The sequence below is a fragment of the Candoia aspera genome, chromosome 7, assembly GCF_035149785.1.
Source record: "Candoia aspera isolate rCanAsp1 chromosome 7, rCanAsp1.hap2, whole genome shotgun sequence".
NCBI lineage: Eukaryota > Metazoa > Chordata > Lepidosauria > Squamata > Boidae > Candoia > Candoia aspera.
Window position 1 is genome coordinate 38,403,764 of NC_086159.1, and position 72,089 is coordinate 38,475,852.

The following is a 72,089-nucleotide window of genomic DNA, read 5'->3' on the forward strand; positions in this document are numbered from 1 at the left end:
ACAGTGTTAGAAGGAACAGACTTCAGGCTCATCCTCATGTTCCCCTAAGCACAGTGTAAAGTTGCCTCACTGCCCATTTTTATATGGCGTGTCCTCGTAATTTTGCCTTCAGCTCATCTCCAGCCCATAGGAGATGAAGATAATTGATTTTTCATTCTACTCATAAAAGCATTTTGGCCATGAATGCCGTCTATGATGCTTTGTTGATGATGTGCTTGATGTCAAGGGCTGAAATTTGCATAGCTCCTGCTGGCCACTTTAGGCTGCTGAGAATGTGTCTTCTTTTCTTTGGTCACAGGGCACTGTATTTCATGGTTATTTTGCTTTGGGCTGCAGGAAAGACTGTAAATCTGGCTTCCACAGATATATCTCCTTGTATAATGCCTGACCAGAGAACAGGTTTGGTGTAGTGGTTAAGGCAGCATGCTAGGATCTGGGACACTGTGAGTTCTAGTCTCACCCTAGGCATAAATCCAGCTGGGTGACCTTGGGCCAGTCACTCTCTCTCAGACTTAGGAAGCAGGCAATGGCAAACCACTTCCTAAAAACTTGCCAAGAAAACTCTAAGACTTGTCCAGGCAGTCTCTGAGAATCAGACATGATTGAACAGATTAAAAAAAAAAAGCCTGACCAGTGCATTGGAAAGTGTCAGCAAGACATTATACCACTTTCTTACAAGTTACCACATTTTTGAGAGAGCACTAGACATATTAAAAAAAACAAAAAACAACTAGCTAGCACTCTATTGAGAGATCACTATTCCAATGCTGGACATAAAGTCAATTTGAACCAGGAAATGGTTCTACCAGATATGTGTTATTGATTATTTCATCAACAACTGCAATATATGTTTTCTGACATGAAGTTTCTGTTTGCAGTTTTCATTACTTTAGTGGATCGCTATATCATCTTGTCTACTCTTGCATTATTTTTCCTTCTCCATAGGCTACCTCAGGCAACTACCAGTCTGACAGCACTGCCGTTCCATTCAGTTATTGATCATTCCCTCTTGTTTTACTTCATGCCCTTCACATCTGTTATCCAGAGTGACAAGTTGGAGGTGTGAAGAAGGGGCATAGAGTGATGGGAGAGAGCTCTCACAGTGCTTCTTGAAATTCAGAGTCTACTGGAGTTGAGCAGTCAATAAATTTTATATCCCTCCCTCTCTCCCCTCTGATCTTTTAGCAATTGGATGTAGGTTTAGTGCACTTTCAAACAATCATGAGGCCTGTGCTCATAAATAGCCTGATTCATAAGACAAAGTAGTACAATTTATTGTGGCATAATTCTCTGCAAACTCAAGTACTCAAGGATAGCATGCTAATGCAAACATGAGGTAGTGTCCAGAATGGAAAATCAGAGAAGCCAGTTCAAATGCTAGGGATTTCTTCATAACAAGATATTGTTCAGCTTGGGGGACATGGAAGACCATTAAGGAGCTTAATGACTGTAGCTGGCTCTGATCAAGCTGGTTTCTCTCTAGATAATCCTGCCTGATTCAGCTGTTCCTTGGCATTACTAAATATTATTTCATCTTCTGACTTTCTACTCTCAGCTGATGGCATTCATGAAGACTAAGCTGGGGAGGCTTTGCTCTTGGTCAGATTCCAGTAGATACAGGGCAGGGATCGTAGAGATCTGTTGTTTGTTCAGCATAGAAGCCATGACCTCAAGCTGCTTCTTCTGGTTTCTCCTACTCCTCTTTCTCATTTGAGGATGTCCCTGCCTAGTATTCCTTCTCATATAATGAAGACTTGTGAGATGAGATAATGACATTAGTTGGCTTATTGAGGGATTGCTATGAAGCTATCAAGCAAGAATGTTAGCATGGCTGAAGCCCAGGAGATGAACGGAGTTCTTCGCAAAGGAGAAATGGGCTTCTTCTCCAAAGTCTGGAGAGTTCTAGTGTTTTCAGATAACAATTGGCTTTAGACCTGTTCTTGCACAGATGAAGAAAGAAGACAGTGTGAGATGACAGGGTTGTGGAACTGATCTGGACAGTTCTCAAGGATGTGAAGCAAAATGATATCAAACCAAAACAGAGATTTGATACAAGATTGAGGTGGAAACCAAACCAGTTTCATGGTTTATATTTTTATTCAGCCCATGTACAACAAGGTACCCTTGCTCTCTGCATTGTTTTATTTGCAATGAGATGATCCTTGATGGTGTTCTGGAGGGCCTTAAAGTCCTGACTGTTCTGCCAAAAGTGACTGGAGGCCCATGCTGGATGTTGGTGGTAATGTTCTGTGTGGTTTGCCACATTCACCATTTTTTTCTTTCCTTCTAGTCTGGTTCTTCTATTGTCTGGTTTTGTTTTTATTCTGTTTATTATACTGTGAGCTGCCCAGAGTTGGGCAGTGCCAAACCAAAATAAATCAATAAATGCCTTGATGAATCCATGACTAGGTATAGGACTCCCACCAAAACATTTTGCAAGCTTCAACTTTTCAAATGGTTTACAATTTACTGGAGATTCTGGGAATTCAAGAAAAGTGTCACTTCTTTTTTATACCTCCATCATTTTAACAGCAGGAATTCTCCCTGTACACGGTCAATTCAAAGATAGCTTCTTTGCCTGTGAGACAGGTGGTGGGTGAGGGAATGGAGAAAAGGAGAGATGACCTACAGATGGTTAGCAGGCAACTTTAAACTAAACTAATGTGTGGCCTGCAGCATTTCCTTCCTTCCTTGTGGATGAAGGGTGAAAGAGGTTAACACAGTGCACATGGCACTGATGAGATAAATTATTCCATTGTCAGCAATTATCTGTATTTTCATTTGTTAAAGGCAATTAATTTTTGCTTTATGGCCACAGTGGCAGAAATAAAATTCTTGCACATTCATTCAGCATAAATCTTGATAACATTAACCCCTTTACACCCACACCTACACCCACCGCTTTAACATGTATAGACAGCTTTCTGCCTTGCAGATGAGGCCCAGGGAGAGAGCACGGGTTCCAGATTTGAGCTCTACAATCTTTTTCTGGCTTTAAAAAAAGAGGAAAAACAGCAGAAAAATTTATTCCACAAATCAGCTAAGTGTTTATACATGTGCTGTGTCATCTCATTATATTTTGTTTTATTAGCTATTTGGGTTGTGCAAAACATATGGGATATCAGCCACAAATGAGGAAGCAGAAGGCTGAGAAATGTCTTTAATAAATATTTGAGTAAAGCAAAGGTTTGGAGATGACAATTAGGATTGTCACTTATTAGTTATTAGTCTTTTGCTACACTTAGCTATAAAGGTGCATACCCCAGTTTGCATACTGTATATACCTGAGGAAATCTGTTAAGTTTCATCTGTAAAAGGCCTTTCCTGTCTCTTTCAGGAATATACTTTATTAGGTGGGCTTCACCAGGGAAGCTCATGTTCTCCCTTTTTCTTGAGTTGCCTGTTAAATCTCTGTGATTTGTACTCCTGGGCATTTAAATTAGGATCATGATCACCATTTACTAAGGACAAACTGGAAGGTTTTTCAGCCACCCCATCAGTGATTATTAGTTTTGTCCCATGCCTGAAGTGTATGACAGGGGTATTGGCTTATTTTTCAGTTAGTGATTTATGTCCCCAGCTGTTATTCAGGAGCTAATGGCAGCATAGTTAAATCTTCCCTCTTCCTGTTTTCCCCCACAACAACTCTGAGGTAGGTTGGACTGAGAGAAAGTGACTGGCCCATAGTCACCCAGTGGGATTATTCAGTTGCTGAGTGTGGACTAGAACCTGAGTCCAACACCTTAATCATTTCATCAAACATTGGCTCTCTATTTATCATGTCCACATTAAAAACATATATAGGTTAGATTCTCTCCTCTTGCACCAGTGAGTTTGCTTCCCTATCCTGGCTTGCTGGGTGGAAGAGGACTCTTCCTCCTAGAAATGCAATAAGGTCAAGTAGGATCTCTGGAAGGGCAAGAGAAGCCTCATCTTTGCCTTTTCCTGGGATATGAACAAAAGGGATTATTTAATGGGAGAATAGAAGGGAGTATGAGAGAGTGGAATGGAAAGGAGGACCTTTGCGGGAAGTGAGTAGCTGGGGTGGTGGAATAACTATAGGGGTGTCAGGGTTCCATTAGCAGCCCACAATTCTCTGAATAGGAATGTAAACGTGCAATGAGAACGTGTGAGAAAAGGAAGGCCAAGGTTCCATAAAGCAGACGGAAGCACAGGAAAAGAGTGAGCTGGATTTGAAGTAGGAAGGGGACAAATGCCATACTATCCTCAAGCCTCTACAGTGACTACCAACTGTCTGTAATGGTAATCATTCCTAAAGATGTAGTTCTTAGTTGTGTTCTCCAAGTCTCCAGGGAGCTCTATCCTGGTTCATGCCTGCCTTGGGGGGTAGAGATGTAAGGGCTTATTTGTAGATACGTGTGCAGGAGCAGTCCTCCAAGATGCCAAAAAGCAAACTTCATAACTGTTGGTGCCACCCATACTGAAAAGTATCTTGCCCTGACTCTCATTCAACACAGCACAAACATATATTTATTTTGTGCTAAATCTGTCCATTTGTTTATCACCCTCTTTTGGGCTTGCTTTCACAGGTTCCATATCTTTCATAGATTTCATAATGAAACATGTCATGTAAACCTCATTAATTACATGCCAATTTAGAATGTCTCAATGAAATCCTCATCAGTGATAATGCCACCATCTGCTGGTGACATTTTTGTAAAACACATTCATATGTGGGTGGTTCTGTGAATTAATTCCACGGTGCTTAGTGTAATAAACCTTTGGCCTTAACTGAGAGATTCAGTAATGATAAATATCATACCAAACGTATAAAGTACAGTAGCTGCAGATGCTTAAACCTAGGCACCAGTAGAGACTGAAGCATGAGGACTTCTGTCTGAAGATTTGATTAATATAACCTACCAGAAAATTGTAGAATAATGTTTGTTAAAACAGAAAAAAAAATTAGGTAAATTACAGATATAACATATCACTAATGCATTAAATCAGTAAAAGGTTCTGTTTTCTGACTTAAATGGGAAAGAAACATGAATGGTTGGCATCTATTTAGTATACAACATCATTTAATATTGATGGAAAGCTCCAGAATCTTACCACACTGGGACTGTATCTCATGTCAGCTCAGGATATGGTGCATGATGGTAAAAAACACTGGCAGCCAATGCATTTGCCAAGGTAAACAAAAACAAAATAACACAAATCTGGTTCCTTGTGCCTTTGGAGAACCAGATTTTTCCTCTGGAACTCAATGTCAGGTTTATCTTACTCTTCTTGCAGAGAAAGTTATAGAAACACAGATAACCTGTCTGTGCCATGGATTTCTTCCCATACCCAGAAGATCTGAAAAGCTTCTAATTCCCAGAATTAACCCTACCCTCATCCTCCAACATGTTCAATTTCTTTTCTCTCTCTCTCTCTCTCTCTCTTAACTCCAGCATGGAGAAAGATCAGATTCCCAGTGCCATTTTGTTCAAAGTCCTGAAAAAGGACTAGCGTAATTATACTGAATTTAGCATTACTGAATATGCATTCATGTTGCAAATGTTCCTCATTGTGCCTCTGCATATTTTAATTCATTTCATGAACAATGTGTACCATAATTAAAACAAACCAGTTCTGGCTACATGACCAAATCAAATCACATTTTGCAGAGAAGGAAACTGGACTCCTCAAGTGCCCCTTAACTCCTGAATGTCTGGAGGACTGGAGCCATCTAGTGGCTAATTTATAAGCTATTAAGGTTTCCACCATCGGAACCATTAACATTTTATCATACACAAGCACTCAGGCACTGATTTAATATCCTCACATTTAATATTCTTTACACCTTGAATTGATTCTGGGACTGTCTGTAGGAAAAGAGGGGGCACAGAGATTTCTCACACACTAAAACGTATTAACTTATTTTAAAAATACCAGCTGGTAATTCAACTGGAAAAGTATAATACAATCACTTTTCAGGCTGTTCCTTTTTTGTTAGGTGTGGAAGGTTAGTAGACACTTTTAAATCATTTTTTAAATGTACCAAATGTCATTGAAGATACCTTTTTAAAATATGGTGATATAATGGAACAATTTAACCATTTAATTAAAAGGAACTACTTCATTATTTGAAGCAAATGTTGTATTTTCTTTTTCATCAGGTTTAAGAATATAAAATACAGAGTGCATTACAATTATAAATTAAGTTAATAAAATGGATGATTAGTTCTATAAAGGGTTTTTAAGTATACATATTCTATACAAAATGTTCTCTACATGGAAAAAACCTTGCACTTGAGGATCCTTCTGGATATATTTCCACCTCCTATGTGGGAGATGAATTTATCTCTACTACCCAAATAAGTTCCATTAGATAGACTTCTATGAGAAAGAGATACCAGTTTCTCATGATTCACCATGGTTTGCTTTAACTGTAGGCAATAAATACATAACAGAAACAAACCAGCCATGATATAAGAAGAAATCCACGCTGGCTATTTGATTTTTTATGGTCACCAGGAATAAAAAGAGGAAATTCTTACAATGAAACTGTATGTATTTTAATACGCTGTTCTTCTTATGATCCTCATAAAGATGAAAATAAGTAAGGCATGATATCTTAATACATTTAGTGTCCCCAGTGAGAAATTAAGGAACCATGCAACCAATGATATTCACATTATCCCAAAGGGTTGGTCATTCCAAATATAGTGGATAGAGAGCTTACATTATTTCTTGGTCCTTGTATCCTACAAAGAAGGCATGTCTATGTCAGGGTTTTAAAGTCAGTATTGACTCCTGGTGACTGCCTCAGAAGTGGTTTGCCATTGCCTCCTTCCTAGGTCTGAGAGAGAGGGACTGGCCCAAGGTCACCCAGATGGCTTTGTGCCTAAGGAGGGACTAGAACTTATTGTCTCCTGGTTTCTAGCCTGGTATATTAACCACTACATCAAACTAGCTCTCTTTCTATGCCAGTTATAGGGTTCATTTTAATACAGTTAAATTGCCCACCCAATACGTGTAAGTCAAGGGAAGATGCTGTAGGTTGTCACTCCCTAGGACATTAAGGGGAAGTGGCCTGACAGATTACCTTTCTGGTGACAGCCCCATTGCAGTGACTTATCTTGCTCACCCCAGATCAGGATGGCCTTGTCCTTAATATCCTTCAGAAAAACTGTGTTCTTCTGCAGAGCCCCACATGAGCTAGCAGCAGCTAAAATCAAATGGGGAATTTGATTAAATATCAGCATTGCTGATTATGCTTTTATGTTGATTTTAGATCTTTATTGGCTAAGACTGTAAGTCATTCTGAAGTGATTAATTAGGTGATATACACATAGCTAAATGAATAAACAGGAACAAGTAAGTAAATATAAGCTTAGGAAGTTTATAAATTGGAAACTCCTGCTAAAAATACTTTAGCTATCAGAATTAACAGCTGTTATTTCTTTTGTGTGTGTGGTTCAAACAGACCAGTTAAGCAAATCCTTTACAAGCTGTGGTGCAATAATGTGTTAGTTGATAGGGTGAATGCTGTACCATGCTGAATTTACTTTGTACTCTTTTGATACGATTTTTGCATGTTTTAATCTGTAATCAAATTGTGTTTTAGTACAAACAAAACCACACATTTTGTCTCAATGACTTATTTAGAAATAAATACTATGCTAATGGGGAGTTAACCCAGAATTTCTCTCTGAGTGAGATGGGCAGTGACTAAACGTGAAGTATAAATAAAATAAAATAAAATATATAAAATAAAATAATGGATCAATAAAATGGAGATGTACAAGGAATTTTTGAAAATGCAATAGCTCAAAGGCAAAAAGCATCAAGAGCACATGGATAATACAAATACTTGGGATGGGATAGAAGTCATCAGTATATATAAAAAAGCCCAGAGATCAATCTGCTGTTCGGAACTCCCTGCCTAGTTATCTAAATCTTGTCTAAAGTTTTTTCTCATATCATTTGTTCCTTTCACAAGGAACAGAACTGAACAGTGAACCACCTGGCAAGTTGGTCACGCAGCATGACTTTTACATTATAATCATCTCATCATGAAGCTGAAAATAGCATCGCACAGAAGCCTTAAGACAGTAATACTGCAGGGAGGAAGACAAAACCAGACTCCTATAGGCAGCCTACACATTGCCATTTGTGAATGACAAATGCAAGTCCCAGTAACTGAAACTCAAAATCCTCAGGGAACCACACATCTGCATCTCTGCCAAATGTTATCTAATACCATTGCAATATGTTTGTTTACTTTTCACACTAGCTTATTGGGTATTACAGGCAGGACACAGTGAACTATAATGATACAATCTAACTAAAATCAAGCCCTGAAAACTTTGATTTCCATAAGGAATTTAAATATGACCCTCCCTCAGTAATATGATTGACTCTAGAACATTCCCTGAATTCATTTGAATTCAAAGCTGGACCTTCTACCACAAAACTGGCTCTTATGATGAGCAGTGGTGGTTCCTCCTGGCCCATGGGCTGGACATGGCCCTCAGGGAACTTAGATTGGATGGTGCTGAAATTATATGACTTTTGTTGTTGTTTTTTGCAATTTGGAGGGCATTTTAAGAGGTTGAAATGGCTGATTTCCTCAATTAAAAAAGAAAAAAGAAAAATATAACATCACCAAACAGAGGCCCTTGGTCCTGAGGCGGGATGCAAAGACCAAAACATCCCACCAGCTATAAAAGGTTGCCAACCACTGATCTATGCCAAAAGAATTACAGTGAGCAAGATCAGAACCAAAACTGGGCAGGGCTTATTGTCTCTGTCACATCCACAACATATCATTCATATATGCCAATTTTCTCTTACACTGTGTTTTCCCCTCTTTCTTTCACACATGCACACACACACACACTCCTTCTTTAATTTCTGCACAGAGAAACCATGCAAACAGTCTGGCCATGAAGGAAGAAGTCCTATCGCTTGCCTCAGGTTCATAGTGCTTTGATCTCTCTATACATGAAGGAAGAGGTACAGAATACAGGGAGAAAAATGGAGTAAACTCATCAGAACGGAAAACACTGATTTTTTTTTTCCCTTCATAACTGTATTGTCTTATTTTCCTTTCATGCATGGAGAAAGACCATCCCCTCTGGGCACTGCTTCTCTACAGTTAGTTGACAGGGAAAAATATCCTTGACTGCATTTTTCCATCACCATGTACGTCTTATAAAGTAAGCCTTTTCTGTTAAAATCCTCTCCAGTGCTATTTAACAAGTATTAAAGCTATGCTTTTTCCCTGTGGTTATATTTTTGTTACATACACATGCACACACACACAGTTGTTGCTAGTTGTTGGATGGTATTGTTGTTTGCTTTTGTAAACTACCTACATTTGTCTGAAGCAGCATAAAAGCACTTGCAATAAATAAATAAATTTTAAAAGCTTCCTTCTTACAAGGGCAGCCAGTTGTTCAGTTCTGAACGATGAAGGATTTATGATGAATTACACCTGACTTAGTCATAACATTCCATATTTATTTATTTATTTATCAAATTTGTCACCGCCCATCTCCTCCAACTGGAGGGACTCTGGGCGGTTTACAATACAGAGTAAATATACAATAAAATCCGAATAAATATACAATAAAATTCTAATAAAATCCCATTAAAACTAAAACAATTTCTTAACTACCCCAGCTCATAAAATCTAGATGGCTGTGATCTCTTCAGTCATTATGTAGGAGGGGCACTTTAAGGCACTAGCCAACTCCAAGTATGTTGATTGTCCTCCCTGCCCCAAGCCCGGTGGCAGAGCCAGGTCTTCAACTTCCTCCGGAAGGCTAGGAGTGAAGTTGAAGACCTATATTTCTGTCTTCTATTGTTTAATGACAAAACAACAAAAACAACCTTACAATGGGGATGTGCATAAAGAGCAATTCATCCTTAATAATCCAGTCATTCTGTAAGTATTGCAATAGGCTGAAATTGTAAATAGAAAGCTATTGATTAAAAACAGAGAATATATTAAGAACCACAAGGGCACTTGCTTTCTCATACTGCAAAAGAATGTTTTGGTCCAAAATGCCCATAACTCATGTCTGAGGAAGTGTAAGCAGGCAACATAAAAACTACTGAAGTACAATTATTTGCCAATTATATTACTTAAAATTTTGAAAATTGAAGGTGAGGTTCCCACTCGATGTGTTTCCCCTTAGGCAGCTCATATCACTGTTTATGGTATATCTTTTTAACATGGTATAAAAACAGCTGAATTACTGTCAGACTGTCAGGACTGCTATAGCTTTTGGGATAATCATAATGATTTGTCCCATCCACCTCAGTAGATGGGAAATACTAGGATGATTAATGCCTAAGCCAACTAAACAGTGATTGTTCTTGCTGCCACATAAGCCACTGCCACAGGGATGCAAGCACAGAACCTTCTAGCAGTTTGCTCATCCACAATCCATCTATTTGATTATTGTAGTAAACTCCAATCTGTTTGTCCCAGTGGACAAAACTTGAATTTTGAGACCCTTTTAAGAGCATTCTCACAAAATGGCTGCCTGTCATAGTCATGATGGTGGCTTATGTGGCAGCATGGACATTTTCAAAACATTGATATACCAGAAAGCTAACCAAAATACTTATTTGTGCTAGCCTTCTCTCCACCAAAGATTCACTCCCCCAATTCAGATCACCACTATTTTATTATTTCTGATCAAGTGGGCATATTTCCAAATAAAGCGCTGTCCTCCTTCTTCTCCTCCTCCTCCTCCTCCTCCTCCTCCTCCTCCTCCTCCTCCTCCTCCTCCTCCTCCTCCCCCCTCTAGAAAGGAAGACACTTGATGAAATACTTGACTATTACCAGATTTCTAAGAAATTTACATTTTTAAAATTTTTTTGTGGCATGGAATGTCAGAAAAAAAGAAGATGTAAGTATTGGGTTGTACTCTAAATAATGGCATCATCAGTACAACCAGTACATTCTGTGTAAATGGGAGATTCTGTTGGCACAATAAAATGATTGTTTGGAAAATCACAGTAATTAACTTGGGGCCTGCTGACATTTTAAAATGGATATTTTACATCTTTAAAGGCTGAGGAAACTTGGAAATGTTGGTAGCTAAGATAAATACTTGAGCTCTTTAAATTTGCTATCTGAACAAGATACTTTGTTCTCCTGCACAGAAAAGTGTATTATTTATTTTTGTTACTATACTGATAAGTTTTTAAATTATAAAACCTTTATGACAAACATTCACTATAGTTAATATTTAAGTGCTTGTAAAGCAGGAAAAACATAGGAAGTTGCCTTATGTTAGATCAGACAGTTCGATAATCTGTCTTAGATTTGATCAGGCCCAAATTATACATAACTATAAAATGTTGGTTACATAAAGAGAAAAGAGGAAGCATATTTCCCTCCTTACCACTTGCCAAAGATAACACGAAAATGCTTTTCCTAATATTCTGAATACTCAATGCCAGGGTCATACAAAACATTTGGCAAGCATATATTTAAACAGCACATTTTTCAAAAAGTAATGTCATCCACATCTGTGAAAGCCAGGAGTCACATTAGCACGGCAAGGGGATTGAGAGGAAGAAGAATGAAACCCTTTCTTCCCTTACCAACATTTTCCTTAAAGTCAGTTCTCCAAAGAGAGTGTTGTTTACTGATAAGGGAGCTTTTACTGATGACAATAGGCCCTTCCCTCCCCAATGCAAATTAACAGCTTTCAAGAGCGTGTTTCACTGGGATTATAAAAGGTGAAAGGGTTAAATTTTCTTTTTCCACGTCTACGTTTCTGATCTATTTCTGGAACTGCAACTTATATTCTAAAAAATACATTCTTTGTACCTCTCATGGGAATTGGTAGGTTTGGCCTGCATACCCATTAGTAGGTAATTCTGAGACAAGTGATGGACAAGGCCAAAAATCCTCCTTTCCTTTTTTCTCCTACCCTTTCTCTTCTTCTTGCATATTTTTTTCTTTCTTCCTTCCAACCCTGTAAGCTATCAGAGATGAGGTAATACGGGAAAAAATGTTTATTTTAGAAGATTTTGCAAATTAGGCCAAAGTCCACACGGACCCTAAGATTTCTCACCCCAACATAAAGTGTAACTGCTTGAGTTCAGGAGGAAGAGCATATTGAGTTAAGGTAATGAGCTCTAACTCAGTGAATTATTCCAGAATGTTTTGGGGTTTTTTTGCCACTGTTTTCCACCCATGGTATAAGAGAAAAACCTGACCGACAACACCACACTGGAATCTGAAGAACATGTGTAAGAGTAATGTCACCCTTTTAGAAAGAAGAAAATGATAGAGGGGTGGCATAATTATGGAATGTAACAGTGCAGGTGTTCCAAATGCAAGTATCAAGCTGTGGGCATTTATGGGAACGGAAGAGGGAACTGAGGTTAATTTTAATGGTTAATTCAAGTGGTTGAATATTTTGATAGAAATACCCTTTGATAAATCCCTGCATTTTTCACCCATGGAGATATATGTGTACAAAAAGTGTTATGACTCAGTGAGAATAATGCAATAATGCAAGTAAGGGCTAGGTAACCATTTCAATCATTGAGCCTGATTGCAATTTTAATGGGTATTCTGACAAAATAGAAAACATGCCCAGCCACAAAATACTTATTTTCCTGAAGACCAATTGGTCAAATTATTCCCTGCCATTCCATATAGCCATTAGGATGCTGTGCTTGAATCACCTTTTTGTGTGTCCCTTAGAGTCAGCGTTGACTCCTAGCAACTGCCGGGACAAGTCCCTACAGTTTTCTTGGCAAGGTTTTCAGAAGCGGCTTGCCACTGCCTCCTTCCTAGGGCTGAGAGAGAGCGACTGGCCCAGCTGGCTTTGTGCCCAAGGTGGAACTAGAACTCACAGTCTCCCAGTTTCTAGCCTGGTGCCTTAACCACTACACCAAACTTTTATTTATTTATTTTTCTGGACAAATTTTCACACTTCCAAATACTGAATGGCATTCACCCATCATGCCTCCATATGGCCCAGAGGAAATAATTCTGGAAATAATTATTCTTCCTCCTCCTCCTCCCATCTCAAAATTTTAAGGCAGACAGACAGGAAGCTTGGTGATACTTTTTTGTCACTCCTCATCCAAATCAATTTTATTAACTTTCTTCCAGTCCACTGATTTGTCTTATACTAAGAAATTAATAGATATCACAATAGAAATTGTCAATGACTTAAGAATAATGCCAGTAGACTTCCTGTAATGTTGCACTTATCAAAGAAAATTTTGCACATGGATGAAATAACTAGTGCTAGTTAAAATAATCCTACCCTTTCTAAATTAGCATTTCAACAAAAGCATGAAACAGCTAAGTTCTAATTCCTCTAAGATAGGAAAACCTATCAATACTATTTTTGGCTCTTCCTCACAACTGTAACTGCACATCTTGTTGAAAAAGGTACAGTGACAAAAAGAAGGGCTTTCTTCAATTCTCCAAATATTTTGAAGATGTTCCTAAATGTATTTGTACGCTGCCTCAAACACAGCCCTGGACAATTTCTCATAGGCTTTTTTTGTTACTGAAAGCTCCAGTTAAAACAAAGGAATGTTATGAACAAATCAGAAAATGGCAAATGAGGTATTTTTTGAGTGCTGTCCCATCAAGAACAAGTACCTTCTAAATGTAGAAAGTAGAAAGATGAAGGGCATCAGCTTTGAGTCTCTAGAAAGAGGGTTAAAGAAGCAAAATACAGATAGCAGATGTCCTCTAGTGGTTTCAGTTAGAATTGCTACACTCAAAACATTTAACATTTTGCACAAAAAGGGATTTGATTGGTCTTAGTACTTAAGTATTATAAGTTAAGTTATAATATATTGTAACTTAAGTATTATATGTTACAATAGTACTTAAATATTACAATATGAGAGTCAGTTTGGTGTAGTGGTTAAGGCACCAGGTTAGAAACCGGGAGACCGAGTTCCAGTCCTGCCTTAGGCACAAAGCCAGCTGGGTGACCTTGGGCCAGTCACTTTCTCTCAGCCCTAGGAAGGAGGCAATGGCAAACCACTTCTGAAATCTTGCCAAGAAAACTGCAGGGATTGTCCAGGCAGCCACCAGGAGTCAACATTGACTGGAAGGCAAAAAAAAAAAAGTATTATAACAATTCTATGTATATCATATTGTCCTTTTGAAATGCAGCAATTCATATTACAGGAGGGTTTTAGAAATGAGGTACATGGCTTAAATACCAGTGGGAAAAATGTTGCCTTAACTAATATCACAATTAAGATCAACCCAAAAATAAAAATATATATTCTAGAGGTGATGGACTCATCCCTGGGGGAGCTGGGGGTGTTGATGATCGACAGGAAGCTCTGGCGTGGGCTGGTCCATGAAGTCACGAAGAGCCGGAAGCGACTAAACGAATAAACAACACAAAAATAAAGTAAAAAACCCCAAAAAACTACAGAACCAGAAGTTGTATGTAGATTTTGTTTTGCCTTTTTAAGCCAATATCAGGTAGAATTTGTGTATGTTTGTGTTTATGTATTTTATCCAAGTTTGGAATTTTTAAAAAAAGTGTAAACGCAGTTTAAAAATTACAGATAAAGTTATAATGTCCTGTTGCTTACTTTTTTTAAATAAACATAATGATAAAACGTATCAGAAAGTCAGCATTTTATAATTGAGCATTTGGATTTCAAATGTAGGGAAGTACATGTGTACATTAAATTCACAAACCAGACATTTTGGGCCCTATCTAGTTGTGTGCTGATAAATATTTGACAACCTGCTCTGCTGGCTCCATTGCTGCTGCTGTGCTGCACTGCTAGCCACCAAACCCTTGTATTCTGTGAATCAGATTTCAGCTCTGCTCTCAGCCAGCTCACAAAATTCCTGAAAATTTAGCACTCAGCTCTTGCTGCAGCATCCTTATGGGCCTATCAATAGAAATGGTTTGAATACACCTCTATTTTGATTGACAATTGAAGCCTTTTACAGGCACATTCCATGGATGCACTATGGCTCAAAAAGGTAAGACAAGGTACTGTGAATATAGCATTCTTGCCTGCCCAAAACTCATCCATGATCAAAACTCATCCATGAGTGCCTTTTCTGTTGCAGCCCCCACCCTCTGGAACAGCATCCCCCCAGAAATAAGGACTGTACCCTCTCCCCAAGGGTTTGAAAATTTTGAAAACCTTGCTTTGGTCTCAGGCTTTGGGTTAATATTTATTATTTGTTTAAGACCCCTGTCTTGTTCTGTTGATTTGTGTTTATTGGATCATTTTAGTCTGGGCTTTCTGTCTGATTTTATGTTTTTAGCTGTTCTTGTTGTTGTTGTTTTCTGGTGTTGTACGCTGCCCAGAGTCCACTGCAGTTGGGTGGCCAATAATTTTAAATAAACAAATAAATAAGTGAGAGATGCTCTTTGTCCTGTATTCTCAGATTCAGTTTTTACCAGTCCCTCACTTTGGAAGAGATATAGAAAAACTTTGATCATTTTAAAATAGGGCAGAACTTCTATGGAAGCTGTGAACCAGGGCTGGAGAAAGCAGACTAACCTCATTCGTTAAAGCAGACAGTGGGAATTCCAGGAAAAGTAAAGCAGAAGAATAGAAGCTTCAGGAGGCATTGTCCTGGAAGAAATGGTAACTAGTCAAGGCAGGAATTTGTGTTAGAATTTTCTTTTTTCTGCCCATGATTTCTTTGTTTCTGCATCCTATAATTTAGAGTGTATGTTACAAACCTTGTACAGACTTTCTTGATTATGTGCCATCAAGTCATTTTCAACTCCAGGTGACCTTATAGATACATTTTTCCCATGACGATCTATCCCTATCCTGTTCTTTCAAGTCTCCCAATGGTGCACTCATTGCCACTGTAACTGAGTCTACCCACCTTGCTGCTGATTGTCATCTTCTACTTCCTTCTACCTTTCTCAGCATTAAAGCCTTTTCCAGAGAGCTGGGTCTTTACATAATGTATCCAAAGTAGGATAATTTGAGCCTGGTCATTTGTGCTTTAAGTGAGAACTCTGGGTTGAATTGTTCAATGATCCATTGGTTTGTTTTCTTGGCTGTCCATGACATTCTCAGAAATACAGACCCTGTATTAGGTCCCAAATGAGCAGTATAATATAGAATAGCAGCACACTGAATATTTATGTTTTATTTAGTTCAGTCTCATTTCATTATCCTACTTGAAGTGAGAGAGGTAAGATTATCTTCTAAAGGAGTCAGAATTTATTAATCCAAATTGGTTTATCACAAAAATAAGTCCACCACTGCTGCTAAGGATGAATAGGAAATGTATTCATAGTTCCTTTCTCTTAATATTTTATTGATAGATTGAGGAGATTTCTTAGGACAATAGTGAAGAGAGAGTCTAAGATTCAAGGGAAAAATATTGTAAAAGTATATTTTTTTCCTGTGTTCCATCATGTACTTTAATTTGCTGTCTAAATAGGTCAAAATTTCATGCTGCTATGGAAGTTATTTTGAGCTCTATTAATGCAGATTAGGGAGCATGCATCCCTTTAGCCATACATAAGTAGAGAGTAAGCTGGTAGAAATCATGACCCACTAAATCAGTTACAAAAACTGTCTCTGTGACAGTGTTTTTGAATCATTTGTTCTGAAAAGGCATAACATAGTTGGGATGAAAATATACAGATGACCATTAAATGGCAGCAAAGAGTTAGAGTTTTCAATATCTTTTTGCTTTTATCTCGTGGTGATCTAGATTTCTACAGTCAAGGTATAGTATGCTGAGTTCCATTGGCCTGGTACCTTTTTATGATTTAACAGTAAGTAATACAAGTTTATTCCACATGGAACAGACTGCTGCTTTCACTTCTTTTCATCTTTCTGCAATCTCAGTATAGCTAGTTCATTTTTGTTTATTCGTTTAGTCACTTCCAACACTTCGTGACTTCATGGACCAGCCCACGCCAGAGCTTCCTGTCAGTCATCAACACCCCCAGCTCCCCCAGGGACGAGTCCATCACCTCTAGAATATCATCCATCCACCTTGCCCTTGGTCGGCCCCTCTTCATTTTGCCCTCCACTCTCCCTAGCATCAGCATCTTCTCCAAGGTGTCCTGTCTTCTCATTATGTGGCCAAAGTATTTCAGTTTTGCCTTGAATATCATTCCCTCAAGTGAGCAGTCTGGCTTTATTTCCTGGAGGATGGACTGGTTTGATCTTCTTGCAGTCCAAGGCACTCTCAGAATTTTCCTCCAACACCACAGTTCAAAAGCATCGATCTTCCTTCTCTCAGCCTTCCTTATGGTTCAGCTCTTGCAGCCATATGTTACTACGGGAACACCATTGCTTTAACTATGCAGACCTTTGTTGTCAGTGTGATGTCTCTGCTCTTAACTATTTTATCGAGATTTGTCATTGCTCTTCTCCCAAGGATTAAGCGTCTTCTGATTTCCTGACTGCAGTCAGCATCTGCAGTAATCAAAAGTTGTGTGAGGGGTCTAGCCCTGTCACTAAAGTTTTTTATGAACCGCCTGTAGAAATTGCAGAACCCTAGGAACCTTTGTACATCTTTCACATTTTGGGGGGGGGGGTTGCCAAGAGAGAATTGCCTGGACCTTAGAAGGATCCATGGATATGCCTTCTGTTGATACTTTATAGCCCAGGAAATGTAATTCAGTTAAATTGAAGGCACATTTCTCTAGCTTGGCAAACAGCTTGTTCTCTCTCAGTCTTTGTAAGACATTACATACATGGGTTACATGAGTTGTAGCATCCTCAGAGAAAATTAATATGTCATTAGATAAATGACCAGATACTTATCTAGTAAATCAGAGAAAATTTGATTCATAAATCGGGAAAATATGGCTCCTGCATTAGACAAGCCAAAGGGCAAAACAAGGTACTCAAATTTACCAAACCTGGTGTTGAAGGCAGTCAGATATTCATGCCCCTCTTTCATCCGGATCAGAGTGTACGCATTCCTGAGGTCCAACCTAGTAAAAATGCATGCTTTCTGTAAGCGATCCAGCAGATCAGATATTATTGGCAAGGGATAATTTTCTTTTTTTGTGAGTTTATTGAGGGAACTGAAATCGTGTACCACTCTCATGGGTGCCTCCTGGTTTGTTGGTGCCAACGGGTCAGGCTTCTTTGGTACGAAGAAGGTAGGAGCAGACGCTGGGGAAGTGGATGGTCGGATGAAACCCTTTTGAAGATTAGAATCCAAGTAATCCTTTAAGATGGCTAGTTCTTTGGGGGACATGGGATATTGTTTCCTTGCTGGAATCTTGGCTCCTGGTATCAACTCAATGGTGCAATCACAGTCCCTATGGGGGAGTAGTGCTGTGGCCTCTTGTTCGCTGAAAACGTCTGTGAAATCTGCATACTTGGCTGGCAACTGGATCGCCCCTGCTTCCGTGACTGCGTTGGTTGCTGGAGAGGGGAGAGCGGCTTGAATCTTGTGGTGCTGGCATTCCTTAGCTGGGAAGGAGATTGCTCCTGTAGTCCAGTTCAACAATGGGTTGTGGATCTTCAGCCAAGGTGTGCCCAGGACTATAGGAACATTAAGTGACGCCGTAACATAAAGTTGGATCCACTCAGTGTGGTCTCCCGTTGTTAGTTGCACAGGTTCTGTGAACCTCTAATCGGCCCTGCCTTGAGGGGCTGGCCGTAAATGGTCTCCACTTCTATGGGACGTGGCAATTCTATGGTTGAGATGTTGAAGTCTTGTATGGTCTGTACATCAATACAATTGGTGGAAGCTCTGGAATCCACGAGGGCCTCTAGCTTGACCTGGTGCTCTGGGTTTACGCGCATTATTACTGGTAAGTAGTAAAAGGATTGCCTGGAATCCTCGGAATGAGCCCTTCTTAATTGATTGATGGTCTCCCTGCTGAGCTCTGTGGAGGGAGACCGACAGAGTTTCCCTGGTTGGAAGTAGAGGCGGAGGTGGCTCTTGTTTCAGCTGATTGCCCTGGGGGTCTTACTAAGGCTGCTTGGCCTCTCGCTGGGCAAGCTCTCACCATGTGCCCCTGGACTCCACAGTAGAAACAGAGGGCTCTCTCTCTCCTTCTCTGTCTCTCAGCCTTGGAAGTAAGCCGCCTGCTCACCCCGATCTGCATCGGCTCCTCTGGTCCTGAGTAAGGAGATGCTGTGGAGAGAGCTGGAAATCCTGTCTGAGCTCTTCTAGCCTGGCATCTATAACCACAGACAACTGATATAAGGCTTCTAGGGTAGCTGGTGTTCCCTGGTGCACTAATTCATTCTTAATTTCTTTATCCAGCCCCTGTTTGAATTGGTCTTTCAATGCACTCTCATTCCAGTCCAGATCTCCTGCTAACAGCCTGAAATCAGCAATGTAGATTCCCACTCTCTTGTTGCCCTGCTTGAGCTTCCGAATTTCCCAGCTGGCAGTGACCTCTCTGATCGGGTCGTCAAAGTGTGCTCGGAACCCTGCCAGAAAATTCTGGTAGTCGTTGAGAATTGGGTCATTGTTCTCCACCATGGGAATAGCCCATTTGGCTGCTGGTGTCCTAACAGTCAGAAAACACACTGAGACGAGGAGTAGGTCTCTAGTGTTTATTACTGCTACATAACAGAGAATCCTAACAAACTGAAGAAGCGTGGGAAAAACCCAGACAGATAAACCCCAAAAGTTAAGGTGGGTCTGATCTGTGTCTCTTTGAATGGCTGCTTAATTCCTCAGTACTGTGCATGCGTTTTCCACCCTGGATAGAGGCCCCCTCCTGCTCGCCATCAGTACTCATGACATCTTCTGTATATTCTTACCACCTTTTCTTGATCTCTTCTTCTTCTGTTAGGTCCTTGCCATCTTTGTTTTTGAACATCTCTTTTAGGCGTGTTGTCCAGTAGGTGCTGCAGATCCTCATAGAACTGATCTACTTCAGCTTCTTCAGCATCTGTTGTTGGGGTGTATATTTGGATCACTGTGATGTTAGATGGCTTTTTATATATATATAAAGAGAGGAGAGAGAGAGAGTGCCAGCCAGCCAGCCAGCCAGCCTCTGGAAAACATTTAGGTTCAGGTATCTATACTGGGGAAAGGCGATTCCATAGTTTGAAGAGTTATAGTATCAAATGTATTCACCTTTGAATACTTCTCTTATTAGCCCTTGCATTCTACTTGATACACAAACCTGTAGGATACAGTCAACTACTAGGAAAGTAAAGCTCATGGCAAATTCTCATGTTAGCATGCTAGCTAAGTTTTATGTAACCGGAATGTAGATGTTCCTGTCATGAGTAAGGATGGCGAGCAGGGGGCTCCCTTCCAGACTGTTAAGTGCATGCGTAGCACTGAGGAATTGGTGAGCCATTCCAAGAGGCACAGATTGGGACCGCCTTAACCTGCGGGGTTTATATGGCTGGGTTTTCCCACGTTTGTTCAGTTTGTTAGGATTACTGTTATGTATTCGCAATAAAACATTAGAGACCAGTTCCCTGTCTCAGAGTGTTTCCTGGGAGTCAGGACATCAATCCTAACAAACTCCTACTCCCATTGAAAGAGGGAGGAACAAGAAATTAAGGAGAGAATTTTAGAAATGTCTGCAGAAAACCAAGAAATGTGGCTCGCCATCCAGCAATTGGCAGCAGCCCTACAACAGCACCACCAACAAGTAGATCTCCAGATCAACACGTTACAAGCTGCCATGCTACAGCAGTTACAACAACCAGCTCCGATTAACCCACAACAGGCACCACCAGCAGCAGCAGCAGCAGCTCCACCAGTAATGTTGAGATCCCAGGGCAGTCTACCAGAGAAATTTGGAGGAGAAGCAGGACAGCTGAGAATCTTTCTCACACAGTGTACTATGTTCTTCGACAGCAGACCCGCAGAGTTTCCCACAGATAGAACCAGAGTCACTTTCATCCTAGGCCTGCTAAAGGGACCAGCTGCCAAATGGGCTATTCCCATGGTGGAGAACAATGACCCAATTCTCAATGACTACCAGAACTTTTTGGCAGGGTTCCGAGCACACTTTGACGACCCGATCAGACAGGCCACAGCCAGCCGGGAAATTCAGAAGCTCAAGCAAGGTAACAAGAGGGTGGGAATCTACATTGCTGATTTCAAGTTGTTAGCAGGAGATCTGGACTGGAATGAGAGTGCATTAAACGACCAATTCAAACAGGGGCTGGATGAAGAGATTAAGAATGAATTAGTGCGCCAGGGAACACCAGCTACGCTAGAAGCCCTATATCAGCTATCGGTGGTCATAGATGCCAGACTAGAGGAGCTCAGGCAGATGCAGCCGGGGAGAAACAGGACCCTCAGAGCATTTTCAGGATTTCCAGCTCTCCCCGTAGCAGCCGCTCACTCAGCACAAGAGGAGCCAATGCAGATTGGGGCAAGCAGGAGACTGATTTCCGAAGCTGAGAGGCAGAGGAGGAGAGAGAGAGCCCTTTGTTTCTACTGCGGAGCCCAGGGGCACATGGTGAGAGCTTGCCCAGCGAGAGGCCAAGCAGCCTTAGTAAGACCCCCAGGGCAGGCAGCTGAAACAAGACCCATCCCCGCCTCTGTTTCCAACCAGGGAAACTCCGTCGGTCTCCCTCCACAGAGCTCAGCAGGGAGACCATCAATCAATTAAAAAGGGCTCATTCCGAGGATTCCAGACAAGCCTTTACTACTTCCCAGTAATAATCCATGTCAACCCAGAGCACCAGGTCAAGCTAGAGGCCCTTGTGGATTCCGGAGCTTCCACCAATTTTATTGATGCGCAGACCGTACAAGACTGCAACATCCTGACCAGAGAATTACCATGCCCCATAGAAGTGGAGACCATTGACGGCCAGCCCCTCAAGGCAGGGCCGATTAGAAGGCTCACAGAACCGGTGCAACTAACAATGGGAGACCACACTGAGTGGATCCAGCTTTATGTTACTGCATCGCTTAATTGCCGGTAATCCTAGGCACACCTTGGCTGAGGATCCACAACCCCTTGCTGAACTGGACTACAGGAGCAATCTCCTTCCCAGCTGAGGAATGCCAGCACCACAAGATTCAAGCCGCCCCACGCTCTCCAGCAACCAACACAGTCACTGAAGCAGGGGGGGTCCAGTTGCCAGCCAAGTATGCGGATTTTGCAGACGTTTTCAGCGAACAGGAGGCCACAGCACTACCCCCCCATAGGGACTGTGACTGTACCATTGAGTTACTACCAGGAGCCAAAGTTCCAGCAAAGAAACAATATCCCATGTCTCCCAGGGAACTCGCCACCTTAAAGGATTACTTAGACTCCAATCTCCAAAAGGGATTTATCCGACCATCTACTTCCCCAGCTTCTTCGTACCAAAGAAGCCTGACCCGTCAGCACCTGCACCCCAGGAGACACCCATGAGAGTGGTCCACGATTTCAGCCCCCTCAATAAGGTAACAAAAAGAGAATCCTATCCTCTGCCATTAATCTCGGATCTGCTAGATCGCTTACAGAGGGCACGCATTTTTACCAAGTTGGATCTCAGGAGTGCGTACAATCTCATCCGGGTGAAAGAGGGGCACGAATACCTGACTGCCTTCGACACCAGGTTTGGCAAATTTGAGTACCTTGTTATGCCCTTTGGCTTGTCTAATTCAGGAGCCATATTTTCCAGATTTATGAATCACGTTTTTGCTGATTTATTAGATAAGTATCTGGTCATTTATCTAGATGACATATTAATTTTCTCTGAGGATGCCACAACTCACGTAACCCATGTACGTAATGTTTTGCAAAGACTGAGAGAGAACAGGTTGTTCGCCAAGCTAGAGAAGTGTGCCTTTGATTTAACTGAAGTACATTTCCTGGGCTATATAGTATCAACAGAAGGCATATCCATGGATCCTGCTATGGTCCAGGCAATTCTCTCTTGGCCACCTCCCCGAAATGTTAAAGAGGTACAAAGGCTGTTAGGATTCTGTAATTTCTATCATTGTTTCATAAAAAAATTTCAGTGACCGTACTAGACCCCTCACACAGCTTTTGAAGAAAGGCTCAAAATTCATCTGGGGGGAGAGACAGCAAGCAGCCTTCCAGGAATTTAAGCAGCTCTTTGCATCCCAGCCGCTCTTAAGGCACCCTGATCCCATGAAGCAATTCATAATGTATTCAGATGCTTCAGATATTGCCATTGGGGCAGTGTTATTGCAGTATACAAACAAAGCCGAGAATACATTGCTGCCTTGTGCCTTTTTTTCATGCCTGCTCTTACCAGCAGAGAGAAACTATGATGTTTTCAACAAGGAGTTGCTGGCAATTAAAGCAGCATTCCAAGAGTGGAGGCACTGGCTCGAAGGGGCGACCTTTCCTGTGAAAGTTTGTACTGATCACAAGAATTTACAGCTTCTACAAAACACCAGATCCCTCACCCCACGCCAAATCAGATGGAGCCAGTTTTTCAATTTCCCATTTCAATTTTGTTATTTCTTATGTGCCCGGGTCGCAAAACTGCTTGGCAGACACCCTGTCTCGAGCCTTTCAGGCAAGCCCCACCGCTCACCAGGAGGTACAGGCTACTATATTACAACCTCACAACTTTGATCAGTCTATGAGGGGGAGCCAGACAGAGATTTTAGCAGCAGGCAGACAAGCAGAGGACCTATTTACAAGAGTCAGAGCTCAGCAGCAACAGGACCCATACGCCAGGGCCCGGATGGATGACCTCCAGAGGGCCCCGCAAGACAATGCCTCACCATTTAATGTGGAGGCAGGAATACTCTGGCATAGTGGACGGCTGTATATTCCCCCTTCATTAAGGGAAGAAGTACTGAGACTTTGCCATGACCACCAAACGGCCGGCCATGGAGGCGTTTTCAAGACTCTCCATAGAGCTCTGAGAGACTACTGGTGGCCCAAGATGGTTGCAGACATAAAGGGTTACGTTGCCTCTTGTCACACTTGCAGATGAGCCAAACCTCTCCCAGGGAGGCCCACAGGCCTTTTGCAACCCCTACCCACCCCCAGTCAGCCTTGGGATACTGTCTCCATGGATTTCATCACTGATCTACCACCGGTCCAAGGGCTGACTTCCATACTGGTGGTAGTGGACCTTTTCACAAAGATGGCACATTTTATTCCTTGCAAGGGCCTCCCGTCTGCACCAGCCACAGCACAGTTGTTTATGGACCATGTCTTCAGGTATAGAGGCATGGTTAATCATGTGGTGAGTGACAGAGGCCCACAGTTCACTTTCAGGTTCTGGAGGGCCCTTTTCCAGTCATTAGGGGTCCAGATCCACCTGTCATCAGCACATCATCCTGCCAGTAATGGGCAAGCAGAGAAAATTAACCAATGCTTACAGCAGTATCTCAGGTGTTACACCACTTATCGGCAAGACAATTGGCCAGCCCTGCTACCCATGGCAGAATTTACTTATAACAACTCTGTACAGTCATCTACCCAGATGTCTCCATTCCATGCACTCTATGGGGTTAACCCTCAGGTGTTGCCCACCTCCTTCCAGCAGGGAACTGTCCCAGCCGCGGCTGATTTTCTTAAAGAGCAACAAGCCGCACAGGAGTTGTTAAAGGAGCAGCTGAACAGGGCAAAGACTGTTTACAAGAGAACTGCAGATGCTCACAGACAGGAAGGGCCAGCGATTGCGGAAGGAGACAAGGTGTGGTTCTCTACCAAATTTTTGAAATCTACCAGACCATCCAAGAAATTGGACTCAAGTTTGTGGGGCCTTTCACTGTAGTACAGCAGATAAATCCAGTGGCTTATCGTTTACAGCTGCCAGCATCCATGAAAATCCATCCAGTCTTTCACAGAGCCTTGCTAGCCAAAGACCCTCCCCCAAGTGCCTTACGATCGCAACTACCCCCCCCCCCACCGCCAGTAATTGTGCAGGGGGAGGAAAAATACGAGGTTGAGGACATTCTGGACTCTAGGAGGAGGGGAACGGGCATCCAATATTTCATACACTGGAAAGGGTACCCCGAGGAAGAGCGCACATGGGAGAATGCCAGGGATGTACATGCTCCAGCACTGGTTCATCGTTTTCATCAGCTTTTCCCTCACAAACCCAAGGCTCGCATTTTACCCGAGATTTCTCTTTCGCCTGAGCAGGCCGAAGAAGCCCAAGCTGAGGAGTTTGTGTGTATTTCCCCCCCCCCCCACCTGAAGCCTTGACTCCAGTTACAGAGGAGGTGGGGGAACCACCTCGTGCTTACAGTTCCCAGGGGGGAGGGGGGCTGACCTTTCTAACTCTCTAGATGTTTTCCAGCAGCAGCCACCTGGCCCAGAGGCGTTATCTGACTTGGAGAGCAGTACTGCTTCGTCCTTGGAGGAGTTTTCCTTTGAAGACTTTCCATCGTTGCCCAGTTCCCATGGGACTTTAGAAGCAGATGGCGAATCTTATCAAGACTCTGGAGGGGAGGGGGCTGAAATGGAATGTGAATCTGGAGGGGAGGGTGATGTCATGAATAAGGATGGCTAGCAGGGGGCTCCCTTCCAGACTGTTAAGCACATGCGTAGCACTGAGGAATTGGTGAGCCATTCCAAGAGGCACAGATTGGGACCGCCTTAACCTGCGGGGTTTATATGGCTGGGTTTTCCCACGTTTCTTCAGTTTGTTAGGATTACTGTTATGTATTCGCAATAAAACATTAGAGACCAGTTCCCTGTCTCAGAGTGTTTCCTGGGAGTCAGGACAGTTCCAGTAATTTAACTGCTGGCCCCGCCAACACTCTTCTCTCTCTCCCTATGCTTCAAACAAATTATCTACTCTTTGTACACAGAGTATAATACGAATGTTCATGAATCTAAGATGGGCTCCAGATTTCAGGGAGTGGGTTGGCAGGGGAGTGGGTTGGCAGACCTTACATACCTCTTAATTTACTGGGCAATATAAGATTTCAGTAGCAATGATAGTTGAGTTGACTCCAACCTGCACTAACTCCCTTTTTAATTCCGTTTTCACACAAAGCAGATTCCCTCAAAGAGTCCAACTCTTGGTGATTGTATTCATGCAATTTTCTTGGCCATGCCACACAGGTGGTTTGCCATTGCCTTCTTCTGAAATATTTTTCTGATTTCCTAATGTAACGAACAGAATTGGAATTCCCAGTAGTTCCCATCTATGTAGTAATCAGGCCAACCTTCCTAATCAGCTATGGTTGGCTAGGTGCTGCCTTAGGCTGAGGCAAATCATTAATTTACATACATAAGAAAAAATAAGTAATCCCTGTTTTATAGTCTTATATAGGATAAGTTTTATGTCTTTTAGAAAATCTACCTACTGCATATATGGAACTTTACAGACTTGGGATCTTTTACTTATATTTTAATCATGGCACCAAACTGTGTAATTATGGCTTTTCAATAGTGCTTGCTGCTGGGAGATGGTAAGAAGCCAACCTTTTCTTCCTACTGAACTGAAGCATTGTTTATCTGAGCACAGTTTAATCAAGATTCTATATATAGATCCAGTATATTTGCCTTTCATAGAAACAGATTATACTTTGTATGCCAATAAATCTCACTGCTTTATTGCAAAAAACAAAGGGCAATTCACTTCTATATCCACTAGAAGTCCTTCTAGCACAGCTACTGTAGCATTACTGTTAATAAAGACATCCCTGCCATCTCCCTTTTGCCTGCAACTAATTAGTGCGGAAATTAAATTTTTAAAAATTGGATCAGTTTCCAGATCCTGAGTCTACTGTGCCAGGAGATGAACAGAGGATTTATTTCAAAGGTTAATGCAAGTAATATTTCTGATCTGAAAACCTCACTCACTATGTTGATTCTCTGTAAAGGCAGATACTATAATTTATGCTACATTTTACTTCTTGGTCCAATCTAACTAGGCATATGTATCTCTTTCTAAAAGAAATGTAGTTTGACTTCCACTTTTGGAAAGCAAGCTTCATAGAACACAAAACAATTCTGGAGGTTTTTTTTTTTTTTTTTTTAAACTTCTTTAGAAGAGACCCACAATGTTACAATGGCACATGTTACATTTAAAACAACATCCCGTTAGCCTTCTTTGCAGTAATTAATCACAAGCAAATACAGGGCTCTGAATCAGGGCACATGTAAGGTGAAGAACTTCCTTTTCTCTATCACTGCCCTTTTAGTATTCCTTGTGGCCCAAAATAGGGATTTTTAACTCACAAACCCTCTATTGATGCCAATCGAAATGTTCCCCTCTATGTGTGGGTAGAGATAGTTATCTGAAGCAAAGTGACAGAGGTGTCAATTTTCTCAACCTGAATTGGGGGTCTGTATTAATTCTTGAGTAATTAAAATATAGAGTGGTATTTTAAACTAATTTAGTGTAATATATAGTTTAAAGGAATAGTATGTACTATCTAAAATAAAATGAAGAGATCTCAGTGGGATTCAACGCTCTCTCCCAAAAAGTATTCTTTGGATCCATTTAGTGTTCATTCATTATAGAATTTACAAAAATGTTTATAAGTTAGACCTCAAACAATGCATGGACTTTGCATTTTACACTGAAAATTGAAAAAGCAAGTATCAGATAGGCTCTGACTTGGGAACACTGTAGACTAATGTTTTGCAACCTCATGAACTTTAAGATGTGTGAACTCAACTTCCCATCATTGCATTATTCCAGTGTTTCCCTGGCTTCCTGCAGTTCGTAATTTGAAAACAGTCTGCAATGTGGAAACAGTGCCTCATATATATTCTTTTCAGATTTAATGAAAATGTGGGAAGCTATAGTGATGACAATAAATGAAAGACAAAATATTAGCACAGACATCTTGGCCATCTCATAATACTCCAATTTTCTTCCCCCTTTTTAAAAAAAAAATCAAAATAAAGTTCTCTTTTATTGGATTGAATGACAACTGGTGGAAAAAATGGAAATTTATTTCTTCATGTCTCACATATAGTTTTGCATGCAGTTTGGCTGTTAAGATACCTACATGTTATATCAAATAAGAGATTTTAGGCACATATTTGTAATTGCAGTGTCTCATTCTTCTATAAAAGAAGCCAAAGGGCAGTCTGAGCAGTCTGGCTTTATTTCCTGGAGTATGGATTGGTTTGATCTTCTTGCAGTCCAAGGCACTCTCAGAATTTTCCTCCAACACCACAGTTCAAAAGCATCGATCTTCCTTCTCTCAGCCTTCCTTATGGTCCAGCTCTCGCAGCCATATGTTACTACAGGGAACACCATTGCTTTAACTATGAGGGCCTTTGTTGTCAGTGTGATGTCTCTGCTCTTAACTATTTTATCGAGATTTGTCATTGCTCTTCTCCCAAGGATTAAGCGTTTTCTGATTTCCTGACTGCAGTCAGCATCTGCAGTAATCTTCGCACCTAGAAATACAAAGTCTTTCACTGCTTCTACATTTTCTCCCTCTATTTGCCAGTTATCAATCAAGCTGGTTGCTATAATCTTGGTTTTTCTGAGGTTTAGCTGCAAGCCAGCTTTTGCACTTTCTTCTTTCACCTTCATCATAAGGCTCCTCAGTTCCTCGTTGCTTTCAGCCATCAAAGTGGTATCATCTGCATATCTGAGATTGTTAATGTTTCCTCCAGTGATTTTAACTCCAGCCTTGGATTCCTCAAGCCCAGCACGTTGCATGATGTGTTCTGCATACAAGTTGAATAGGTAGGGTGAGAGTATACAGCCCTGCCGTACTCCTTTCCCAATCTTAAACCAGTCCGTTGTTCCGTGGTCTGTTCTTACTGTTGCTACTTGGTTGTTATTCAGATTCTTCAGGAGATATACAAGATGACTTGGTATCCCCATACCACTAAGAACTTGCCACAGTTTGTTATGGTCCAGACAGTCAAAGGCTTTAGAATAGTCAATAAAACAGAAATAGATGTTTTTCTGAAACTCCCTGGCTTTTTCCAATATCCAGTGGGTATTGGCAATTTGGTCCTTAGTTCCTCTGCCTTTTCTAAACCCAGCTTGTACATCTGACAGTTCTCGCTCCATGAATTGCTGAAGTCTACCTTGCAGGAACTTGAGCATTACCTTACTGGCATGTGAAATGAGTGCCACTGTTCGATAGTTTGAACATTCTTTAGGTGTTTCCCTTTTTTGGTATGGGGATATAAGTTGATTTTTTCCAATCTGATGGCCATTCCTGTGTTTTCCAAATTTGCTGGCATATAGCATGAATTACCTTGACAGCATCATCTTGCAAGATTTTGAACAGTTCAGCTGGGATGCCGTCATCTCCTGCTGCCTTGTTATTAGCAATGCTTCTTAAGGCCCATTCAACCTCACTCTTCAGGATGTCTGGCTCTAGCTCACTGACCACACCGTCAAAGCTATCCCCGATATTGTTATCCTTCCTATACATGTCTTCTGTATATTCTTGCCACCTTTTCTTGATCCCTTCTTCTTCTGTTAGGTCCTTGCCATCTTTGTTTTTGATCATACCCATTTTTGCCTGGAATTTATCTCCGATGTTTCTAATTTTCTGGAAGAGGTCTCCTGTCCTTCCTATTCTATTGTCTTCTTCCACTTCCGTGCATTGCTTGTTTAAAAATAATTCCTTATCTCTTCTGGCTAACCTCTGGAATTCTGCATTTAATTGGGCATATCTCCCCCTATCACTGTCGCCTTTGCTTTCCTTCTTTCTTGGGCTACTTCTAGTGTCTCAGCAGACAGCCATTTTGCCTTCTTGGTTTTCTCTTTCTTTGGGATGTATTTTGTTGCCGCCTCCTGAACAATGCTGCCAACTTCTGTCCAGAGTTCTTCCGGGACCCTATTTACTAAGTCCAGTCCCTTAAATCTATTCTTCACCTCCACTGCATATTCCTTAGGAATATTAGTGAGCTCATATCTAGCTGATCTGTGGGTCTTCCCTAATCTCTTTCATCTGATCCTAAATTGTGCAAGAAGAAGTTTGTGATCTGAGCTACAGTCAGCTCCAGGCCTTGTTTTTACCGACTGTACAGATGTCCACCACCTTTGGCTGCAAAGGATGTAGTCAGTCTGATTTTGGTGTTGTCCATCTGGTGAAGTCCATGTATAAAGCCGTCTCTTAGGTTGTTGGAAGAGAGTGTTTGTTATGCAGAGTGAATTGTCTTGGCAAAATTCTATCAGCCTATGTCCTGCTTCGTTTTGTTCTCCCAGGCCATACTTACCTGTAATTCCAGGTGTCATTTGACTGCCCACCTTAGCATTCCAGTCTCCTGTGATGAAAATAACATCTCTTTTAGGCGTGTTGTCCAGTAGGTGCTGCAGATCCTCATAGAACTGCTCTACTTCAGCTGGTGCTGGAGCTTGAGCACCTCAGTGATGCCATGAGCTAAACCGTGAAGGGCCACCCAAGACGGGAAGGTCATGACAGAGAGGTCAGACTAAATGCGATCCCTGGGGAAGGTAATGGCAACCCACCTCAGTATTCTTGCCGTGAAAACTAAATGGATCAGTACAACCAGAGATATGTCGGTATACCATCGGAAGATGAGACCCCCAGGTCGGAAGATGGTCAAAATGCTACTGGGGAGGAACAGAGGATGAGCTCAACTAGCCCCAGAAGTGATGACGCAGCTAGCTCAAAGCCGAAAGGACGGCTAGCGGCCGACGGTGCTGGTGGTGAACGGCGAATCCGATGTTCTAAGGATCAACACACCATCGGAACCTGGAATGTAAGATCTATGAGCCAGGGCAAATTGGATGTGGTTATTGGTGAGATGTCAAGATTAAAGATAGACATTCTGGGCGTCAGTGAACTGAAATGGACTGGAATGGGCCACTTCACATCAAATGACCACCAGATCTACTACTGCGGACAAGAGGACCACAGAAGAAATGGAGTAGCCTTCATAATTAATAGTAAAGTGGCTAAAGCAGTGCTTGGATACAACCCAAAAAACGACAGAATGATCTCAATTCGAATTCAGGGCAAGCCATCTAACATCACAGTGATCCAAATATACGCCCCAACCACAAATGCTGAAGAAGCTGAAGTAGAGCAGTTCTATGAGGATCTGCAGCACCTACTGGACAACACGCCTAAAAGAGATGTTATTTTCATCACAGGAGACTGGAATGCTAAGGTGGGAAGTCAAATGACACCTCGAATTACAGGTAAGTATGGCCTGGGAGAACAAAACGAAGCAGGACACAGGCTGATAGAATTTTGCCAAGACAATTCACTCTGCATAACAAACACTCTCTTCCAACAACCTAAGAGACGACTTTATACATGGACTTCACCAGATGGACAACACCGAAATCAGATTGATTACATCCTTTGCAGCCAAAGGTGGCGGACATCTGTACAGTCGGTAAAAACAAGGCCTGGAGCTGACTGTAGTTCAGATCATGAACTTCTTCTTGCACAATTTAGGATCAGACTAAAGAGATTAGGGAAGACCCACAGATCAGCTAGATATGAGCTCACTAATATTCCTAAGGAATATGCAGTGGAGGTGAAGAATAGATTTAAGGGACTGGACTTAGTAGATAGGGTCCCGGAAGAACTCTGGACAGAAGTTGGCAGCATTGTTCAGGAGGCGGCAACAAAATACATCCGAAAGAAAGAGAAAACCAAGAAGGCAAAATGGCTGTCTGCTGAGACACTAGAAGTAGCCCAAGAAAGAAGGAAAGCAAAAGGCAACAGTCATAGGGGGAGATATGCCCAATTAAATGCAAAATTCCAGAGGTTAGCCAGAAGAGATAAGGAATTATTTTTAAACAAGCAATGTGCGGAAGTGGAAGAAGACAATAGAATAGGAAGGACAAGAGACCTCTTCCAGAAAATTAGAAACATTGGAGGTAAATTCCAGGCAAAAATGGGTATGATCAAAAACAAAGATGGCAAGGACCTAACAGAAGAAGAAGAGATCAAGAAAAGGTGGCAAGAATATACAGAAGACCTGTATAGGAAGGATAACAATATCGGGGATAGCTTTGACGGTGTGGTCGGTGAGCTAGAGCCAGACATCCTGAAGAGTGAGGTTGAGTGGGCCTTAAGAAGCATTGCTAATAACAAGGCAACAGGAGACGACGGCATCCCAGCTGAACTGTTCAAAATCTTGCAAGATGATGCTGTCAAGGTAATGCATGCTATATGCCAGCAAATTTGGAAAACACAAGAATGGCCATCAGACTGGAAAAAATCAACTTATATCCCCATACCAAAAAAGGGAAACACTAAAGAATGTTCAAACTATCGAACAGTGGCACTCATTTCACATGCCAGTAAGGTAATGCTCAAGATCCTGCAAGGTAGACTTCAGCAGTTCATGGAGCGAGAATTGCCAGATGTACAAGCTGGGTTTAGAAAAGGCAGAGGAACTAGAGACCAAATTGCCAATATCCGCTGGATAATGGAAAAAGCCAGGGAGTTTCAGAAAAACATCTATTTCTGTTTTATTGACTATTCTAAAGCCTTTGACTGTGTGGACCATAACAAATTGTGGCAAGTTCTTAGTGGTATGGGGATACCAAGTCATCTTGTATGCCTCCTGAAGAATCTGTATAACGACCAAGTAGCAACAGTAAGAACAGACCACGGAACAACGGACTGGTTTAAGATTGGGAAAGGAGTACGGCAGGGCTGTATACTCTCACCCTACCTATTCAACTTGTATGCAGAACACATCATGCGACAAGCTGGGCTTGAGGAATACAAGGCTGGAGTTAAAATCGCTGGAAGAAATATTAACAATCTCAGATATGCAGATGATACCACTTTGATGGCTGAAAGTGAAGAGGAACTGAGGAGCCTTATGATGAAGGTGAAAGAAGAAAGTGCAAAAGCTGGTTTGCAGCTAAACCTCAAAAAAACCAAGATTATGGCAACCAGCTTGATTGATAACTGGCAAATAGAGGGAGAAAATGTAGAAGCAGTGAAAGACTTTGTATTCCTAGGTGCAAAGATTACTGCAGATGCTGACTGCAGTCAGGAAATCAGAAGACGCTTAATCCTTGGAAGAAGAGCAATGACAAATCTCGATAAAATAGTTAAGAGCAGAGACATCACACTGACAACAAAGGCCCGCATAGTTAAAGCAATGGTGTTCCCTGTAGTAACATATGGCTGCGAGAGCTGGACCATAAGGAAGGCTGAGCGAAGGAAGATCGATGCTTTTGAACTGTGGTGTTGGAGGAAAATTCTGAGAGTGCCTTGGACTGCAAGAAGATCCAACCAGTCCATCCTCCAGGAAATAAAGCCAGACTGCTCACTTGAGGGAATGATATTAAAGGCAAAACTGAAATACTTTGGCCACATAATGAGAAGACAGGACACCCTGGAGAAGATGCTGATGCTAGGGAGAGTGGAAGGCAAAAGGAAGAGGGGCCGACCAAGGGCAAGATGGATGGATGATATTCTAGAGGTGACGGACTCGTCCCTGGGGGAGCTGGGGGTGTTGACGACCGACAGGAAGCTCTGGCGTGGGCTGGTCCATGAAGTCACGAAGAGTCGGAAGCGACTAAACGAATAAACAACAAAAACAACTCTATCATGACCTTCCCATCTTGGGTGGCCCTTCACGGTTTAGCTCACGGCATCATTGAGGTGCTCAAGCTCCAGCACCATGACAAGGTAACGATCCTTTGCTGAAGATATTAGGATTACACCGGGACTTTAGGAACATTCACTCTTTCCAGCACATTTGGGGCATGTATGGGGAAAGGCTTGTGTTGCAAAAGTCATCATTCTAACTTCCCCCCACCCCACCATGGACACAGCTGTTAGTGACTTTCTTGATATTTATTTATTTTACTTAGCATTAAAGTGTGCCTGAGGTTCAAGTTATTAATAATGTTAAGCTTTTTACAATACAGAAACACACATGCCTTTTTCTAAAGTGTTTTAGTTCCCCAGGTCATTGGCTTCATTTTTACTCACAGTGCTCATGTGTGAGAAAGAGATGTACAAATGAGGCAGGAAAACTGCCCCAAAAAAGTTGTCTGACCCAGAATGAGAGGAGAATTTGCCACTCACCGAAATCAAAATTTCCCTTTCAAGCTGGACCTTGTTATCTTCTGATGTGAAAACTTACATTTCTCCCTTGTGGAATCTCATTTGTTCTTGTATGCAATATATGGCTAACATATGAGAGATAGCATTTAACATACAGTCCTGCAAATCACCTGAAGTATAATTCCAATATTCTACCCATTATGTGTATAACAGGAAAGATAGAGAGATAATCCTTTAAAGCTTCATATTATCTAGACCCCAGTGACCCCTCCTCTTCTATGAGTTCTTTCACAGTTTTAAAAAATCTCTTATTGAGACCATATTCCACCTTTATCTTCCCATGGGCAAAATTATAAATCAAGAATAAAATCTACCCTATGATGAATCTGGAGTAAAATAGGTCCTACTATTTAGTGTAGAAATTCCAGATATTTGGATTTCCACTGTCACCAGCCAAGCGTCCATGCCAATGGGCAAGGGATTTTTAGAACTATATTCCAACATGCCTAAATGGAATCACATTCCAGAGTTCCAGCCTTTGGAACTACCAAATATCCACTCTGAAGTTTAGATACCTCACTGCTTTCTTTTTAGAACAAGTAAATATTTATATTATGCCAGGCCCTTAGCATTGTGCTTTAATTGGATTGTTCAGAAAGAGGACACTGTTCTTTTGTTTAAAAACATGGCACATGGAAGGAAGGAAGGAAGGAAGGAAGGAAGGAAGGAAGGAAGGAAGGAAGGAAGGAAGGAAGGAAGGAAGGAAGATTCTTGGCTCTGCAGTTTGTTTATTATTGAAAGATGTAGTTTATTTTTCTTCTTTCTTTTCTTAGAGTTGCAAGTTGACTATCTTACTTATTTGGCCAAAAAATTAAGGCATCAACTTTCCACTTAAAAGCTGACAGTTCAGCAACACATAGAGCTTACTCTTGATATCAGTTGCATCCATCAGGGTACTTAGAACGTTCACTTCCTCCTGCCTTAAGTGTTCACATCTTTCAGTTGTCTGCAGCTAACACATTTTTTAAAAACAACAGCAACAGTAATAATAATAATAACAATAACTAATCAAATAAAGGTGTACTCAGGAATATTCAAACCTAACCTCAAAAAAAAATAGTGTTTGGAAACTGATTAAAATTAGAATAACAATGCTTGATCAATTGAATAAATACAGTACCATGAATCTTACTTTATGTGTGATTAATCTAATGTGTTGGTTAATGACTGCAATAAAGACCGCTGCTGATTAATCTAGAACAGAAATGTCTAGGCATAAGTAAAATGCTATAAAATCAAAACTATCTAATAGGGATTCAAAACAGAGGTTATGCAGATAAATGTCCTTCTGAGAAAAAAAGGAAAAAAAATCTATAACCTATAACTTTTTTACAGGTTGAAATGTGTGCCATACTTACATTATTTCCACTTACATTGCATTATCAGCGCAAGAATTGAAGCAGAATTTTAATGCAAGTACATAAATTTTTATATTTCCTCTGACAAATGCTGTTCAACCAGGATATCCATATGCATTCAAAGCAGAAAGACTAGATTTAGACCAAATCAGTTTATCATGTACCACTCACTTAAGTATGACGAGGGAGGGGAATTATAGAGTTAACTCATCTTCATATAATTATTTGTCTCCTGATACATGAAAGCACATATAGTGTTTTAAATTACGTGATCAGTGAAAACATGCAACAGCATTATCTCTCTTGGGAGATACTCCTTCAGAGTCCTGATCTTTGGACAATGTATAACATGAAATATAGCATGATATTTCATTTGAAATTAATAAATGAACTAGCATATAGGAAGATAAGTTTGAATTAGTTCAGGTTGTTAGAATATAATGTTCAAGGCCCAAGAGGAGGAGCAGGGAAGCTATCTATCTTCCTTTATCAAGGATAGTCATCTATTTGAAGGTATCATTTGTCTGAAGGGCTGTACAGGTCAGTTCTGGTTTCAAAAAAAACTGAAGAAAGGGAAACAGATCATCCAGTTACAGTGCTATATTCTATTTAAATTATATCATTTTCCCCCCTGAAGTTGTATCAATCAACTTAAATCGACTGCAACAATATTGCAAAATAATTTGTCTTGTAAACCACTGGTGGTTCCTTCCCTGAATGTCTTTTGGTGAAGAGATTTCTATTTTGTCTGCAGACTAAGCAATCCTAAAATAAAGTTAGAATAGAACAGAATAATCCTGACATATTCAACAGCTTGCCAGCTGCAGACCATGAGGGCATTTTTTTGCAATGTTTCTTTCCCCAGCCATGTCAAAGAGCTGCTCTCAACTCCTCTCAGTATTTGGGGGTATGGTGAAGAGTTGAGAGATATTAGGATCCAAACAGGGTTGTCCATGGGGTATGGTCAACCAATGGGTAGAGCTTCAATCACACCATCAGAGCTTCCAGCTTGATCTTTTTTTTAACCACACTCTGCAGACACCACTGGATTCAAATGTTTATTGTTTCAATGCTATGGAAAGTTAAATGTTGGTTGCTTACAGATGAAGAGTTCTTAGCAATAGCAATTAAAAGATGCTACATAGTTCTTCCACCCTTCCCTCCTTAACAGAACTTTTTTTCTGATAAGAAAAAAGAAATAGTTGAGTATAGGGGGTTTATAAATGGAAGATGTGATTCTCTGACAGATCCTTCTATAAAGTTCATAAATAACATGAAGACCCTCATCTGGCAAAACTCCTTTTATATTTGCATCCATTAAAGACATTAAGTATACTTGTTTGACATGGCATCACAATCCAGCTAACTGAGCCAAAAAGGAAAGAACAATGTGTGATAGGTAACATTTGTGAAAGCTTCACATGCAAAAATGTACAAACTGGCTATCTTTTGGTACTCCACCTAAAGCTTTCCTCTTAATCACTGCAACTGAAGAAAAACCAATCTTGCATTTTGTTTGTTTCTTTTAGTCTTTTTTTCTGGTTCCCTTGTAACTAGAACCTCAGACTTTAATTAGCTGAAGTTTGAGATAAATCAGTTAAAATCAATCGCTTAAAAATTTATAAATAGGAACCAGGGTCCATTATGGAAGAGTAAATTATAATCAATAACCAGAGAACTCAGTCAGGTTTACTTCTGCATAGACATATATGGAATTGCACTGGGAAATCATTTACTGTAATTGGCACCATTAACACATTTCTTTAAAATCTTGGCAACAGGCAACAAGTGTAGTCCATAAAAGCTTATGTCATAATAAATGTATTAGTCTTTAAACTGTCACAAACCCTGCTTGTTATTGTTTTTTTTCCCCTGACAGACTAACACAGCTACCCCACTGGAAACATTTTAGTCTGGTTCTGTTTTATTATTGTTCCTTTTTCATTATGCAATACTATTGAGGGGTAAATACGGGAACACAGAACAGGATGTAGAACTCAAACCCTCTGAGGCCTGGACTTTCGGACTTTTGACAGCTTAAGAAATGTCTCTCACTTCCAGAATTGAAGACATTCTCTCCAGCCAACCTTCCTCCCCCACTCCCCCAAGGCATTCTTTGCTCTCCATTTCCCTGCCAGCTAGTGTAAATCAACAGGCTTGGAATTGCCTTTGGAAAATCAACAAGAGTGCTATTTCAGAACATGAGAAGAGGTTGCTGAAAAACAAAGGACATCGCTGGGTTCAATCATCAAGGGAGATGGGGCTTCTTTGTTAAGACCCTATCCACTCTTTGATTCTAAGATAGAAATCAGACACAAGCAGTTTGGGGCACCCAGACACAGAGTAGCAAAGCAATCCAGCAATCACTCCTTTTAATAGGTCAGGAATTAAAGCAGCAGAAGAGACATGCTAGGTGATTAATCTCAAAGGAAGTCTACTACTTTAGTCTGGTTCCTGTCAAATATTTCTAAGAGGTTGGGATGTGCACATGCCAAAGCAGAAGCAGTGAATGTTTTTTTCACTCCCACAATGGGGTTGTCCAAAAAAGGCACCTGAAGGTCTTGACCACCAAGAAGGATTTTAATCTTTTTTGACTCTAAGACTCCATTATTTTCCTCGGTCTCTCTTTCCCCCATGACTGGTTATTCTGTGTCATCTGTCTCCTGTTTTAATTGCACTCTGTTTATTTTTAATTGTCTTGACTGAAATCTCCTTGCCCAATAAAAAAGCAATCACAGCCATCTTGGTCCATGGGAAATTATATACAAAGCTGGCTAATGAGGCGCATTTTATCAGGACCACAAAATGTCACAAAAGTCATTCAGCATAAAGGAAAAATAAAACAAACTAACAAGTTTCAAGCTCCAACCATCTTTATAATATAACACCATTAAAGAGATCTGAACCCAATGCCTGGAAATGCTAATGGCAAAATGGTGCCTTGCTGCTAGATCTAAATCTTGTTCTAAATTTTTCTGCTGGTGAAGAAGTGTAGAGATGAGAACGTGAGCTCAGCAGTGAGAGGTACACCATCAGGCAGAGTTCATGACCCTGAAACCTGGCGGTGCACCAAACATCTTAATTCCTTTCCCTTCTTAGGCTCATCTCTCTCAGAGTTAAGAATGGCTAGCTGGATATGGCAGGGAAAAAGAAAAAGAGAGGTGTGTTGCTAGATCAGTGTTTTTTTCAACCTCAGTAGCTTTAAGATGGGTGGGCTTCAACTTCCAGAATTCCCCAGCCAACAAAGTATTCTGGGAGTTGAAGTCCCCCCATCTTAAAACCACTGAGGTTGAGAAACACTGGGCTAGATCATGGGGAGAGAATGGATGGAAAAAGTAAGCTGCTTGTGGATGCCCCGAGAGGATTTTTTTTTGCCCAAGGGTCTCCTATCCTGGTCACACCACACTTTCCATTATGTTCTATATGCATTATCCAGTGATGGCCTGCAGTGAAGGGTCTGTTGTACTTCTGCAGGCTCCTCACAGAATAACTGAAGCTCTGTTAAGTAAAGGTAAAGGTTTCCCTTGACGTAAAGTCCAGTCGAATCCAACTCTAGGGGGCGGTGCTCATCTCCGTTTCTAAGCCTTGGAGCCGGCGTTGTCATAGACACTTCCGGGTCATGTGGCCAGCATGACGACTCGGAACGCCGTTACCTTCCCGCCGAAGCGGTACCTATTGATCTACTCACATTTGCATGTTTTCGAACTGCTAGGTGAGCAGGAGCTGGGACTAGCAACGGGAGCTCACCCCGCTGCGCGGTTTCGAACCGCCGACCTTCCGATCGGCAGCTCAGTGGTTTAACCCGCAGCGCCACCGCGTCCCTTGGAAGCTCTGTTAAGTTACTGTTAAAACCAGAGCAATAAACCCTTCACTTACCACTAGCACCAATGACATGATCTCTTGCAGGCACTCATGCATTCACACAGGAACTTGATTCCAATTTTATGAGGGGAATTCTTGTTTGGCGATCACAAATGTGCACACAGCACAACTTTTTCTGAGCTGAAAGGCTGCACTTAGGCTCTGAGTGACTTGCAAGGGAGTACACTCCAAAAAATAATGGGTGGGGTCATAGATTAAAAACTAAATTTTATTTATATTTAACTTACATTTAAAATTCAATATCATATATGGTTAATTTCCTGCACTATGTGTTTGGTTTCGCCTGAGCATCGTGTGAGAACCTATGTAATATATGAACAGGTTTTAGGCAGATTTTGGGAGTGCAAAATAAGCAGAAGGAATTCTAGACAGTATATGGAATCCAAAACTAGGGAAGCATCAAAAATCAAAATCAGTGCACTAAACTGCATGTGCCATGTTCTCATAAAAAGAGAGTTAATTTTTAACACCAAAAAGAAAGTGTTGAACTTCCCCTCTCTTTTAACTCCTGACTTCTGTTCAAATATTAGACATCAGATACACAAACAAAATGAGCAAAATGATATAATATGGGCAAACAATATGTTGGAAGGAAGATTAAGCTCTCCTCGTTCATAATTCCTTGTTGGTGAAAATAATACATCTTCATTGCTCATGTTTGATGGCTGAAAGTGAACAGGAACTGAGGATGAAGGTGAAAGAAGAAAGTGCAAAAGCTGGCTTGCAGCTAAACCTCAAAAAAACCAAGATTATGGCAACCAGCTTGATTGATAACTGGCAAATAGAGGGAGAAAATGTAGAAGCAGTGAAAGACTTTGTATTCCTAGGTGCAAAGATTACTGCAGGTGCTGACTGCAGTCAGGAAATCAGAAGACACTTAATCCTTGGGAGAAGAGCAATGACAAATCTCTATAAAATAGTTAAGTGCAGAGACATCACACTGACAACAAAGGCCCACATAGTTAAAGCAATGGTGTTCCATTCCAAGTAACATATGGCTGTGAGAGCTGGACCATAAGGAAGGCTGAGAGAAGGAAGATAGATGCTTTGGAACTGTGGTGTTGGAGGAAAATTCTGAGAGTGCCTTGGACTGCAAGAAGATCAAACCAGTCCATCCTCCAGGAAATAAAGCCAGACTGCTCACTTGAGGGAATGATATTAAAGGCAAAACTGAAATACTTTGGTCTCATAATGAGAAGACAGGACACCCTGGAGAAGATGCTGATGCTAGGGAGAGTGGAGGGCAAAAGGAAGAGGGGCCGACCAAGGGCAAGATGGATGGATGATATTCTAGAGGTGACGGACTCATCCCTGGGGGAGCTGGGGGTGTTGACGACCGACAGGAAGCTCTGGTGTGGGCTGGTCCATGAAGTCACGAAGGGTCGGAAGCGACTAAACGAATAAACAACAACAACATTGCTCATGTTATAATGAAAAAAGACAAACGCAAACAAGACTATCGCCATCACTAAGAGTAAAAAAAATGTCCTTGAAGTCTTCACATTTGCTTATGACTTGAAGAGTAATAACTTGAGATCCCTGGATCTGTGGTTCTAAGCATTTAAAAAGGGAAGCTCACAATTAGGGCATACAGGCCTTCTTTCACTACTGTTCTCCTAAATTAGTAAAACTCCCTCTTTCTGAAGATTAGACACAACTAATCTAATCTAATTTGCACTAATCTAATTAATTGTTCAATAAACACCAAGCAACATTAGCACTGAATATAATTCTCATTGATCTCATCATATAAAAATCAAAAGTAGCATCGAACCTGCTCACATTTTTTTCCTCCTTGGATCTTCATGAAACATGCCACTTATAGTATGTGTATTCCAAATACACAGAGTCAGGAAAGAAGGAAGGGGTGGGTAAAGAACTACACCATAAACCAGAGATATCTGATCTGGGAAGTGCCAAGAGGTCAGAGATAAACACTGATCCTCTAAACCAGAATATCTATGCATCAGTCACAAAAACTATACATCTCAATGAACTTTTTATTGTCTGGTAAGTCCACTGGAAAAAGAAGAATTCTGGACACTCACATATTTCAAAACAGCCCTTCTCCTCCAAAGAGCCATTGATAGACCTACCAAGAGTCATACAAGCAAGGGGAACCAGTGGTCTGATACTCTGTCATGTCAGGACCAGATTCAGTTGAGACATTCCACCTAAGGACAGTTATCATTAAAAGCATGAGATGAGGCACCACCAGATTAGTTTTATTATATCTGCACAGACCAATCCAAAAATCTCCAGTTTTAGCTGTGCTTTGTGACGTACCTGACTCCATTACTGCACAGCTAGATTGCATGTCTCTCACGTAGCCTCAGGGCATGACTTGTATTTCCCTATTCTCTTTGTACTCACTCCCCCGCCCTGATAGAACTGCTGAATAAAAGGAGGTGGGGGCGTGGCCCAGGAGGCAGTACCAGCAACCTCCTGAGATGTAGCGTCACTCACCACCACAAAAGAATCCTGTGCCTACCGTTGTTTTTTCGACCTCACCCTTGCGAGGGAATCGTTGGCTCATTCCCCCCCAGGGAATCCCATAGACCGAAGGGCGAAGGACTGGTCGCGTGACGCGACAACTGGGGGCTCGTCCGGGATCCCTTCGGTCTCACGGTGTGATCTCTGTCTAGAGGTGCACTGCCTTCACTCTCGTTACTACGCACCTGGAAAAGGCTCTGCAATCGTAAGTAATGGGCTCCCCACTCTCCAAAGTTTCGTCAGTTCATAGGGACGAACTTTATGATTTAGTGAAGAAGGCTAACTCTTGTCAAAAGGCTAACGGTACGACCATCTTTCCCATTTCAAAAAAATCGGTGACTCAACTCCTACTGTACATGGACAGACACTGCCCTGTCTATCCTTCAGAGGGGTCGCTCAAAGCATCCACTTGGGAAAGGATAGGAAAATATTTTCATGATACCCCACGAGCACCCGTGCCTATTCTGACTGCCTGGAAGGCTGTTATGGCGGCCATCAACACTCTTTACCCTCCCCCGTCTTCCCCGGAAACTTGCCCTTCTCCTCCCGGCCCAAAAACCCCACCCCCTCTTGCCGCCCATCTCGATGCTGCCTCACCACCACCCCCTCCATACCCAGCCGTTCCTCCTCCCCCTTCAGCTCCAACCCCCGGATCCCCTCAACACCACCCCCTAGGAGGCGCCATCACTGAACTCCTCTCCTCCCCCCTCTCATTGGAAATGGAGAGTCCCTCTGCCTTTCCCATGACCATCGGCCTAGGGGCGGCGGGAGGAAATTTGTATAACAATATTGAACTTAAGGTTTTGAAACAAATCAAAGATGCTGTAACCACCTACGGCTTGCACTCTCCTTTTACTAGGGGAGTTTTAGACTCTTTAGTTACTGCTAACACTGTTATGTTATTGTATGATTGGAAAATGCTTTTTTCTATGCTTATGACCCCGGCGCAATACGTTGTGTGGCAATCTGAATACGACAAAGGGGTGGAAGTAGAAATTAGAAGAGGTCTTCCCGCAGGGGTGACCGCAAATCAATTATTAGGAAAGGGACAATTCGCAACCTTAGTCCAGCAACAGAACTCCCCCCGTCGTTGTTTTGCTATTATTCACATGTGCGCCATGAATGCTCTCAAAAGAGTGGATGATTCTGACTCTCAATCCACCCAAACGTTTTTGAAAATAATGCAAGAACCAAATGAACCATATGCTTCCTTCATAAGTCGCCTTCAGATTGCTTTAGACCGACAAATTGATAATGCCACGGCTAAACATGAGCTGCTAATGAAACTTGCTTTCTCTAACGCTAATCATGACTGCCAGACCATTCTGCAACCCGCAGTCAATCAACCGGGTGTAAAGCTTGCAGACTTCCTGCAACTCTGCAGAATCGTTGGTACCACCTCTCACAAAGTGAGCGCTCTCGCTGCCGCCATTACCACCTCGCTGCCTTCTACTAACCCCTCCCCTCAGCTCCATTCCCCGGAAGCCCTCGCAATCACTCGTCATGGAAATTGCTTCAATTGTGGGAAGCCGGGCCACTTTAAGAATCAATGCCGTGCACCCGGGGGAGGTGGGGCGCCCCCTTCCACTCAAAGGGGGCCGCCCCCCCCCTCCAAACCTAAAACTCCTTGTCCCAGGTGCCGTAAAGGCTATCATTGGGCCTCGCAATGTCGCAATAACTCCTCCCCTCACCAGCCTTCGGAAAACTAGATCGGGGGTTGTCAGCTAACCCCGCCCCAAAGGCTGAATTACCCATCACCAGCTTCCCTGTGGAGTTGGCAGAGGATCTTTTGTATGACGATCCGGGGGCTGTCCTTTCCCTTCCTCTTGTTGTCACGCTGCATAAACCCCTCCCTCCTCTTACCCCTGCTTTGCTTATTCCCAACTCCTCGCTTACGCTTGAGGGGATGGTTGCTGCTCCCTATTTGTATGATTCATCAGATTTGACACAAATTGCTCTGGCAGGAGTGGGAGATAGGTGCTTTTCCTTAAATAAAGGAACAATTGTCGCCACGCTCATACTTCTCCCTTCTCCTGATATGCCATCATTGTTTGCCTTGCAGCAACCAGTCCAAACCTCTAAACCCACCCTCCTTGTCACACTAAATGGTCGCTCTTTCGAAGGCTTGATTGACACCGGCGCCGACGTCTCTGTCATTCGTTCCGCTGAATGGCCCTCCTCCTGGCCTATCGCTGAAGCCTCCTCGGTGCAAGGAGTAGGCGGAGCACAGGCCGCTAAGGTCAGCTCTCATTGGCTTTCTGCTGTGACTGCTCATTCTCATATTACAGCGTATCTAAAGCCTTATATCTTGCCTTTGCACTGTAACCTATGGGGCCGTGACTTGCTTTCACAGTTCCACGCTTTTATTCAACTTCCCTAATGGCTTTACAGGACCCTTCAGGGTCTCTCTCTCTCTCTCTCAAAACCTCTGTGCCGGTATGGGTTGATCAATGGCCACTCACCAAAGAGAAACTGGACGCCTTACATATCTTGGTCCAACAGCAGTTAATTGAAGGCCATATCGAAACCTCCACCAGCCCATACAATACTCCGGTATTTGTCATCAAAAAGAAGTCTGGCAAATGGCGCCTCCTACAGGATCTTAGGGCTATCAACACCATCCTTCAGCCCATGGGACCTTTGCAGTGTGGACTTCCCAACCCCAACTTGATTCCGGAAGGACACGACCTTATTGTAATAGACCTCAAGGATTGTTTTTTTTCCATACCTTTGGCACAAAAGGACAGAATTATTTTCGCATTTACGGTACCGGAACTTAACAATTCAAAGCCTACTGCTCGGTACCAGTGGAAGGTCCTCCCACAAGGCATGTTGAACTCACCCACAATGTGCCAATTTTTTGTCGATAAAGCATTGCAACCCTATAGATCCCAATTTCCGCATTTTCTTGTGTATCATTATATGGATGACATTTTAGTCGCTGCTGAGGGCCCGAAAGGGACAGTTCAAAAAACTTTTCCTATTCTTTTAGCCACCCTAGCAACGGCAGGGTTGCACGTTGCACCAGAAAAGGTCCAGTCTCGTTATCCAATGCAATATCTAGGCCACAAAGTTTTAGCCTCCACAGCTGCCCCACTTCTACCTATGCTCACGCTTCCCCAGCCGACCACCTTGGTCCAATTACAACAATGTCTGGGGGTCATTAACTGGGCCCGCGCATACCTTGCTTTAACTACACCCATGTTATCACCTTTATTCCAAGCGCTAGTGGGTTTGACAAACCCAGCTGACAAGGTATACCTTACAGAACAACAATTGCACGCCCTACAACAGGTCAATGCCGTCCTTACGACCCAATGGGTGGACCGTGCGCTCACTGACAAACTACCCTCTCTTGCCATTCTTTCGACACATCAATTATTAACTGCCATCATCGTCCAAACGTCTGATAACAAACATCTACATATTTTAGAATGGCTACACTTGCCACACACACCTAAGACATCCATCATCACCAGAGCAGCACAAATGGCCTCTCTTGTTGAGAAAGGCCGGAAGAGGATTAGAGCCCTAATGGGACTGGATGTTTCCACCCTGTACATTCCCCTTAAGGTTACTCAATGGGAACCCCTCCTACAAAACTCCACTGCACTGCAGGATGCCTTGGAGGACTGGTGTGGCCAGGTGTCATGCCATCTTCCCCCTGATCCTCGATTGCAACTGTTGCGAACAGTACCCTTCACACTAACCTCGCCGTTCGTTCAGCAGCCACTCAAGGAAGCCCTCACTGTTTTTACAGACGGCTCCAAAACCATAGGGGCTTGTACATGGCAAAATAATTGCAAATGGCATAAACGCCTAACAGGCCCACAAGCATCTGCCCAACAGGCTGAGTTAGCCGCCTTTTTGCTAGCCTTGTCTCTTTTCCCTGAACAGCCTTTGAATGTTATATTAGATAGTATGTATGTCACTCAAATGGCTGTGGCCATGTTTGATGCATATATTTCCCCTGTTACCCCCCCCTCTCTCATGACGCTTTTTTTGCAGCTTCAAACTCTCCTGAAGGACAGAACATCCCCTTTGTTTGTAGCGCATATTAGAAGCCACCAACAGCTACCCGGTTTCCTGTCCGAAGGCAACCACATGGCAGATGAGGCTTGCAAAATTATGGCCTCTTCCCCTCTTCCTCCGCCGCTTTCAGCAGGGGACAGCCATGCTTATTTCCATCAAAATAAAAAAGCCTTGGTACGCCAATTTGGCATTACATATCAAGAAGCTACCGCCATTCTTCAACAATGTCCAACCTGCAGTTTGCAGGCAAAGTGCATCCCTGAGGGAGTTAATCCCAGGGGTGTCCATGCTTGTGACACATGGCAGATGGATGTCACTCATTATCCCTCTTTTGCACCTTGGAAGTATATCCATGTATCTGTGGATACCTATTCGGGATTCATCCTGGCAACTTTGCAAAGAGGAGAAGCCACGAAAAACGTAATCAATCATTGTATTCGCACTTTCGTCACATCGGGATGTCCCAAAACTTTGAAAACTGACAATGGCCCCGCTTACGTCAGCACTCCCTTTGCTGAGTTTTGCCGTAAGTGGTCCATTACTCACAGATTCGGTATACCATTCAACAGCCAAGGTCAGGCTATTGTGGAAAGGGCTAACCAGACCCTAAAGAATGCCCTTGATCGGCAAACGGGGAAAAAGGCCTTAGGCCCCCCAAGCCTCCCGATGTTACAAAATATCCTTAATCTCACCTTGTTTACCTTGAATTTCCTTAATCTTACCGGTACCCCCCCTGCTACGGCTGCATCTCGACACTTTTCCAAGCCAGTAGTTCCCTCTTCCCGTCCCCTTGTTTATTTTAGGCAACTGCCCAGCCCTGAGTGGAAAGGCCCTGCGCAACTCGTCACCTGGGGAAAAGGCTACGCTGCTGTGCAACTTCCTGATCGAGTGCTCTGGGTTCCTGCTCGCTGCATCCGGCCATATCATGGGCAGCCTCCTGACAAGCACCTTCTTGACCCTCCTTCTCTGTTATCTCTCTTCCATCTCTGCTCCCCTCACAACGAACCCTAAAACAACCTCTCTCATTCGAACCCATCGTTTACGCTACCCTGCCACCATTGGCCGCAGCTCAGCATCCAACGCCATGGAATGTCTTCAACGCTCTCCCATCAAAAGAAAAGGCACCTTCTGGCGCTGGTTCCGCAACAACACCCTTCTCCAAGATGGCGATTCCTACTCCATCACTTATCACTTTCGCCAAACTACCCTTGCTATCACCAACGTACAGTTGACCGATCTAGGACAATATCACTGTGAAATAACAAAATTAATTAAGGGGTTCGCCACCTCATCTCGCCTTACGCTCACCTTATTTTTACTCTCCCTTCCTGAGCCCGCCCGTTGGCAGGGACGACGCCTACTGGCATTTGACGCCCAGGGATCGCATCGCCCTTACAATATCACCTGGACAATCCGCGATGCCTTGGGACAGATCCTGAATACCTCCTTTTGTTATAGCCCAATTATATCTTGTTTCCCTAACCTGTATTTTGACTTTTCAGAAATGCTTTTAGGAGTGACAGCCTACAGGAGGCTGGACGGCTTCCCAGAGCCCAGCCACTCCACCGTTAAAAGGTATCCCCTGTATGTGTGCCCAGGACATGTCACCAGCCCTGATCACGTGCACGACTGCGGAGGCATAGCAGATTACTTTTGCAAATCTTGGTCCTGCGTTTCCACTGGCTACATCTACTGGACCCCTCCATATAAGACTGATTACATCACCCTCACTCGGTTGAGAAAGGACATTAGGTGCACCGCAACCAAAAAGAATGCGGCAGGACAGGGGGGTTGGAATAGATGTAATCCGGTTATTGTACAATTCACTGCTGCAGGAAAAGCTCAGGGGAATGCCTGGGACTCAGGTGTAAAATGGGGAGGTCGTATGTATGCCAGATGGCCCGGGTTTCATTATGGCAACATGTTCTACATTCAACGACAGGTCACTCTCCCTCAGTCCCCACCTGTTGGGCCCAATGCCGACGACATTCACTCCACCTTTCTTAAACCCCTCACCAAACAAAAAAACCCCCTTGTCTCTCTTCTTAACTCCTCCTTTTCCCTTGTTCACACCGCTTCTAACACATCTCGATGTTGGCTTTGTTTGTCTTCCTCTCCACCATTCTATGAAGCAGTCGGTTCTCCTGACCCTATCCGAAACTCTACCTCAGCCGCCTCCTGCCGCTGGCAAAACACCACGTTGACTATCACCTCTATAATAGGGCAGGGCTGCTGCCTTGGCCGTGTTCCTGCTAACTATATTCAATATTGCCTTAATTCTTCTCATGATCACTGTGCCCTCTATCTTCCAAAAAATCGCTTGAACATCAACGGTCACACCGGCCATGGTGGCTACGGTGTACTCTACACTACCTCTGGTAATATCTCTGCCCGCTTGACAGGGCAATACTTTATCCCTGGGAACAACTCTGTTTGGGCATGTTCTTCTGGCCTCACCGCATGTGTATATGGTGATACCTTGTTACAAACTAACGCCTTTTGTATTCAGGTGCTCCTACTCCCCAAGATTTCTATCTATTCCCCTGACGAACTTCTCTCCATTTTAGAGCCCCCTCATTATCCCCTCAAGGCTAAGCGCGAAGTAGTGACTGCTGTAACTTTATCAGTCCTACTGGGCTTAGGTGCGGCCGGAGCCGCCACTGGTGTGTCAGCCCTTGTTGTCAATGATCAGAACCTGCGTCACCTTAGCGTTATCATTGACACTGACCTTCGCGCCATCGAACAATCTATTGTGGCGCTACAAGATTCCCTTACCTCTCTATCCGAAGTGGTTTTGCAAAATCGTAGGGGTCTCGACCTTCTGTTCCTCAAACAAGGGGGTCTGTGTGTTGCTCTAAAGGAAGACTGCTGTTTTTATGCCGACAACTCAGGAGTAGTATTGGACTCTATGAAAGAGCTCAATTCCCGTTTAAAAACAAGGGAATTGGAGCGCCAACAATCCATGTCATGGTATCAAAATATGTTTAGCATTTCTCCATGGCTAACCACACTGTTGTCCGCTCTGTTGGGGCCCCTCCTGTTATTGATTCTCGTATGCACCATAGGCCCCTGTGTGCTGGGTCGCGTTCTCCGCTTCTTAAAGCAGAGACTTCATACATTGGACTCAGAGGTATCCGAGACAAAGCTTGCTGTTCAACACCTGGTCACTGCTGTAGGTATGGAGAAAACACCACTCTTGGAATGGTCCTCCGATAGTGAATCGGAAATGGAAAAGGACCCCCGGTCACACTACCCCCCGAGAGAGGACGCTGGGATGGGTCTCCTTGGACTGAAGAGTCCCTGGCTCCCCGACTCAGACCCTCTGGGGGAGGAACAAAATTAAATAAAAAAGGTGGAATTGTGACGTACCTGACTCCATTACTGCACAGCTAGATTGCATGTCTCTCACGTAGCCTCAGGGCATGACTTGTATTTCCCTATTCTCTTTGTACTCACTCCCCCGCCCTGATAGAACTGCTGAATAAAAGGAGGTGGGGGCGTGGCCCAGGAGGCAGTACCAGCAACCTCCTGAGATGTAGCGTCACTCACCACCACAAAAGAATCCTGTGCCTACCGTTGTTTTTTCGACCTCACCCTTGCGAGGGAATCGTTGGCTCATTCCCCCCCAGGGAATCCCATAGACCGAAGGGCGAAGGACTGGTCGCGTGACGCGACAGTGCTTTAATCTGTATTTCAAAGATTAAAAAACCACACAATTTTTTTTTTTCCTTGACTAAAAGGTAGGATTATTCGCCCATACATTTTAATAAGAAATGCCCAGATGGCACTGTGGTTCTAGGTAGAATACACATGGAAAAAAGAAAAGTTCCAAACATGTAAATAAATAAATAAAGAAATATTAAGAGCGTTAGTGGATTTCATAAGAAATCTTTGGTAATGCTAGAATGTTTCCGAAAGTAAGGTTTATTATAGTAATCACACAGGTGCTAGTAAAGGAGACAGTCCCAAAGAATTAATATGCCCAACCTTTCCACTACATACTATGTGTTCTGTGCAGTGATTAATATAATAAGCCCATTGAGATCTATTTTGAAACTGAGAATTGCCGAGGCATTCATTTTTCTCCAGACCAATTTGTGGCAACAGCAGTGCTATCAGCAGGTTGTAAGAATTTTGCATAAGATTGTCCAACTGCCAACAATGTTTCCACTAAACTTCTAGAAGTGTGATCTTTATTAGAGTCCAAAATTGGCATTCTGCTTTTCTTTAAAACTATATTTGATTTCCTATTAGAAATATGTGCACCCTTCAGTATTAATAGTTCTCACTTGAAACTGCAAATGTCAGCATTGTACTCATAAACTCATACTCGAACCTTAAGAACTAAATAAAAATCCTATCGCACATTACACAAAAATAACGAAGATCTTACATTATGATGGGAATGTATGACCATTTATTGCAGCAATTCCTAGAGCTTCTGGCTGATATCCAGAGGGTTGCACAATAAACCTTGACATGTGCTATGGGGCTTCTGAGGCACCTTTTCAGATAGAAAGTTGCTATAAAGTGACCTCCAAGACTCAGACAGATGTTGATAACGCCAGGATTACTGTCCCCAATATTATAGATGGGGGTCAACTGAGGCATAGAGAAAAATGTGTTTGCCTGAATCCCCCACTGAGCTCACAATGAGCAGAGATCAAAGCACAGGACTTTTGGTTTCTGAATCTGGCTCGGAAAGCACAATGTGAGGTCCCCTCTGAGTTCAGCAGTTCTCCCAGGAAATGTGGAGAGGATTGCAGCTTCAACCAATATACCACAAACCCCAAGCTTAATAGAGATAGTGTCCTCTTAAAAAGCCCTTTTCTCTCTATTTACATCTTTTTCTCCCCACCCACAGGACAAGGCACATTCTCTCCAATTGCAAAGGTTAGGCAAATTGTATCACCATGATGTTATGAGTTTGTTGAAATGAAACTGTAAGAGCCAGGCTTTCTGTGTGCTAAATTCTACTTACAGGTCACTTGAACAGAAGAAGATAAGAAAGGGATTTTACCAATGACTTCAGCACAATCTAGTTCTCTAGGGTTCAAGGTTGTGCTACTTCTGCAGTGTCCCCCCATTTTTGTGTTCCTCCAGAACAGCTGTTTAAAGAAGGAGACTGTAAGTTAAAAGGGAGATAATAACTGTTTACTACTGACTGTTCTGTAACAGTTGTAGTATTTTAAAAATAAATATTTCCTGTTTGGGAAGTTATTTTAGTGCTATAAGCTATGTTGTGGTTTATGAAGAGCAGTATAGAAATTAAGTTATAGCTGTGATGAAGATATCATCTCCATCTAATTATGTTACCTGAAATGTTCACCATGCCTTAATTCCTTTGCTGATAATGCTTAGAATCTATTAACACAGCAAAAGGTTATATCTAGACAGATTGCTTGTTGGTCATGTGGGTCAATACTGCTTAATAACTAATAAACTGAAAGATATCTTTTTTATGCTGTTCCTTCCAAAAGAAACCATTTTTCATCCATTGATAATAATCCTTTAGTAAATATATACTATCTTATTGCAATTCTTCTAATGGAATCTCAAATTTCAAAAGCACAAACTGTATTAAGGAACAGTCATTGCAAGCATTTTAGGAAATTATTAACATTTTTATGTGCTATTTCCAAGCATTCTAAAAGCATCCTTATAAAGGGATAAGATCAAAAGTGACTTTTAAAACAAACATGACTTCAGAAAACTCTTTTTATCAGTGAAGGTTATAAATAGACAGCAACAAAATGCAGTAAAGGAAGCTGTTTTTTATTTGCATGATCTTGAGCCTTTTCATTCAAATAATGTGTATTTTTCTACACATTCAAATATTTTTGAGGTTTTATATGTGAATATTTAGTATCATCCTCTCTAATTCACAGAAAGATTTCCAATATGAAATTCAAACAGTTAAAAAGTTAAAAACTAGTAAGTCATGAATAAGAAAACAGATACAATAGAGAGCCAGTTTGGTGTAGTGGTTAAGGCATCAGACTAGAAACTGGAGGCCATGAGTTCTAGTCCCCCCTTAGGCACAAAGCCATCTGGGTGACCTTGGGCCAGTCGCTCTCTCTCAGCCCTAGGAAGGAGGCAATGGCAAACTGTTTCTGAAATCTTGCCAAGAAAACTGCAGGGACTAGTCCAGGCAGTTGCCAGGAGTCAACACTGACTCGAAGGCACATAAAAATAAAAAAAATAAAAAACAATAAACAATAAATAATATAACAGAACCAAGGAAATCCAATTTCTAAAAGAACTGAAAATAAACATACGGACAATGGATCCAGAAGACGCAAAGCTGGATATCATGACATGGAAGACCCTTTGTCTGTTCTTCTCAGTCTGTACCAGTAGTGGAACTTAAATGAAGTAGTTCTTGAAGGATCTGGATGTTAAAAGTGGCTTTAAATTTTACTAGCCAATGTCAGCTTTTGAACTGCACCAAATGTAGCTATTAAAAACATTGGAGCAATATGTTCCACTCACCTGGTTAAGTCAGGCAGTAGCCAGAGTGAATCAGTTCCCGCTTCTGAACAGATATGCCATGCATAAAACAAATGTGAATCCAAATGAGATATCACCGTTGCATATCACTGACCAGGTTATTGCTATCTAAGAAGGGCTGCAGTTAGCCGAATAACCTTCATTGGGAAAAGGCATTTTACACCATAGAGCTTTTTGCGGTTCATACAAGAGGTTAGATATAATAGCACACACAGACTGTAAACCTGAGAACTGCAACTTCATTGAGAATAGCCTAAATTCACTCCCAGATTAGATGCCACACCGGCTCATAAGTAGCTTTTCAATTTGTTTAGCCTTTCTCCAGGCCCACATTCAACCATCCTGTTTTGTTAACTATCAAAGCAAACATTTAAACAGGTGTGGTTCAGTAATGACAGGTTTTCTTTGCAAAACGAAAAAACCCAAAAAACATTCAGAAGCAAATAATATACGAAAATAAAAGATACAATGTGGATAATATGAAGCATTTGCAAGCCTTTTGTTTCCCAGTTGAACATGTTTGACTTTCTCAAGTAGGGCCTTCAAGAGTTCAACTTTTGCAGAATTAGATCCACAGAATTTTTTTGTATTTTTAAAACATTAAAAAAAAAAACTATTATTGAAGTGGCAGGCTTCCATGGGAAGGATTTGGCAGCATTGTAGCATCAGATGGCTCCTGTATTTTAGCCTGTTTTCTTCAGAGAAGGATGGCAAATGCATGAAGTAAGACTGCAATAAAGTGAAAAACAGTCTTTAGAGCAGTCTCTTGCATGAGACAGAGGGTAAGATAGCTTCCCCTTTCACTTAGCTTCCCCTTCCAACCGAAGCTGGTTGGATTGAGAGGTGTGCACTAACGTACCTGGCAATATAGGAGACCAAGGTAGATCATGTAGCATGATGTACTCATAGCTATATATGATAATAATGTAGAATGTTCATTGATCCCTCTTGGCCTCCTAACATCTGCTACTTGGTCACTTATGGTAGTGCTTGCCATTCAGAGACAAAATGTATGCCATGAATCTCCTGCAAAGTACAGAAGAAAAAAAAGAGAGATTAATTGAAAAAAGGGGAGGGGGTGTGATCTGGTGTGTGAAAATTTTGCTTAGTATAGTATCAACTAGCACATATGAAGTCTCCTTGGATCGCTCTCTCTCTCCTCATCACAGAACTTCATTTATTAAATATGAAGGAAATTCAAGGTATTGGTTAGGAGATTATACACAGAGGGATAGTTCTAGTACTGAAACAGTGTATTTCACTATATTTATATCCAGGACTGGGAACAACATATTTGGCCACTATTAAAACCCAGATATTTAGAAATAGGTAAAAGCAAAATAAAGCCTGTTAAAGATTCTTTTGAACATCCTCCCTAAACATAGTACCTTGAGATGTGTTCCCCTCTCACTAGTTCCAGATTCTGTAATATTTGTTGGTATTGGCTAGTAGGAATTGCAGGGCAACATATCTGGAAGAGGTTGGGGAAGACCCTTTAAAATAACTGAAATCGACTGAAACCAAATAGCAAAAATTCCTGTCCTATGAGGATTCAGGAAAAAGATGTATTTGTGTATCATTAGACTCACTAACTGTTTCAGTGAATATTTTCCTTTCATCTTTAAATATAAGTCAGAATTCTCCTCTAATCCTTTTTTTTAAAGTGAGAGAATAAACAAAAATCATTGATGAGACTGAGATGGTATCTCCTTTTAGTATCCCCCTATGTATACACATTTGATGTCCCAATATCAATTGTCCAAGGAGAGGTTGTTGAACAGATTCTTGTATATGGTGCCAATCTGGAATTCCATGGCAAGCTGTCTTCTATATTTCAAAAGTACAACAGTGGCCAAATGTTGGAGACATGAGTCTGTAATTCTAACTCAATTCAACTCCCACAGAAAGAACACATTAAATCTGAGATTCGCTGAACTAGTGATTACCAAGGTTAGATTTATCAGCAATGTTTCAAAGGGAGTAAATAGTATAAGGAGAATGATTTATTAACTTGGGTGCACAAAGCAGATAAAGAAATGGCTGCTCCCTCCTGCCAGGAATAACTGATAACCAGACATTCATGGATAAATAAAACATATTTTGATACCTTTAGCTTTGCTTTGAAGGATGTTTCCGGGTTCAGATAGGAAACATTATACAGGGAATTGGCAGTCCTACTGTATATTGAAGGAGGGATGCCTTCAACTCATTTTGATATTTTAAGACTTTTGATCCTTATAGCAGTCAGAGGAAGGCAATCCTATCATAGATAATGAATTAAGATATCCTAACTCAGCACTGACCCAGTATACATCTGCTTGGAATAGAAACAAATCCTTCCCCCCCCCCTTATTTTCCCACTAGTTTTTAGTGCTCTGATCATTGTATGGGGTATTGCGGGTAGCAAAAAGAATTAGATTGGGAAAGTGGAAAAGTGATATTATTCCAGACATTAAGGATTGGCTTTTGGAAATGTGTAATTTATCCATTCTGGAAAAGGCAGTATTTTCAATTAATCAAAGAATGAAGTAATATTTTCTTTGTTGATATAGACTGCACACAGACTCTGAGTGGGGCAGTGTAATCCTGTTCAGGGTTAATGATGGAAAGTCACTAGAATCCACAGCCACTCAGTCTGTCAGAATTGAGCTATAATTTCCCCACCCAGATCTGCACAGCTTCTAGGCACTGGGAAAGCACTTGGCCAACCCAAAGGCTAAGGTGTACAACTGAGTATCATCAGTGTATTTACCATATTTAATCTCCTGCTGACAGATGACCTCATCCAGTAGTTGCATGTAGATGTTAAATAGGAGCAGGCAAAGAGTTAAACCTTCTCCACCCAATACCAACTGGAACTGGCCTTGGAGGAAAGAGGAGAACTCCTGAAGAACAGGGCCTCCAACTCCAACCACCTCAATAGTCCATAAGGATACTATAATCAGTGGTATCAAAAGCCATTGGGAGATCAAGGAGGGCCAAGATGGATGCACTACCTACACTACATCCTGAACCTGCCAGAGGTCATCAACAAGTGCAATCGATGCCATCTCAGTGGCATATCCCAGCCTTGGGATAGTCATGCGTTCAAATAATATGTTTCTATATAGCCCTTTGAAACTGTAACCCTACCACCTTCTCAATTAAAAAGGGAAGGTTGGAGACTGGATGAAAGTTGTCCAGTATAGCTGGGTTCAGCAATGGCTTCTTGAGGAGGGGAGTGAACCAACATCTGTAATGGGCTGTGAGAATAACTTTGAGAGACAGGAGGGAGAACTGCAGCCTAGACAATGGTCTGATAACAGAAATTTGAGTCCAAAGCAGGAATGAGGATGGAGAAAGCATCTCAGAATTGACCTTCTCTAGTTCTCTGGAATGTAAAGGCAGGGCAGGGGGAAGTGCTTTCCGACTTGCAATGTTCTGTTACTGTTACAGTAAAGGTAGTATTAGTATTCTTGGTTTTGGTTTCCTAGTCTGGACTATCTTAAAGGGCTGATATTATGCTAGTCTGAAAGTGCTTCCCCCCTCCCTATAAATACAAGTAGTCCTTGTTTAGTGACTGCCTCATACAGTGACCATTCACAGTTATGATACTGATGAAAAGGTAACTTTTCAACTAATCTTTGCATTTACAACCTTCACAGGTCTGCAAAGCAAAGGAAAGCTGAAGTAAGATTATAAGCACAACTGTGTTTCACTTAGTGATCACTTCGCTTAACAACCAAGTTGCTGGTCTCAGTTGTGGTTGCTAAACAAGGACTACCTGCATGCCATACTTTCCAAATATGTTGTGCAAAATTAAAATATACTCTCCCTCTCACTACAACCATGAGCAAAGAATCCTATTAAATACTACATGTAAAGTGGCCCTCAGAATATTTTAAAAATATATTTTAAAGGTGTAACAATTGCTGGGAGATGATAAAATAGGTAGATAGAGATAGAGATAGAAATAGGACTGATGATAGATGATAGATAGGTAATAGACAGATTTTATTGCATTCAGCAATATTTACATGTTGGAGTATTCTGTCTACTCTCTTTACCAGAGGCCATCTGAAGAACTTTGATTTTATTCTAGTCTTTCTTTTGCTTGAAGCCCCAGTCATGTTGCTACAACTCACAAAAGCAAAAAAGATAATGTTGTTGATAATGTTTATTTTAATATAGAATTGTTGCCTCACCCATTTCACACCTGAACTTCTCATCCTCCAGGGCAAATTAACATAAATTTGGCATAAAATGAAAGCTGTCTCTCACTGACTGAGCTACCAAATAAAGTTTTTGCTTTCCATGTTTTTTAAAACTTGAAATTTCCACAGGCACTGCGTCATTTGTTTTTACTTACAGAATTTTCTAACTGGGCATCAGCAGCTTAGAAACGCACAGAAATAAATTGAATGAAGATATATTTTAAGGTGTTTGTATATTAAGAAAAAAATCATTTGCCAGCATCATGAAGTACATACGTTTTAATAACATTGTGGAGACTTATACAGAGTGGGGTTTTGCAAATTTGATCTGAGAAGCATAACTGAGGTAATTGCTATGGAGGGTGATTGGTGATTTCTAGATGAAAAGGAGGGGGCTGGAAAAAATGCTTTCTAGGCCAGTTATCCTGGTTGTCTCCTCACAAAAGGCTCACTTTTTGCTTTACAGGATTTCAGCAAGCTAAATTTTCCTATTCGTCCTGCCACCAGCTGCCCATACCCATTGTTAGCCCTGCTATTACCTATGTACAGAGGGGGTTACATTGGATTTCTTCATCCTGGAATTGCATTTCATGATCTAGTCTAAGTGGCACCACTGGGAAAGGTTGTGCATTACACCTTCTCCGTTTAACTGCTGCCTTTCCTATGCTGAATAAGAAAGTGTAAGCTCCTGGGAATTTGCTGAGTGAGTCAACTGGCCCTTTTTTGGTGTTCCCACAACATACTAGCCTCTCTTCCCCATTGATCTAGTTAAGCATATTATAGGAACAGGGCCACAGAGGAAAAAAAATCAAAGGCATTAAGACTGAATCAATGGGCATAAATTGTAAGAGATTAGATTTCAGAATCTACAGAAAGAGAGCCAGTTTGGTCTAGTGGTTAAAGTGCTTGGCTAGAAACCAGGAGTCTGTTAGTTCTAGTCCCACCTTAGGCATGAAAGCCAGCTGGGTGACCTTGGGCCAGTCACTCTCTCTTTCAGCCCAACTCACCTCACAGGGTTGTTGTTGTGGGGAAAATAGGAAGAGGAAGGAAGATTTAGGTATGTTCTCCGCCTTGAGTTATTTATAAAAAAATAATAAAGGTGGCATAAAAAATCTTGTTAAAATTTTTTAAAACTGTTAATAGTGGGAATAATTTGTCAAAAGAACCAACTGCTTAGGGTAGAAGACTATACAGCCTTTTCAGGTTAAACACAAAACTAAATCCTTGAGCTGTGTGCTAGGAACTATACTTCAAAGAGGAGGTTGGCCAAGATACTAAATAAAGTAATTTAATTTAAATTTAAATTACAGGTAATCCTCACTTAATGACAGTAATTGGGACTGGCAACTGCATCACTAAATGATGTGGTCATAAAGTGCAACATCATGTGACTGCATTGATTTATGACTGAAGTTGCGACAGTTCTGGTTGCTGCTGTTAAGTGAATCCCACATGGTTGCAGTGTCCAGCAGTCACGTGATCGCCATTTGTAACCTCCTACTGGCTTCCCCATTTACTTTGCTTGTCGGAAGTCAGCAGTGAAGGTTGCGAATGGTGACCACGTGCCTGTGGGACGCTACGACTGCTGGAATTGCAACCTGGTTGTCAAGTGTCCGAATCACAATCACATGACTGTGGGGATGCTGTGACAGATGCAACTACGAGGACTGGTCATAAATCTCCTCATTCAGCACCATCATAACTTTGAACAGTTGATGAATGAGTAGTTGTTCAGCGAGGACTACCTGTGATTAAATACAATTGAGAGTATTTAATCTCAAGAAGATACCCAAAGTACCTAACCTTGGATATCTTCTTCCATATTAAATGTGCAATTTGGCAGCACATTTGGAGTCTCTTCAAGCCATTTTCCTCTCTCCCTGACAAGACAGAACAACTTTTGCCAGATACTTTCCTCCAACCACTTTCAGTTTGGTAGCATTATCAAGGGTAAACAAAAATAAAACAGGCAAAAGAAGATTTAGAGGGCTAAACCAAGAGCACAAAAATGTATTGAAATCTTAAGTTGAATGAACAATTGCTGAGACTGAGGAAAAGGGAACCCATGTTAATGTGAAAAAAAAAAAAATGAAACAGTTCCCAAATGAAGAACTGCAATATTACTGATAATACTGATGTTGATTTAGGAACACTTTCTTCCTACCCTGGTTTGGCTTTCTAGATAAGTTATCAAGGTCGTGATAGACACGTGGAGACAGAAGAGAGGCAGACAAGTGTGCAGTCAAAAGTGGAGGGAACAGCCACAATGCTGCCATTCAAGGCAAAAAGAAAACACAACTGAATGTGCAGAAATGAAGTAACTGTGATAAAAGCTCACACTTTGGTTTTCATTTGGAAAACCTCAATTTTCTCCCTTATTCTTGCTTCTTTAAATTTATTTCTGACTACTATTCTTGGCAATGTTTTTGACTAAGCAGCTGCCAAGTCTGTGTCAATGAGTGGAAGCTAACCCCTCTTTGCTCCTGTCCTCAGATTAAACTATTGGTGGGAATGTGTTTTTTTTTTTAATTCAAATTTCTCATGAAAAAAGCTCCATGGCTTAGTAATGCTTCATTATTTCTCTTTGTCCATATTTTGCAATATTCATTTATGCAAACTGTGCATCTAATAATTCTTGGTGCTTAATAGATGAGCACTGCCCCCTAGAGTTGGACACGGCTGGACTTAATGTCAAAGGAAACCTTTACCTTTACTACCTCAAAAACACAAAGTATGCCTTGAATGCTGAGACACATTAGAGTTTATTTATATATACAGCTTTTATGCTTTCATTACTCAATAACTTAATTCCAAATTAGGGAAACTTCTTTAATTAATAATAAAAGTTTACACTTCTGTATGTTTTCTTGTGTGAATTGAGTTTCAAAAAACAAAAGAGGAATCCAAAGAGGTCTTTAAACTGAGGGCTTTTGCTGATGATTTATTTCTGATACTACAGGACCCTTTGGATACTGCTGAACATTTGATGAAGAAATTGAAAGAATGTGGGTCATTAGCAGGACTTAAAGTAAACAAACAAACAAAAAAGATGCTGACTAAAAACATGACCTTGTCCAATCAAGAATTGTTGATGGGTAAGACTGGCTTCAAGATTTTAAAAAAAGGTTAGATATCTGGGGATGATTTTATCAACCAGGAATAGTATGTTGTTTCAGAATAATTATGTTAAAATTTGGAATGATGTGAAAAAAGATCTGTTAAGATGGGAAAAACTACAACTGTCTCTTATGGGGAGAATATCTGTGATTAAGATGAATGTTTTGCTTAGGATGTTGTTTCTCTTTCAGACTATACTGATTTTGACAACAGATTTACCATTTAAACAAGGGCAGAAGGATATTTCTGAAGTCATTTGGCAAGGCAAAAAACCAAGAATTAAATATAAGTTGTTACAAGATGCCAAAGAACAAGGAGGTTTGGGTCTACCTGACTTAAAATTGTATTTTGATGCTTGTTGTTTGCTTTGGATGAAGGAATGGATAACTCTGGAGAACAGGAAGTTATTGCAACTTGAAGGACATGAATTGAGATTTGGGTGGCATGCCTATTTGTGGTATGATAAAGTTAATAAAGATTTTAAAAATCATTTTGTCAGGAGTGCCATATTGAGGGTTTGGAATAAATATAAAGCAAGCTTTTCTCCTAATGTACCATTGTGGTTGTCACCTCAAGAAGCATTTATTAGAAGAGAAAATGTGGGGAAAATGAACTGGCTAAATTATACAGATTTGTTAAACTTTGAAGAGGGTGAACTGAAGCTTAAAACAAGGGAACAGTTAGAGTTGGAAGGTTTTATATGTCATTGGTTTACATATGTGCGATTGTCAGAACATTTTAAAGTGGATAAAAAGAATGTCAAATTTGTTAATGAAACAACTCAATTTGAAATGGAACTCTGTATAAATGACGAACATGTTATTACAGAGATGTATAAAATGTTGTTACAGATGAATTTAGAAGATGAACAAGTTAAAGAATGTATGATTAAATGGGCTAAGAATTTTGGATATAATATTATGTTGGAACAATGGGAGAACATGTGGAACAAAGGTTTGAAATTGACTTTGAATTATAATTTAAAAGAGAGTTTTTATAAAATGATGTAACATTGATATTTAACTCCTGATGTCAAAAATGTATAATGGAGTAACAAATATTTGTTGGAAATGTTTTCTTGGTGAAGGAACTTTTTATCATCTTTGGTGGACATGTGAACAGCCCAAAATATTCTGGGATAAACTATGTGTTAATATTCAAAAGATCCTAAAAGTTGGCTTATAAAAAAAAGCCAAAACTGTTTCTGTTGGGACTGGTGGAGAAGCAGCTTGAGAAACAACATGGGACTTTGCTTTTATACATGATTACAGCAGCAAGACTTTTATATGTACAAAGATGGAAGGATCCACAAATTCCTACAGTGGAGGACATCCAGGGGCTGAATACAAACAGTTCTCAGAATTGCTGGATGTTCCTATATATACTCACTGATATATCTATATGGAGGAGGCACATTTCAAGTCTACACTTGGAAAAGGAATGAATGTTCTGCCTACTATTGATTTTTAAAAAGTATTCTATGGTTCTGACTTGTCACAAGATCAGTGCATGTCTAATTTTTTTTTAATCTGTTCAACCGTGTCTGATTCTCAGAGACTGCCTGGACAAGTCCCTGCATTTTTCTTGGCAAGGTTTTTCAGAAGTGGTTTGCAATTGCCTCCTTCCTAGGGCTGAGAGAAAGTGACTGGCCCAGGGTCACCCAGATGGCTTTGTGCCTAAGGTGGGACTACAACTCAGGGTCTCCTGGTTTCTACCCTGATGCCTTAACCACTACCCCAAACTGGCTGTTGTGCATGTCTGATTATATCCCTGCTATTACTTACACTGTATGAATGTGAGTAAGAACATTTGTTGTATGTTTCTTTATTTTGGAAAGTGTATGACAAATTGAATAAGATTGAATTGTGGAATGTTTATGCAAATATAGATGGGAAGGTTGGTTGCTGAATGTGGTAAGAGCAGCATATGATAGAAATAAAGCACATGTAAGAATAAACGAAATGCTTAGCAAATGGTTAACAATGAGCAGGGAATAAGGCAAGGAGGTACAATGTTCTTGGCTGTTAAATGAATTTATGGATAAATGTATAACAAATCCTTGTGCTTATGTTTGAGAGGTGTTTGTTGGTTGGGGATGTGAATGTACATGCATTTTTGCATGCAGATGATGCCATGTTGTTTGCTGATGACTCAAATGTTTTGCAGCAATTTTATTAGATTGTCTAATGGAACAAGGAGTAAGGATCTGAAAATTAATGTGTCAAAGGCCAATATAGGAATAGGGAAAATGGACTGAATGTCTGGAAGTTATACATAAATGACAAAGAGAGAAAGAGAGAGAGATAAGTGGACTTGTGTATTTGGGTAGATGTTTACAAAAGTTGGGAAAATGGATGGAGAAATGTAAAGATATGCAAATGGTAGTAGTAAGATAATGATAGTATGTGAACTGTTCTGAGAAATGAATGTTTGGTGAAAGAAGCAAAAACAGCTGTTAATAACAGTGTGCTTCTGGCCACTTTGTTGTATGGAAGGGAATGCTGGGTATATCAGGAGAGACATACAGTAAAAATAAACTGAATGCAGTGGGAAAGGAGCATTTAAAAATATGTATGGTCAAACAAGGAGAGATAGGGTCAAGACTGAATGGGTGCTGAATTAATGAGGACTTAATACAAAAGTAAGTAATCAGTATAAAGGAAGTACACTGAGGTAGCTTGGTCATTAAAAGAGAATGAATGAAGATCAAAACACAAAACCAATCATGAAGGAAGAGTGAATGAGCAGACAGGAAGAAAATTGAAAGTCATGGTTAAATAATGCTGGTGACATCATCATAAAGAGGGAGCTAAGAAATATATATATATATATATATATAATGAAACACCATAGTTGTGGTGGAAGCAAGGATGGTTTGCAACAGTTCAAAGATATAAGAGATACAGTGAATGTTGTGGTGTAAACTAGATTTAGCTATATTTCCCTTTCTTTTTCTGGTCTCATGCCTTTAATTCATTTAGTTTACTTTTGTAAGCCTTCATTTGTTTCTTTGAAATCTCTTTTTAAAATCTTATTCTATTATTTCAATATTTCATCTTAAATATTACAGAAAGAAATAGAAAAAAAACTCAAAACAAAACAGGACATACATGAAATACTACAAAACAAAAGGGGGAAACTATATAATCCACATATTAATCAGATGTCAAACAGATTTCTAAGTTTACCTTTGAGGAAAGAAATAAAAACTTATGGGCGATTCTCTAACATTTGAAACTATCATACAATCTATGCCACAGAAAGTCATGTTGAGTTTCTTTTGGTACATAAATTGCCTTTTCAAAAATGTAATTTCTTTAGTTTATTGTTTCTTACTCCATTTCTGTACTCTGCATTTTCCTCATAAAGGAACAGCATGTTGGATATGTATGTATGTATACATGGGAATACGTATACAGGGAGTTGAGTCTTGGTAGCAATCTTATTCTTATTATTGAGTCTTGGTAGCAATCCACAATTTAAATAAGCAACAAACCAATAACATTCTTGCATTTGATACTTTTGTTTGTCTTAATAATAAATTCTTACTTCTCCATTCGAAATATTGCCCTGAAAATATATTAAGCTAGGAAAGTCAATGAGTGTTCTTGGGCCTATTACCATCATAATGACCTCACAGGGTTATTGTAAAGAAAAACAAGGGACAAACCATGAACATTGCCTTAATCTCTTTAAAGCAGAGGTGGATGACTTACAACCAATGAGCCACATGTAGCCCCATCCCAATGTTTGTGATCCCTCGTGTCCCCTCTCCAGTTTTCCACATGTAAAAGCAGTATGACAGTAGAACCAATAACCAGAGAGGCGGTGAGCTCCCTTTCACTGTATTCAAGGAGTGGTTAAACAGCCATCTGTTAGGGTTACCTTAAATTGGATTCCTTTGCTGAGTAGGATCCTGGACGTGGTTGCCTAAATGGCCCCTTCCAACTTTTTGAATCTAAGACTACACTGCCAAATTTGGGAAATGTGGTGATATGATCCTGAGGCTATTTTTACTGAGAAAACATTGCATACTGGAGTTTTAAAGCAGTACTGTACACATTTTTTCTCATCAACCCTAATCTCAGTCCTCCAGCATTAAGAAAGACTTATTCTTGGAGCCTTATGCTCTGGCATGCCACAGGATTACTGCTTAGCCTCCTGCAGGCCTCTGAAGTAAAACTAAGAAAAAGAAAAGAAAAAGTGGAATCCTCAGTCAGAGGCAGGCCGCTCTTACAAGAAATAAGCAAATGAATTAGTAATGTGCAAAAGCAGAATGATAGAACATCCTGCTGGGTCATTCCAAAGAAGAACTCGGAACAAGAGATAGCCATTAAGCAATCATAAATGTTTAAGGAAACTATGTCACTGCAGGCAGTTCTCTGGTATTCACATCCTTTTTAACTGCTTCTTTCACTGGTGACCTCATATTTCCTCCTTGTATTCCTATACATCATATTCAGTCATATGTCAAAAAAAGATAGTAATTATGTAAAATGTCAAAAAATAGCTCATTGGTCACTACTTTCTATTCTGAGAATGCCTGTTGTACAGAAGATCATTATCCTATCACACAAAACTAGTCTGCTAATGAATAAACCAAAATATCTGCCTGCTGAATTCTTAGGAGGTACTCAGGAAATCCTACCCAAATGAAACAATTGGAGGAAGCTGACAGAGGCATTAAGACGCTTAACAAGAGAAGTGGGAGGAGGGAGGAACCAATACCTAGGATGATGTAGCTTTGGCTTCATTCTCTCCCTCCCTCTCTCAGAAGTGGAAGTAAGGCCACAATTGAATTGAAGTAATTTTCACTTACTTTAATAGCAACAACTCAGAGCAAAGACAAATATGGTAGGGAGACAGGAGAAGAGAAGTGGTGTCTTGCATTAATTGAATCAGTGCTACAGTGCTGAAAATTTGCAGGTTTAGTTCAGATGATGCATCCTCTTCCTTCCAGCATGTCTAGGGAAAAATGGGAATGAGGTGATCCTCTGGGACAGAGATAATACGATATCCATAGATAACTCAACACCTAATGTTGCTTCTTTCCTGTCTGGGAAATCAAAGCAAGGCGGGTCTTGATAAGGTAAAGTGAGGAAAGACTCTGATCTAGTTAGTGGTCTCTTTGGAGCCATTAGACAAAATCCAGAGGAAATGAGAGGAAACTGAATACTCTTAAACCCCACTAAAATCAATAGGATTAATTTACTCAGATAAACACTAGAAGTACCAGTTATTTCAGGGGACTTAAACCTGTTTTATTTCCTTTGGAGAGTATCCTTTGACAGTCTGTTGTCTACTAGCATTCCACTCCAATGGTATAAGGCAGTCTTCCCCAACCTGGGACAATCTTATATTAGCTTTCTTTCTAAAATTTACTGTGAAAGCCATAGTGGGAGTTCTGTGACATATACCTCACACATCTGCAGGACACCTGATTTGGGTTGGCTGTTATAAAGTTTTTAAACAGGATATTATAGAACTTCTGGCCCAAGAACCTGTGCATTCAGCCAGGTCATACCCAACTTTAATTTCCAACAATGAGCACGATCAATGGTGAGGGATGGGCTGGAAGTTATAATTTGGAATCATCTAGAACAAGAGAAGAAACAGGATCCTTCCAGATCTTACCTCTGTTTCAGCTTGCATGGCCAATTATAGCTTTTGTCTGGCCAAAGATCCCATTTCTGGGCAACTACTGTATACTTATTATTTCACAGAAGGGACTGAAAAGCATATTTAAGTATTTAATTATTATATTTACTTTTCATATGACTTATGAAGTCATAAGTTCAGGGCTTAATAAATGCTTAAAGGCAGGTTTGTAATCAACCTTATATGTCTTCTGCCAAACTCATGCTCATTGTACCCATAAGAACATAGGAACAATCCTGCTGGATCACGCAAACTTCCCATCTGGTCTGCAATTCTGTGTCAGATAGTGTCTAACCAGATGCATGAAGTTCACAACTTAACTATGACCAGAAGGGTGATACTATCACTTGCTCCCTACTAACCAATACTTAAGGTAGTTCTGATTGTAATTCAAAAGGTAGTAAGTAGCATCAGCACTAGTAGCTATTAATAACTATATTCTCCATGAATTGGTCCAGTCCTTTTTTTAATCCTGTCCTAATTAGTAGCCATCAACCCATGTGACATAAGCAAATCCCACATCTTATGTGCTGTGAAAAAAAGTATTTCCATTTATTATCAATACAGTTTTTGTGTACTCCATAAATAGTCTCAGTGGATATTCCCGAAGTTCTAAACTTCTCTCTATCCATATTTTTCTATAGCAGGACGAGGCAGCAACTGCTGTAAGGAGCTCCTCCAAGGATTACTTTTTATTGTTCAATATCTTCCACACTTACCCCCTGGTGTGACAGCCTGGTGCTGTCTTATTGGAGCCCTCAATGTGCAGACAGAGTGGAGGAAAATTCTGGGACACTATTAAACATCAGGGGAAAAAGAAAGAAGAGATGCCGCACACATTCTGGAACACAGGCTGCTCCCAATCCCCTCTAATCTCCCTAATGGACATGATGCACTAGAGTGGGACTTACGAGTAGAGATTGAAAGCCAACAACTCATAGATTTCTCCTCCTCTATGGAAGTGGAGGCACCCTCCCCACTTGAACAGACTGCTGCTATCTGTTCAGCAGCGGCGCAGCTTTTGCGGGATGGGAGTGAGAATACAAACTTGATAAATTTAAAGAACGAAAATATAACTGACTTTTTAAGCAGACAAAGCCTGCTGACAGCACAAACTGTTCTCTCCATCTTTGAGCTGCTGACAACAATTGAGAACAAGGTGGTTTCCTTGGGAGAAGCTTTTGTGAAGTTTAATGAAAAACAAATGACAACATTGCTGAAGCAGATTTCCCATACGAGGTGTGCCACAAGGACAGTCAGCAGGCAAGTCACAGGTAACCTTTTCCCCATATTAAGAGAAAGGCAGCTAGCAATCAGAGAGAGCTGATTACACAGGTGGAGAAGGGCGAGAAACAAGTGCCTACTGGCCACACAAGGCAGAGAGATACTTAAAGCATAAATATTACTTACAGCCTAATCAAATTACCCTACAAATATTAAACAACAGTGTAAACAGAGGACGATGGAGATCCAAAAGAGCAATTATCTTATCTTTAAGCCAGTTACTACAATACGAAAGGCAGCTGGTTGATTTGGAAAAAGCTGAATGGCTCCCATTCAGCAGAGGCTGCGAGCAAATTCTACTTACATTCAGGCAGCCCATAATCTCTAGCATGCTGTTTAAAATGAGGCCCTTTCTGCACCTCTTTTCAATAGTCCCAACACGTGTGTTTTGTTCAGAGGAACTCAGCCCACTCCTAGGCCAGCTGGCCCTAGAGAGCACTGTCACCTTAAAAAACAAAAGTAACAACTCCACTTCAGATAACCTCAAGGACACTTCACCAGCTCAGCCACTGAGAGAAGACGTCCCAGGCAAACACTCTGTACTACCTATAGCAAGACAGTGCACAGAAGATCTTCTGGAAGGAAATCTGATTAACTCCTTTAGTGCCTTGTCAGATGTGGAACAAGCTGACATTATAAAAAGACTGGATGATCTGAGAGAGACTCTAGCGGCAACACGCAAAGCAGCCAAATCACTAATCTATCTAGTTTTGCCAACTACCCAAGGCAATTGTAATAACTTTGAGAAAGACCTTGTTGGCACTTGTGCCCCTTTCCTTACCAGGTGGAACTCAGATATGCAGATCATCAATACAGAGGCCCCTGGAGCAGATCCAAATCCCTCACACCAGGCTAGCTCACTCAAAAATTGGCACCTTTTCCAGCTCTCCAGGCAGACCTCTGCCTCAGGAACCAGAGGAAATTATGGTAAAGGCAGTCTCTGAGGTAGGAAGAAGACCACTGCCTGAGACTGAGACAACTCCTCTGGCTACTGACACAGATATGAAACAACAGCCTGTTGATGCTTACCACCCTATGTCTAAGCCACCACACAATTCACCTGAACCCACACAGCAGCAAGAGAGGGGTAAAGGAAGGCCAAATTTCAGCCAGTGTGTCTTCCTAGATACTGAAGGAATGCTGGATCTTATCCTACCTGTAGAATGACTGCATGAGCCACACCAACCAACTACAGATCTCAGCACAACGGCAGTCATCCCTCCTGACAACAAACAAGGAAGCTCTATTCGGATATTGACATGGAATATAGCCGGATGGAAGAATAGAATGTCAGATGGAGATCTGTTGGAATTCCTCTCCAAATTTGACATCATAACATTCCAAGAGACATGGCTAACCACCAGTGATGAGGAAGCTCACTTAACAGGCTTCAGATCCTGGTCTATACCAGCACACAAATTCTATTCAAAAGGACAGGCCTCAGGAGGATTATGTGTACTTGCTAAGGCAGAGCTGGGTTGGCAAGGGCAGCAATTGGTCCTCGGAAAAGACCCCTGCTGTCTCTTAGCTATCCAATTCAAATACAAATCTTCTGAAGTAGTGCTGCTAAATGCATACATACGTGTATACTCCTTTCCCTGTTTCTCTTCTGATATTTGGGTGCAATTATCATAGAGATAAACATAAAACATCCCAAATCCACTGTGATGCTACTGGGAGACTTCAGTTCTAGGGTGGGGGCTTCTTTGTATGATTACGTACACTTGGGTATCATACCTGAGTGCTACTTAACAAACGACCCACCCTGGCACTCCAGAGACTCTAAAAGGAACATGGCTGGCTCCAAACTGATCTCTCTGATATATACATGCAACCTTCACATCCTAGGAGGCAAAGGCAGCTGCTTCACATATCCCTTTACCTTCCATGCTGGGAATGCTAGCAGTGTTTTGGATTACATATGTGTCTCAACAGACAAAATGAACCTATTCTCAGACGTTCACGTGAGGGAAGACAGCAATCATCAACCCATTACAGTTAAATTCTATGGTAACTCTGATTTACAATCACGAACAACACATGACAAGAGGTTACTTGCTAACCTTGAAGTGAGGCAAGACAGGAGGCTTAAATGGACTAAGGTGGATACTAAGGCAATTTCTAATTTTATGAACTCTGAGAGGGCCCAGTCTTGGGTGAACATGGTTGCTACACCTACTCAAGACCCAAATAGAATCCTTACTGGATATGCCAATTTGTGCAGCAAATTAAGAAATTTTTTAATAGATAAACTGCCAGCTAGGAACCAACAGCCCATAAGATCTAATTGGTTCGATCTTGATTGCTCTCACTCAAGAAAGACCCTAAGAGCAGCTATGCATCTGGTTCAAAGAAACCCCACCCCAAACAATCACAACAAGATGTTAAAGCTCAGATGCAATTATAAGAAACCAACAGCCAATAAGAAGGCTCAATATACAGCTACAATTTGGTCTGAGCTAGAAAAATCAGCAAAAGGGTCTAATCTAGTCATATTTTGGAATATCGTATCTGGCACGTTGAAGGAGCATAAGCTCCTATTTGATATCCCCATTTCAGCTTCAGTCTGGGAGGATTTCTATACTACCCTATTTGCCAGCTCCGAGCAGGATTATCCTGAAAAGATGACTACTGAGCCTCTGACCCTTGATAATTTTCCTCCTTGGCTACCAGTAACAGTGACAGAAATTAAACACATCATCCACTCACTGAAACCCAGTAAGGCACCTGGCAAAGACTTCCTACCACCTGAACTTTTCAGGACACACATTGACTTGTGGGCCTCACTATTGGCAGGACTCTTTACATACATAGACAACACCGGCCATATTCCAGCAGGATGGGAACTTTCCATCATAGTTCCCATAGACAAAAAAGGAGACAAGGAAGACCCTAAAAATTACAGGCCCATAAGCTTTATTGATATAACAGCTAAGATGTATGCAAAACACCTCCTGAGAAAAATAGAGGACTGGGCAATTGAGAAAAATATACTAATGGAAGAACAGGCTGGGTTTAGACATGGGCACTCCACAATAGACAATTGCTTTGTTTTACACCATCTTTAACTGATGGAAGGCACCTGTTTACATCTTTTATTGATCTTAGAGCGGCATTTGACTCCATAAATAGAGATATCTTATGGAAAAAGCTGGCCAAGTTAAATATGGAACCTAGACTTTTATATTTGATAAAAGCCCTCTACACAAATAAACGCTTGAAAGTCCATACTGGAGTCAATGGCTCTCTTACACAGAGCATACCCACCCACAAAGGTGTCAGACAAGGATGTATCTTGGCCCCGATGTTGTTTAATCTCTATGTTAATGACATTCCAGGATTCCTCCATTCTATGGATGTCCACATGCCAAAGATCGTCAACAGACATATCAATATCCTCTTGTATGCAGATGACATGGTTTTGATGGCACATTCCCAAGTAGGCCTGAGAAGATTGATGAGGAAATTTGGTGCTTATTGCGCTGCAAATTTCTTAAACATTAACAAATCCAAAGTGGTGGTTTTTGGGAAAAGACGGGCCAAATACAATTGGCATTTGGATGGGGAGCCTATAAAACTTTTTCATATCTACGGGTGGTTTTTACAGATACAGGGCCTTGGGCTAATCTTTACAAGCAAAGTTTTGCAAAGGCCACAGCAAGTTCTAAAACACTAATTAAACTACTCAGCTACAACCACCCTTGCTCTCTGCTCTCCATTCTGAAGGTCCATAAAGCAAAAGTTGTACCCATGCTAACATATGGTGCTGAATTGTGGGGCCTATCAAAGGCCTCCTTACTTGAACAAAATCAAGCACACTTCTTAAGAACTATTCTGGGGACCGACAGGAATACACCTGCAGCAGCAGTAAGAGCTGAAACAGGCACCCATTCCATTTACAGTCTATCAGTAACAAAAGTCTTCAACTACTGGTGGAGGATTCTCCCAATGGAACATGATAGACTACCAAAAATGTGCCTTGAAGAACAGATGGGCACACCTCAACCCTCCACATGGATCAGCCAACTCCTCCAAACTATCACATTCCTCGGCTTTTCATCACAATACTTACTTTCAGCCGGAGACCAGGCCAAGGCAATATTCAAACAAAGAGTCTTGGATATTAACTTCCAAACAGACATTGAGTCACTTGCACACAATAGGTCATTGAAATGGCTGGCCAAGAATAAACTGTCCTTTCAAATAGAAAAGTACCTGACAATAGGTCTGACTCAATACCATAGGATAGCTCTTACTAGAGCAAGATTTGAGCAGTTAGATTCTATGGTCAAATATGGATGATTACACCAAGTGCCTTACCTTGAGCGGACATGTGTTTGTGGAGCTCCCGAAGTAGAAGACATTGCACATGTCCTATTTAACTGCCAACTATATGCCCCAGCAAGGGCTCAGTACCTTCAGATACTAATTGACAGAACCACATACTGGGATCGTAACAAAAGACTATGTTACTTCCTCCAGGGCACAAATACATATGTGGTCAATAGAACTGTTAAGTTTATAGTTAGGGCTGTCCAACTGAGAACGCAATTTATAGAATGCTTTGGGGTGGCATGTAAAGGTGACGAATTCATTTAAACTCACATTGTTTCTGTATTTTATAACTTGTTTTATCACATCCTGCATTTTTATCTTACGATTTCATTTCTATTTTATCATACTGTATTTTATCTCAACATAGTATATTCTAGTTAATTTTACTGTTTTTAGCTGTTTTATGGTATCACATTTTATATTTTATATTTTATAGTGGCTGATGCCCAACTTTCTGGTATGATCATTTGACTAATCAATAAAGTTATTCTTCTTTCTTCTTCTCTTCTATAGCGATCATCTTTTCTCCAAGCTAAGGGCATGTATGATTGTTATGAACAGTTCTAAGGAACTGCACTAAGACTAAGGAACCACACCCAATCCTAATCAATTCAAGCTTCTTTGAACATGAAATTATGTAGGATCCTTGTGATGTACCCAGATTTAACTGGGACTGTCAGTAAGCTTCATGAGTTATTCAGTGCTTTGCAGTGCTAAAGAAAAGCAGGTACTGTGTCTGATAAAATTATCACTTCCACCCTTTGCTTTTTTCACACCAAGGAATGAAAAAGGAGAAAAGGGTAATTGAATCACTGACAGGATTATCTTTGAGGAATAATTTATTCAGTCATGTTGTTCAGTTGTTCAATTGCTTTTTCATTACTAGATGAACATAATTTCACCAGGTTGTCTATCAAAAATAGTTTCATATGCGCACTGAATATTTAGACTTCAGCTTCATTATTAGTGTTTCTAGTGGTCTGATTTTATTTCTTCTAGTATTGAATCATTTGTTCAGGCATTCTCTACAATTTTATCCTGCATTGCAATTCAAAGGCATCCAGTTTCCTTCATTTAATCCTTCTGCTAAAGCTGGGAAAACTATATGTACTTTGTTGCCAGCAGTCTTCAAAGTAGCTGACATCACTTGATTTCTTGGCTACATTCACTATCCCCCTGAATTTTATAAACCTAAGAAAATTAAATTTGTTACTCCTTCAAATTACTTTCTGTTTATTTGCATTAGGTTGGCATAGCCTGTTGACTTAATCCTAAGGGTTTTTTAAAATTGTTTTTTGAACAGCAGAACCAGCTTTTGCAATCTCTTCTTCCACCTTCAACAAGAGATTCCCTAGTCTTCCAGCCGTCAAAGTGATA